General features: G+C 41.2%; 1 protein-coding gene across 1 annotated transcript; it reads left to right on the top strand.

The window, feature by feature from the left end:
* The first annotated feature begins 16225 nt into the window (after positions 1-16225).
* On the top strand, positions 16226-65769 carry MEOX1 (mesenchyme homeobox 1). The gene is made up of 3 exons (XM_072113676.1): positions 16226-16890; positions 64056-64228; positions 65085-65769. Exons 1-3 carry the CDS (start codon positions 16443-16445, stop codon positions 65205-65207), a joined length of 744 nt encoding a protein of 247 aa, XP_071969777.1. The 5' UTR covers positions 16226-16442; the 3' UTR covers positions 65208-65769.
* The last annotated feature ends 6320 nt before the right edge of the window (positions 65770-72089 follow it).

Below are 72089 nucleotides of genomic sequence, written 5' to 3'. Positions count from 1 at the left end.
AGCAACTTGGAGATGTGGACGTTGAGGGCTTGGGCGTGTGGGTGGGTTGCGCTATACTTCCTTTTGCGCTCCAGCGTCTGGGGTATGGAGAGCTGAACGCTGGTGGATGCTGTGGAGGATCGTGGAGGCGAAGATGGGGTCTTCGCACAGGAGGTATTTGGGCCGTGTTCCTGGGCAGGGGGCTGACTAGCAGATGACACAGGGGAAGGAGCAGTGGTGTGCCCGGCCGGAGGTGAACGGGCTTGGTGCCATTGAGTGGGTTGTTTAGCATTCATATGCCTGCACATACTGGTGATAGTTAAGCTAGTAGTGGTGGAACCCCTGCTGATCCTGGTTTGGCAAAGGTTGCACACCACAGTCCGTCGGTCATCCGGTGTTTCTTTAAAGAACCTCCAGACTTCTGAAAATCTAGCCCTCGCCACGGGAGCTTGACTACGGGCAACATTTGGCGCTGATGCACCAGCTCTGGCCCTGCCTCTCCGTCTGGCCCCACCACTGCCTCTTCCAACCTGTTCTGCTATAGGACTCGCCTCCGTCTCAGAAGCACTGTGTTCACCCGGCCTATCAACCCAGCTTGGGTCTGTCACCTCATCATCCTCCGATCCCTCAGTCTGCTCCCCCCTCGGACTTCCTGCCCTGACAACAACTTCACCACTGTCTGACAACCGTGTCTCCTCATCGTCCGACACCTCTTTACACACTTCTTCCACTACGTCAATAATGTCATCATCACCCACAGACTGCGACTGGTGGAAAACCTGGGCATCGGAAAATTGCTCAGCAGCAACCGGACAAGTGGTTTGTGACTGTGGGAAGGGTCCAGAAAACAGTTCCTCAGAGTATGCCGGTTCAAATGCCAAATTTTGCTGGGAGGGGGCAGACTGGGGGGAAGGAGGCTGAGGTGGAGGAGCTGGAGGAGTGCTGATTTCGGTGACATGGGTGGACTGCGTGGAAGACTGACTGCTGGACAAATGGCTAGAAGCATTGTCCGCAATCCACGACATCACCTCTTCGCACTGTTCTGGCCTCAACAGTGCTCTACCACGAGTCCCAGTAACTTGAGACATGATGAACCTAGGGAGTGTAGCTCTGCGGCGTTCCCCTGCTCCCTCATCAGCAGGTGGTGTCTCACCTCGCCCAGGACCACGGCCTCTGACCCCTGCAGTAGTTGGACGCCCACGTCCACGCCCTCGTCCTCTACCCCTAGCCCTCGGGTTAAACATTTTCCAAATTAAAGTGTAAACTTTTAATTTTTTTTTTTTTTTTGTGTTTATTTTTTTTATTTTTATTTTTTTTTTAACAAAACGATGCTATCCTATTGCTATGGCTAGTTTCTAACCTACACTGACAGCACACAACTGGATTTTGTGCTGTGCCTGATGACTTTGAGCTATAAAATGAAATAAAGGTAAAAAAAAAATAAATCAGCAGACTCTGCCTAATTCTAATCAAACCCCTAATAAATTGTCCCACTTCGGTGTTTGAGGTGGATATGCATGTCACTAAGAGCTAAACACAACGGTCGCAGGTCTCCCAGCAAATTCCTCAGAATATGGTACTAGCTGCACTACTAATGCCAGCAAGCCCAGCCACAAGCAAACAAAAAAAAAGAAAATATAACGCTATTGTAGGCCTAAGTAAGCCATTGGGGTTCTCCTATGGCTATTTTGTAGCCTACACTAAAAGCACACTGCTTAGCAATATGCGTTTGAGCTATAAAATGAAATAAAGGTTAAAAAAAAAAAAAATCAGCAGACTCTGCCTAATTCTAATCAAACCCCTAATAAATTGTCCCACTTTGGTGTTTGAGGTGGATATGTGTGTCACTAAGAGCTAAACACAACGGTAGCAAGTCCCCCTGCAAATTCCTCACAATATGGTAATAGCTGCACTGTATAACGTTATTGTAGCCCTAAGAAGGGCTGTTGGGTTCTTGTAGAATCACTCCTGCCTAACACTATTCTAATAGAACACCCTAACGCTTTCCCTGACCAGCAGCAGCTCTCTCCCTAGCGGCATCCAGACACAGAATGATCCGAGCAGCGCGGGCAGGGGCTAGTCTATTCCAGGGTCACCTGATCTGGCCAGCCAACCACTGCTATCGACGTGTAAGGGTACCACGTCATGCTGGGTGGAGTGCAGAGTCTCCTGGCTTGTGATTGGCTCTGTTTCTGGCCGCCAAAAAGCAAAACGGCGGGAGATGCCATTTTCTCGAGCAGGCAAAGTATTCGTCCGAGCAACGAGCAGTTTCGAGTGCGCTAATTCTCGAACGAGCATCAAGCTCGGACGAGTATGTTCGCTCATCTCTAGTTGTGATGTTTACACAATAAAGATAATTTTTAACCCCTTACTTTACAATGTTACTCAGTTTTAATTCTGTTTTTGCTCCTATCAGTTAGTGATGGTCAGTGTAAGATTTCAGAGTGTGGGGAGGGGCTCTCTAAGCAGACACTTCATTATCCCTCTAGATCTATGAGATGCTGTGTGCTGACAATGTGCTTAGATTATCAGGCTACAGGTTTATATACACTTTCATTTACCTTCTGAACAACGTACTGTTATCTGACACATAGAAAGAGAGACACATAGGTCAAAGATGAGATGATGAAATCCCTGAGATGCATATTAAACACAATGACCCTATCAGCTCTGCTACATTGGCACACTCTGCATTGGCACACTGTTAGATCTGATGTGCCTTTCTCTCCTTTCTGCAGGGAGCAGAGAGAGAGAAGCTCCACAGTGTTAGGCAAGATGTCTGCTGACCCTAACGTCAGAAGATACAGGGTCAGAAACCAGGGATAACTGAAATTGTGTACACCAGGCCTGAAAGTGACAGGTTGAAATGCTGTATTTTTGTTAATAACTGTGAATTACAGAACAAGTTATTTTGTTATCCCGATTAAATTTAAGAAACTTGTCTTGTGGGAATACCCTGTAAATGAACAACATAATCCATACTACTTCAGACCCTGATTTTTTGGGCAGTGCACCAAACATCAGACCTGATCTATTTATCCTTTTCCTTCATTTGCCAATCTGCCAAATCTGAGTGTCAGGTGAGAAGTATAAATTAGGATACGCGCCTCCTTTTTAACGGACTCTACTTCACAATGAGCACAGTGCATGCTCTCTATTTCCCTCTCTTTATGTAATATGTCATGATGCCCTCCGTATTATTATATTTTTTATGCTAACAAATGACCATCCCGCCAGGACTGTTCAGCTGATAATATCTTATACTGTAGCATAGTGCCCTAGTACGCACAATAGTTACATAATGGTGGGAATTAAAAGTCCTAGAATACATCAATTTGTACTGGTAAAAGTAACTGTTGTAAATTGGTAGGCATATTTATACATGAGTTGGCTGCAAAGTCTCTATGGGGCACATGTATGAAACTTTTGGCTTGCCTTTTTTAATTTTTGAGACTTTTCATGGTGCCTGTGCTCATTTGCGACTTTTTTCGCACCTAAAACTTTCTCCCTTTCTGCAGTGCTCCCTGAGTTATCACATAAATCCAGATAAAAAGTAGCAAAAAAAGTCGCAAATTTTGGCGCAAATCCCCTAACCAGGAGTAGAAATTTGCTTAGGGCTGATAGCGACTTTTGGAGCCTTTTTAAAACAAATGTCGCGAAAAGAGTTTTGAAACAAATACCCATTTAACACAAGGAAAAAGTGAGATTGATTACCAAAGTAGCAGATGGAAAAAAGACAGGAAAAAAACAGCCAAAACATTACATTGTGGAATGTGTTGAGAACAATAAAACATAAAAATGAACAATGAAAATCAAAATTAATATCCCAAGCTCAGAATACGGAATGGTACTCAAAATCAGTGGAAAGTGGAAAATAAATTATTATGTTTATTACAATGTACAAATATCTGAATGGGCAGAACAGGGATATTTCCAAACATCTTTTTATATTTAGGCCTGTGGCCAGGACTAACAGGCATCCTATAAACCTTAGAGGAGAGGCAGTTCTACCATCACCAGAGACAGGGGGCATCTTCTACACCTAGAGGAGAGGGATTCTACCATCACCATAGACAGGGGGCATCCTCTACACCTAGAGGAGAGGTGGTTCTACCATCACCATAACAGGGAGCATCCTCTACACCTAGAGGAGAGGAGGTTCTACCATCACCATAGACAGGGGGCATCCTCTACACCTAGAGGAGAGGGATTCTACCATCACCAGAGACAGGGGACATCCTCTACACCTAGAGGAGAGGGGGTTCTACCATCACCCTAGACAGGGGGCATCCTCTACACCTAGAGGAGAGGTGGTTCTACCATCACCATAACAGGGAGCATCCTCTACACCTAGAGGAGAGGTGATTCTATCATCACCATAGACAGGGGGCATCCAAACTAGAGGAGAGGCGGTTCTACTATTACCATGTTCAAGGAGGGACGGAATTTTGGACTTAATGGACTGATTTCTTCTTTCAATGGATTTTATTTACTATGAAATTTCAGGATGATCCAACTTTAGTCCTTAAGACAAGGAAATGAGGCTCAGTAGTATTTGTACCCGTATGATCTCCCTATAACTACTGGACATACCCCTTATTAGGGAGGGGTGTTCTCCTAAAGGATTTCCTCCCATACCTAGATTAAAGTATAAGTCAACTCCTTGACAGTCTGTGATGCAACGTGGAGTTAGTGGATAGACCGAGACATGATGTCCTAAATGTGCTTGATTGGATTCAGGTCTGGGGAACAGGCAGGCCAGTCCATAGCATCAAACCCTTATCATGCTGGAACTGCTGACACATTGCAGCCACATGAGGCCAAGCATTATCCTTAAGAAGGGCCGGGTCCAGGGCCCACTGCACCTACATGTTCTCACAATGGGTCTGAGGATCTCATCCTGGTACCTAATGGCAGTCAAGGTACCTCTGGTTAGCACATGGAGGGTTCTCCACATAAATGCCTTCCTACACTTTCACTGACCATTGCAAAACTGGTCCTTCTGGAGGATGTTGCAGGCAGTAGTATGTTCCCCATGGCATCTACAGACTCTCTTGCATTTGTTACAAGCTCAGTGGGAACTCTCTCATCTGTGAAAAGCACAGGGCACAATTGTTGAACCTTGGTTTTCTCTGGCAAATCACTCTGTATAGCACAATACCAACGTGTGGATGTCAGGACTTCATACCATCAGTTATTCACTGAGAATAAGTCAAGGGTGGGAAATCCATTGGTCACAGCCTCCCCTCAATAATGACAAGGAGCCTCACCTCACAAATGAAATACCCAGAAGCCTTCCTTTATTAAGGAAATGCACAGCAGCCTCCCCTCAACAATGAAATGCCCAGCAGCCTCTCCTTATTAATGAAATCCAAGCAGCCTCTCCTTATTAATGAAATGCCTAGTAGTCTCTCCCAAAAATAAAATGCACTGCAACCTTCCCCAGTACTGAAATGCCCAGTATGGCTTTTTTAGCACATTAATTGTGCTGAAAAACTCAGCTTATACTAGAGTATAAACGCCAATATTTATAGCACAACTAACTCTTTTCATCAGATGGGAGATCAATCATTATAATAATGATAATTCTTGATTTATATACCAGCATTATCATACATCACACTGCCTAAAGCCTCCTTCTTCTCAGTCCACACAATTCAGCATGAACTTCACAGCACCTACCTAGTTCTCCCAAAGGTCATCCTAGGGTCAGACATTAGGAGTTCTCCTTGTGGAAAGATTGCCAATTAAGGCCACCTTAAAGACATGTGGAGACTTAAAGCCATAGATGCTCCACTAGGGAATTCTGGGAAGTATGCAAAAAAGTTTCCCAACGTGTTAAATGGAAAACAATGCCTCCTTTTGCTACCTTGAAAGGCAGCTCCCTTAACACCAAGTATGACCTACAAGAAGTCTAAAGCTATGGTATGGGATTAAACCAAACCAGTATATCTATTCCAGAAGGAACAGACTCCTAACTGTAGATAGGCGTAGGGAACTGGATTGGCTATGAAAAGGTCATCCTAGGTTATCCAGCCTCCACCCCCAAAGAGTTTTTCCATGCAAAAGAAACTAAAACATCAAAGTCATAATTACGGGACAAAATCCCCAAGGACAGCCAACGGGCCACCCTATTACTTTTCAGCCTCTTGTTGGGTTTATTATGTGGGTATTCCATGGAAGCAGAATTTATCATTGTATGGTTGTATTAGGATATAAATATTTCAGATATCAAATATATGTGCCTTCCTAGTGGTCCATTTTCTATAAAACTGGCCCTAATGATAGTACCTTTTTTTTCCTTTCACTTTGGAAAGGGAAAGTGAATCATAAAATTACAACCACATTGCATTTCTCCGGAGCAGCCATCGCTAGCTACTGCCGTTAGGTATGTGCTGCTCTCGGCAATCCCTTCTTTACTTGTGGCTACAGCCTGTCGTGCCTCTCGGTAATAAATAAATGAGACACATGAGCTGTGAAACCGACACAGCAAGCCAAAAGGGTAAAATATTTGTCTCCATCTCCAAATGAGCGTCAGCATGAAAAGCTTATAACATCACACGTTACAACCTCCCCTTCAATTCCACATTAGAGGACTGTGAGCTGTAGGAGCAGAATAGGAAAATGCAATAAAGTTTAAAATTCCTCTTTGCTTGTTACTTTTCAGTAATAAACTACTATACTTTCTGCATTTTGACCGATTTTGCGTCTTTTATTTTAAAGTTTCGCCTGCGGCTGATGTCATTGAGCAAACCAATTAATTTTCTGTAAATAGAAATTTTCAGGGCCACAAGAAAAAGGGAATTCATTCAGAATTTGCTACTTGGGGAGAGGGGCGAGCTCGGCACATGAGTTATATGCTTGTTTTGAATGAGTTATTGTTTCATATGGCAGAGATTCAATCAGAAGGAAAATATTGGAAAATGAAATAGTCCGAATTTATGCGAGAGCCAACTTAACAAAACTTCCCCGGCCCATGAGACATTTGGGAGACTTCTGAGCAGTTTCTGGTTTGTTGGACGGAGTATGTGTTTCATTTCGGCTGCTTTGTTGCTGTTGGGTAGCGGTCCTGATTACTGATATGCTTCTATGCTAGGACTATGCTCTTTCTAATAAACTTTTGTGATGGATTCTGTTATGTGATGTATGGAATGGTCATAGTTGTCTAATTATTTTTGACATTTTTCTACAGATGGAGGTATATGAAGTATGTATCTCCTCCAATAAAGTTTTTTATTACCTTGTATTGTCAGCAAGATAGAAGAGAAAAAAAGTAAAAATGTAAAAATCCAGATCCCAGTTGACCCCAAAGTCTGCCTTCTGCTGGTGGACTTGGAGTTGTTCCAGTCCACTATGGAGAAGGTACCAAAACCCTGTACTGTGTCAGGCTAGATTCTAGATGTCTGGTCACTTTCGACTATCTGTGACTGGATAAAGACAGTTAATGCTACTCTGGTGTGGGACAGCTGGCTTGAGTCTGGATGACCAGATTCACATCTCTGGGTTCTTGATTGAGCGCAGTGCACAAGTTGCATCTATGGACCTCAGAGTGGAGGCAGGGGCGTAACTACAGGGCTATAGGGCCTGCAGTGTGAGGTGGTCTTAGCATTTGGTGTATGTATAAACTGTATGTGTGTGTGTGTGTGTATTTTCTGTATGTGTGTATTTGCTGTATGCAGGATGTATATATGCTGAATGGGTGTATATGGTACTGTATGTATGTGTGTACATACTGTATGTATAAGTGGCGTGTATATACTGGACATATGTTTATGCTTTATGTTTGTATATGTTATATGTGTGTATATGTGATATATATATATATATATATGTGGTGTGTGTATACTGTATGTTTGTTTATGCTGTATGTGTTTTTTAAAGAGGAAATAATCTGCTATGGGGACCATCCTGGGTGGAGGCATGCTAACTGGAAAGAGTTAATCATTAGTCCTTTTACCTGTCTGAAGTGGATGGATCTCAGGAGGCTTTCAAGTACACTACTCACTACAGGAGAAAGAAGCAGAAAAAAGGCACAGAGATGCTGCTTTATTTACTGTATAAAATAATATAACAAAGCTTTCTTTTATCCCCCTTCACTTTCTGAAAAAAAAACATCTTCAAAGTTATAGTTAAATTTTAAAGAAGTGCAGAATCTGATATACAGTGAGATAGGGAAAGAATTGTGTTTCCATGGGAGGCTTTCTTTTAATGGGTAAGTAAACATTTGATACCATTAGCTATTTTCTGAAAACGAAAACAATAGAATCGATTTGCTTAAAAAAGCATATTACAAAGTATATTATTATCATCTGCACTGTTCATTTTTAAAATAAAAAATACGGATTCCAAGATGTATAACTTTATAACAAACTGTAATAACTGTATATATAACTTTATTAACAAATATAACTTTATTAACAATCTGTTAGTATTCTGTTGACAAATAAGCCAAGCTACTTATTAAAATGAACATAATTTCTAATATAATTATGAGATATTACCCAATACATAAAAATATACTTTCTCAGTGTACTGTATAAATAGACAATTATTTAGCAGATGACAATCCTTTGTGAAAAGTTTTGAAGAAGTCACTTCTTTGGAAACATCTTTTGTCACATTCGGAAATGTGTCAGTTTCTGTTCCCAGGAGAAGAAAACACCCTTGACATTGAGCTTGCTATTAGTACATGGCAGAGGATTTCCCCTTCTCCTTTGATCCCTTACGGAGAACAATGCTAAAAAGATTTGCTACTGGTAACATGTGTGATGCTTACAATGCAGGGACAGATCCCGGCAGAGGACAAAGTATGCACATTGTTTATGAGGTTTTCTATCAATAGTAAAAAATTATTTTAAAATATCCCTCTGTCACTGTTTACAAAATTGCACTCAATATCCAGGGGTCTTTTAGTCACAATCATTAAAGCTTAAAGCTAACTTGTCACTGTGACAGCTACCAATAGCCTAAGTTATGCTGATTTTATAAATGCCTTTGTCAGCATTTTGAAACATTTCAGTACTTTATAAAACTTTATTTCACATTACCAGGCTTTCTTACAGCAGCATGGAGGGAAGCTGTAGCAGCCTCAGTCTCCTCATGCTTTCCTCCTCTACTTCTCACTCATCCAGCTCTGATTGTGCAAACAGGGAATGGCGTGGAAGAAAAGTAGTGTGCATGAGGAAGCACAGGCACACACAGGCTACAGCTGCTCCTCCCCCTGCATTTACCACATGCTGCAGTCAGAGATCCAGTTAATGTGCAATCAAGTTTTATAAAGTACTGAAATGATTCAGAATGCTGACAAAGGCATTTTGAAAATCAGCAGAGCAAAGGCTATTGGAACTGGTTGCCACCGAAAAATGACATTCCTGGTGCCAGGCCCACTTTAAACATCACATTTACATTTAAATATGAGTGTTCCTGAGTGGGGTTCTGTTGCTCCATTCACTTCAATGGGGCACCCCATAGAAGTTAAAATGTTTTTTCATAAGCATGAAACACATACAGGCGGTCCCCTACTTGAGGACACCCGAGTTACAGACAACACATAGTTACAGACGGACCCCTCTGCCCACTGTGACCTCTGGTGAAGCTCTCTGGATGCTTTAAAATAGTCCCAGATTGCAATAATCAGCTTAAAATTGTCTGAAATGAAGCTTTATTGATAATTCTTGGTCCTATTACAGCAAAAAAATTTGAAACTCCAATTGTCACTGGGGCAAAAAAAAAAAATTGTCGGGAACTACAATGATAAAATATACAGTTTCGACTTACATACAAATTCAACTTAAGAACAAACCTACAGTCCCTATCTTGTATGTAACCCGGGGACTGCCTGTACTTACCCCCGTTTCCTGTGTCACTCTAGTTGTTCCACTATTGGCCCTGGACTGAGTGGGAAGTTCAGAGGAATCATGGAACCGCTTTATCCAATGAGTGGCCTCGGTAAGAGGATGTCATTTCCATTTTCCAGGGAAATTCAGGTTTTGTGTTATTTCAAGGTTGGAGAAGTCTACTTACTGGATCAAATGGGTCTAATGACACCCCCCCACCCTCCTCTTCGCTGGATCTTCTAATCTGGGGTGTGGCCTGAAAAAGGAAGCTTTGGATCAAGGCAGGAATAAATAAGTTGGAGTAGTGTAAGAATGTGTTTTTTGTTTCCCCGGCCCTGGCCCCCTGGGGGTTTTCCATAAATATGGATAATTTAATAGAACATTGATCTGTTATTTACAGCCGTGCTCCATAGAGGGTATTCAGAGATAGATGGAGAAAGTAACCCATGCAATTGCTTATGAGTTTGGAGATCAGGCTGCCCCACACAGTAATAATAATTCCATTATTCATATAGTGCCTACAGATTGCGCAGCGCTGCAGAGAGCTTGCCAAATCAGTCCCTGTCCCCATGGGGCTCACAATATAATCAACCTACCAGTATGTTTTGGAGTGTGGGGGGAAACCGGAAGACCCGGAGGAATCCACACAAACATGGAGAGAACATACAAACTCTTTGCAGATTTTGACCCTGGGACTTGTACTCAGGTCCCCAGTGCTACAAGGCTGTAATGCTAAGCATAAAGCCAATGTGCTGCCTTACAGTACTGGGATTTAGCCAATTCTTGTTGTAGCCAATTCAAGTTGTCAAAAAACAGCCAGTTAGATAAAGCAGGAAGAATTGGGATGTCAACCTGTCCCAAAAAATAGACTTTCTGCTCTGCCTTTCAAAGCCTAACTATGTATTATGGGGCCTTCAGACATAACTTCACATGTATCTTCCAAAATACCAACTCCACGACTGCTTCTCTAAGGGGGTCCTAGTGCTCAGAAATATGGTCAGAGATCAGGCATTTTTTCCCCGATCCTGTGTATTGGATATTGTGTATTGGTAAAAGAAGGAGATTAGGATCATCTAGGATCATCTAACTTCATGTATATGAATGTCCTCATATAACAAAAGGCCAAAATCCTACTCAGACAATGAACATAAAATACCAAATACAAAACGTATTAGAGATCTCGACTTGCTTTTATTGAGGCTCTTATGACTAGTTCTGGCTTCTTATAGTTATATGGCTGTAATGGGAGCAGTGATGTCACCAATTATAAAGGGACATTAAATGGTTCTGCTTATGTAAGACTTGGAAAGAAAATCACAATTCAGATTTCATAAGTAATACGAGATTTCTGATCCTTTAGGTAATGCTATCATTATAAAGGCTACAGTAAACGCACATATGACTGCATCAGACACAAAAGGAAATGTAAAATACCGTACTGATGAATAGACAATTATTATACATCACCATAATTACAGGAATTATTGATACAAATATACAATAATGTGATTGGGAATGTAAGGGTAGGGATCGTGATATGATATAATGTACACAAAGGAACCTTAAGGCTACATTCACACTAACATATGGAGGACGTATATATGGCCGACGTATATATGGCCGATATACGTCCTCCATAGATGTCAATGGGCGCACGGCGCCCGCTCCGTACCCGGAAAAAGATAGGACCTGTCCTATCTTTTGCCGTAATACGGCGCTGTGCGCCATTACTGCGCTCACCTCCTGCTCCTCTCCCTGTGCACTGCCGTTGCCCGCTATGGTATGGTACGGGCGGGCAACGGCAGTGTGAATGTAGCCTTACTCAATTCTTTCCTCTTTGTTAACAATATTGTGCATTTCCATAAATGAATATCTCTGTAATATTTAAGACGTTTTTAAAGAGATTTATATGTGAAGACTCACGTCAATCACTGGAACACAAGCCCAGAATGCTGAGAAGTGTTCCTCATTTTGTTGTAGTCACATTCACAGGCTTGTTAAATGTTGAGGCCTGCACGCTACTTAAGGGGATGGACAGAAGAATTTCATTAAAGGACTATCCTTAAGATACTCCATCAACAGGATCGGACAGGTGAGCTGTTGGATTCCCCGGTGGGCCCCCAGTGCATGACATAGAACACACACTGCACTTCTTACAGATATTTAACAGAATATCTACCATCTATAATTGTCACAGAATTATGATGGCCTATATATAAGGCTAGAGGCAGTCATCAGGTCATAGACAGGTCTTCCAGGGGTAGATCTGAGGCAAGAGTTCGGAATAGTGATGAGTGGACTCGAACCACAATATACCGAGCATATGTGTTCCAGTCCCCAAGCTAAGACTTCAGCCAGAAGGTCATGTTCTGGCTCACCTAGAAAAGCTTAAACACCCACTGCTAACATATAGGGTATTAACTTTTTAAATGCCACAACTGATATGGCGGTGGCATGTGTGCACCATAATTTTCCATAGGATTGTCATTCCCTGATTACATCACATAGATCCCCAAGCTAAGATTTCAGCCAGAAGGTCATGTTCGGGTTCACCCAGAAAAGCTTTCACACCCACCGCTAACGAATAGGCTATAAACCTTTTAAATACCACTACTCATATGGCGGTGGCACGTGTGCACCACAATTTCCCATAGGATTGTCACTCCCTGATTACATTACACAGATAGATTAACACCAGTGATTGGTGATAACTTTAATTTGGTCAAACTCTCCAAACCCAACTGGGTCAACTCCTCACTAGTCTGGAAGCAGATTTAACCTCAAGAACATATTTATTTTGGTAGCCTCAAGGCATCCTAATCCCACAATGTCCATGCTAATCTTATGAGGGACTTACCTTCCCCAACCTACCAATGATTAACTGGTCCAATGTGCACAGTGTATGGGCACAATGCAGAGCATGAAAATATTTGCATTTGGCTCAATATTCTGATTGTTCCCAGGATAGGGTGCCTTCACCTCACCAATCAGACGTTAATGTACTATCATGGGGATAGACCATTAATTTGAAGTGCAAGACAAATCTTTTGAAGGAGCCGTTTAGAAAGCAGTATTTGGGAAAAGCCAAGATAATTCCGGAACTCACATCAAAATAAATCACTAAAAGGCTGTTTAAATGAAGCCAGATTAACCGCGGGCAAGTCAGGATATACATGGACCATGTTTCCCTGCCCAAATACAGTCTTCTGAATGCGCTTTGCTTCCCTTCTCCAAAGGTCAGCCGACCACAGCAAAGAGGTGCAGTCCTGAGCTGAGAGCTCCTGTTGATTCATTCCAGTAACTTGGAAACTTGGATCTCCAAACCCAACGATCAATACTTGAGACATATGACACTATGATATAATGGTAACTGGCTTACTATAAAATAGCATGACCTATTGGAAAATATGTGTGGTTAAAGGGGGTCTGTCAGGGATTAAGGTTTATTTTAATATTGGCCCACAGGATGTACAAAAATAACACCCAACCTATACCTCTCTCCAACCCTCTGGCACAGAGCAGCACCTACTGTTATCGCTGTTTGTATATAGAGGCTCAATGGAGATGCGAAGACAACAGTACATGCCTGGAACAGTCTCTTGCTACGGCCTGTATTCTCCTACAGAGAGTGCACATTCTCAATCAGAAGCCAAAGATGATGAGATGTAAGTATACATTGTTTTCATGCCCCTGGGGGTATTAAGAAAAAGCCTTAATCGCAGAAATTGTGGTCATATAAAGGTATTGTATTTAGTTTTTTTTAAGTAGATTTCCATAAGAAAACTTCCTAATAAAGTACTATGACCTCTAGCACTAGATACGTTCTAGCCGCGTTTTGGCGCATTCACATATTTGTGCCAAAATTTTTCCATTTAGCAAAGTTAGCCATCTCTGAATCTTTCAATGTTGCACCTATTTATCTTTAAAAATTAAAAATGTGGACTAAATGTGGATTAAAAAAGTCGCAATTCTGCCTGAAATTGCAGTAAAAAGTCCCAACTTTGGCAAAATAAACTCCAGTCCCGGGCAGACTTAGGAAAAAATTTAGAAAGGGTTTGCAGCAGCAGAGTTTGCAACTTTTGTGTAACTTCTGTTTTTTAAAAAAAATCTACAGACTCAGCTGCCTTATGTATCACCCTCAAAAAAGTCCAAATTCGCAACAAGAAAAAAGAAGACACACACAAATGTCCTGACTAGAGATAAGTAAGCTCCATTTTGACACCCATAAAAATCTTACCGTATATTCCGGCGTATTAGACGACTTTTGAAGACAGAAAAATCTTCTGTCTTCTCTGGGGTCGTCTTATACGCCGGTAATCCCGACCGCCCAACGTGTATTCACGGCGGCGGTCGGGTCCCGGTGCATGGAGAGGGCTCACGGGCTGATTGCATATTGCAGCAAAGGCTTACCGGTAACACCCGCGATCGGTGCTAGCACCGATCGCAGGTGTTTTCAGAGCGTGGGCTGCCGGCAAAGCTGCCCGATCTATCAAAATATGATAACGGTTTTTCAATGCGTTTAACCCCGTAACGGAAAATAGCGCCCAAAGTCGAAAATGACACTTTTTTGCCATTTTGAAAAATTAAAAAAAATCTATAAAAAGTGATCAAAAGGTCGTACAGTCCTAAAAATGATATCATTGAAAATATTATCAAATTTCGCAAACAATGACACCACCCACAGCTCCATACACCAAAGTATAAAAAAGTTATTAGCGCCAGAATTTGGCAAAATCAAAAAAATAATTTTTGTACAGGAGGTTTTCATTTTTGTAAATGTATGAAAACATTATAAAACCTTTATAAATTTGGTATCCACGTAATCGTACCAACCCAAAGAATAAAGTAGACATGTCATTTGGGGCGCTCAGTGAAAGACGTAATATCCAAGCCCACAAGAAAATGGCGCATTTTTTCACCATTTTCATTGCATTGGGAATTTTTTTCCCGCTTCTGAGTATATGGCATGGAATATTTAATAAAATAAAAATTTAAGGTACAGTATGGTAACATTTACAGTAAAATGGACGATGGTAATGTTGTTGTTGTATGCCTTATGTTTATGAGCGACAGTTTTCCTGCTATATACCTGCATGTCATAAGAATTTAAATTAAAAAAGGACCATGTTAAATTCAAATCTGTTTTTTTAAAATTTTTTTACCAGTGTTTTGTATCCGTTGGAAAAGGGGTAGTCTTATACGGCGAATATATCTTAAACTCTATATTTTAAACAGGAAAGTAGGGGGGTCGTCTTATACACCAGGTCGTCTTATACGCCGGAATATACGGTAATAAAAAGTGAACAAGATGTTGTATAATCTCCAATATGGCATCAATGGAAACATCCGCTGGTCCCTTACAAAAATTGTATAAAACAAAAAATGTTAGTGATAGCAGAAAACTGTGATATGTTCTCCATGATCGCTTTGACCCAATGAAGGAAGTAGAAGTGTCAGTCAAAAACTGTTAAGGGCAGCAGCGTTAAAAAGGTTGATAGAGTAACACATAGTCAAACAGTATACATAGGGGGTCATTTATCTTTAGTCAGAACATTTGTACGTGTCTTTTCTTGTTTTTCCGACTTTTGGACTTGTTGATACATCCGGTACCTGAGTCCATGGGGTTTTTTTTGTTAAATAGGAGCATAAAAGTCACTCAAAAGTCTCAAACTCTTCTGCAATGTCGTCTAAAGTTTTTCCTAAGTCTGGTCAGAACTGGAGTTCTTTTGCTACTTTTTTAACCATGATGTGCGCCAAAATTGCGTCTTTTTAATACGCTCACATCTGGATTTTAAAGAAATATCAGGAGCAGAATTCTTGTGCACCTCACTTCGCTAGGCAAATAGAAAAGTCACACATTTAGTTCACAAATTTCCAAAAAAAGTAGCAAAAATAGGAGAAAAAAAGAGAAAATTCCAAGATAAATGACCCCCATAGAATTCATATGTAGTTTGGAATTTCTATAGCCGGGCATATAGGGGTTAATTTACCATGTGTCTGTTTGTCAAGGGTTGACCCCTTCTATTCCCAAGAACCTGCACAACTCCCCCCCCCCCCTTCCCTTAAATTCAAAGAATTTTGTTAACAGTGCAATAAAAATTGCTGAGCAGAATTACAGGGGGGAGATAAAAGAGACCCCTTTTCTGTGTGTGCAGCTCAGTCCATTTCATAGAACAGACAATGTATCTTTAAAAAAAAAAAAGTCTGCATCTGCAAATCCCATTAGATGCGGATATAAGGTTACTGATGATTAATAGTAGCCCTGGTTTGCTTTGGTTGGAGGGATGCAATGTGTGTCGTTAACCCCTCCCTCCCCTCTCTCATATTTCACTTCACAAACTTGTCACTCTCTCTCCTTGCATAGTATTTAAAGAGTGGATCTGCCCCCCTTTGCATATACAGTACAGCCCAGTTTAGGCACAATACTATCCAGCCTGTCAGAGAGTGGCCAGCACACGTGTGCAGGGAAGATGCTTGTGTCTTGTGAATGAAGCACTGCGCTCTGTAGATTTCTGCATTGGGAGGCAAGACATTGAAAGTTGGTGAAGAAGAAACTTTTGACTTTAGTGGCGCAGCCGGACATTTATTGGTGGTCTGCAAAAACTGACTGAGCCATCGCTTTTCTCCATGGATCCATCAGCAAGTAGCTGTATGAGAAGCAGCCACCCAAGTGCCCCGCTCTGGGGCTGTATGCGGAACCCGCAAGGGGATCTGAACTCGGCGTCTCCCTTGCACCCGTACCAACAAGTATCTTTCTTCCATCAGAAGCCGGACTATGCGGCATACTCAGATTTCTCTGCGTCATGCCTAGCGACAGCACCCCACAGCTTCCCCCGAGAGGAGAGGTTGTATGCGGAGCAGCATCACACGTTTCATCACTCAGATTGGCACTTTCCAGCGACAGAAGCCCGGAGGCGACTCAATCCCGAATTGGGCTTGAGCTCGGGAGAAATAGAAAGCAGCAGTCCAAATGTGGTTGACGGCTCGGGGTGCATCAATGAAGAATATGGGGTGTCAGGTGGAGCGTCTCAAGAAACAGAGAAAAAGAGTCTAAAGCGGAAAAAAGACGTCCCAGGTAAGAGTTAGAGTCACGTGTTATATTTTTACTCAATTTACCTTGTTTCTTATTGCATGTTACCCCCTGCTTGTATATCATTTCATGATCTGATTTTAGCTGGACCAGATAATAACTGCAGTTTTATAATAATAATATTAATATAATTATTATTAATAATAATACAAAATATTTGTTTTTATAGCTCCATCATATTCTGCAGCATTTTACAGATCTTGAGGGACATATACAACCAAAATAAGACATTACAGAGTAATGACATAGTCTTATGATAGAATAGGAATGAGAGTCCTGCTCGCAAGAGCTCACAATCTATAAGATATGCTATAATGTCATTTCTATTATGACAGTGTATAGATAGATATATCCAAAAGGGGAAAAATTGGCTCAGACAATCAAAAATGTCTTCAGGCCACTGACAGATATTGATAGAACTTTGGTATTTGTTGAGCTGGTATATGGCGATAAATATTAATCATTAGAGAAAATCGTAAAGGTATTCCACAATGACACACTTCATCGTCTATCCTATGGGAATCATATGGGCAATGTATAAATATAAGGTATCATAGGTCCACTGATTGGCCCAAAATACTAAAGTGAAGACTAAAGAATGGTCTAACTAATCCTTTCCTGTGACACTTCACCTCTGGGAACTGCAGATGGTCAATTCCTCATCTAATATCTGTATTATTTCTGCTGGTGAAGGGGATTTGTATGTTATGTTAGGAAACTGCTCATAGTGCAATTCCCTCATAAGCAAGAGTCAACAAAGATTAATTAAATTGGTAAGAATAATAATATTGAAAAAAAAAAGAATAATTATAAAATTATACCATTCCACACAATATTATAGACACTGACAATTCCTGCAGAAATATCCTATGTGACTCTAGTCCCAGTGCCAGGAGGGGTAACAGAGGTCATACACGGGCAAAGCTTTACCACCTTATAGCAGATCTAATTACAGTCAAAGAAAACTTTTGTTTGGGTTTTAAAGTTTTATGATTTCTTGTTATCGAAGCATTTGACAGGAATTTTCAGCAAAAATTCCTCAATTCTTGATAATGAGACACTATATCTGAGTCAATGACAAAATTACCCCCCAAATTATTATTTTTTGGAATGTAAATTATATGCCTAGAAACCTGTTGATTATTTTTAATATTATCAATCGGTATATTAGTAAGTAATGAGATGTATGTATTACATAATATGACTGTATGAAGTCATATTGTATGAGCGAGGACATGTGTGTATCATATGTCCATATTATCATATAACATATCTGTATTATTGTACATGAAGACTGTATGTCTGTCTAACACTACTATAAGAGTATATAAGAGAATCAGCTTGAAAAAAATCATAACGTTTTCGCAATATTATATAGGAAAACTTTACCATGAGGATATTGCAAGATAAAGCAGATATAATATAGATTCATTATAGATATATACAGGCAGTCCGGAGGTTTGTTCTTAATTTGAACTTGTATTTAAGTCGAAACTGTATATTTTATAATTGTAGATCCAGACCAAAAAAATTTTTTGCCCTAGTGACAATTGGAATTTAAACATTTTTTGCTGTAATGGGACCAAGGATTATCAATAAAGATTCATTACAGACACCTTACAGCTGATCATGGCAATTTGTGACTATAGTAAAGCATTCAGAAAACTTCACCAGAGGTCAGAGGGGTCTGTCTGTAACTATGGGTTGTCTGTAAGTCGGGTGTCCTTAAGTAGGGGACCGCCTGTACAGTGTATTATGTGTATATTGGGGCAGTGTTAATTTGTCCCCTCCATTCTACATTCTAGAACACCTTTGTACCGTTGATCCTTGGGGTAACTTGGGTATACTAGGGTATATCGGTAATGCAAAACCGGTAACAGATACCCCATTTTCCATACTTTTAGGTACCAGTCTCCACAAATGGGGTAGAAGAACTTTTTGGGTCCAACAGGTTCCAGGGCCTTGGACCCGCTGTAGTATAAGATTAGAAGAAGAACTTGTTTTTATAAATTATAAAAATGGTAACAATTGGACGGCTTTGACGACAGATAACTGCGTTACCATTACCCCCAATGTTATTAATACAATTATCTCTTACTTTCCAAAACTCTGAAGTTTGGACTATGTAAGACTTATAAATGAAGTCTATAAATTACTAACATCACATATGATGTAAATGTGTAGAATACAATAGACAAGGGACATTCATTAGTGTATTGGGTCATAAAACAGGCTCTAGCATATAACGATAATATATTATCATATTAGTGTGAATGGTGTCATCTGTGCAGAGGTTAATAGGAAATAAACCGACCCTTAAAAAAACATTTTCTCTTCACAGTCAATTACACCCATGTTGGCAAAAGCTGTTAAGCAAATCTGTGAAGTCATTAAATCACTAGGCTGGACACATCAAAGCTGACCCTACATCTACTGATACAGATGCTTCAGGAAGTCAACGCTTTCCAGAATGGGGAATTCTGGGAAATGTATTGTTATATTGTATGATGTGTCCACTGGTAATATATTCACCTATTGGATTATCCAATCCAAGAGTGACTCAAGAGGCATATATATTCAGTAGCGGAAAGCATGTTAGGAGTTGTAGTTCTACAACAGTTCAAGAGCCATAGATTAGAGACGACCACTGCTGTAAGTGATGGTGTACTATGTATATCTATCTAATGGCGCTATATATATATATAGCCTATAGATACACAATGCTTTACTATGTGTCCGTAAGAGTTGATCTCAGTTTTTGCAGCAAGAGGACGATCACTTCCATAGACCTTCTCATCCACAGAGATCCCCATAAATATTTCCAATCTTTATAGTTAGATTTTAACCAGCATGTACCCACTCCGCATACAAAGTCACAGTTGTCATGGCTGAAACCCTGGATTCTATAAAGTCTACAATTCAGATTTTACCAATAATTTGTATATTAATAATTCAGTATTTAATAGAATTTAATAGAATTTTGAAAAGAATTTAAAAAAATTGACCTAGCAATTTGCTAAAAAAAATTATACATTTAGAGGCTGTAGTGGCAAAAATAAGAACCAAAAAGCAAACTGTGTACATTCGTGGGCTATAAACAATGCACATGGGGTGTGTTTTTTGTGGTCCATGTGTCATCCGTGATGTCCATTTGTGCCAATGACAGAAGAAACGACTGACCTAGCCACAAACATGGACAGGAATAGGACCTGCTAAAAAAATTGTAATCCACCATAGTAATACATGGGGCTATGGGATGGGTATTGAAACAATGGCTGACTCATAACCAAATACTATGACTGTGTACAGGGAGCTTCATATGTTTATGACTGTATACCTCTAAGATAACGATAAGACCACGGAAACATTCAATTCTTCTTTATATATAACTTGATCAAAGACATATTAGACATCAATACATCACCACATTTCGGCAAAATGTGCCGTAGTCCATAAGTAAGTCCACACTGAACGGTATATGACTGTATATGAATACAGACTATATGTAAATATGTCTAGAAGTCTCATTCCTAAAAATATGCAAGATCAAAATGTAAACATAGAGGCAATCAATAGTTAATAAAAAGATTAGGACACCCCCTCAGACTCCTAACTAATAAAACAAAAATGTAACCCAAAAATATCCCCTCTACTAACACACTTTTATTCAATTCAACAATAATTATTATTACGGTATTTTCTTATGTAATAATAAGATATAAACAATATGTCCAATATGTCCAGTATTTATTTTGCCTCACCCCCAGGTCATTGACCCATGAAGGTTATACTATAGCGAATTTATTGTATGGGGTCAACTTCTCCATTACAGTTACTTTTTGTGATTTTTTGCTTTTCTTGTTCTTTTTGTATGTATTTGCTGGTCTATTCCTTATAATATATCACCACATTAATACTTTTATTACTGATATCCCTGCAGCCGATTTATAACTATGAAAATCAGTAAAATCTGGAATATCATCTGTTTTTCATGCTTGTCCCCATTTCATCTGGCTGATCCCCTCCCCCAGCCCCCTCTGCACTTGCTCCAATAAACTTTGTGCAGCAGAGAAAGTGACATGACATTGGTTTAACTGAGAACAGACATAACTTTCTCTGGATTTGCTTTATTACTTTTGGTAAATCACAGATTACCGTTAACAGGCTGGTGTGAGCCTTGAGTCACATAGTGTACATGTCCTAATGGACTTGGTCACTGAGGCTCCATTAGTGGGGAACTTCTCAGACAGAGAACATATGCACAAAGAGAAATTATACACAAAGGAATCATTTGCATGTCTCCGCCCATTAACATTGATTCCATGTGTAGGGATGTATGCATGAAAAATATCCCTTTAAGCTGGCTTTAAAGGGGTTTTCACATTCTCATACAATTAGAAGATCCCTAGTGGTTTTACAAGGAATTTGCGTGAAGGAATTCTGTATTTTGGCTTTTTTAGCCCTACTTATGCCCAGGGCACTTAACAGTAGACTGATCAATCTATTACCATTATTTTTGGTGTCTGCTATAATAAATCCTTCCCTTTCCTACAAAGATTTGGATATCTACAACTTTGAATATTTCAAAAATGTTTAAATAGTTTTAAATTTATACTTAAGGTTTTTTTTTATGATTATTAGTCATTTATAACGTTGATCATATTTTGCTCATCAGAAGCCTAAAATATAAGGGGAGATTTATCAGAAGTGTCTAAGGAAGAACGGATCTAGTGGCCCATGGAAACCAATCAGATTTCAGCTTTCATTTTCTGACAGCTGCTTATAAATTTAGGCTGAGCTCTGATTGGTTTCCATGGGCAACAAGAACAGTTTTAACCCTGGACACTTCTGATAAATTTCCAACATTGATTTGGTAATAGACTTGGTTATCTGCCTACTATGGAGGGGTAAGTCATCAAGGGATCCATTCCTAGAAGTTCCCCCCAATTCTTAAAAAAATCTCTGAGACTGATTTGGCAAGTTCTGTGTAGCGCTGCAGAATATGTTGGTGCTATATAAATAAAGCAATTATTATTATTATTCAGTTTGAAGTGATGTTGCTCCAATTGTTCTGGAAATTGGAGTCCTCTAAAACACAGATTTTTATAAAAAATGATCAAATCTTTTCAAATTTGGTTATTTTTTATTAGTTATTTCAGCCCCCGCCTTCCCACTTTACTGACTCTGTGACCCAACAGATCTGTTCTTGTATTTATCTATTTACTCCAATGAAGAGGCAGCACTCCGAAGTAAATTCCAAATCAATGTACACCCTATACTTCGGAGGGCTGCCTCTTCATTGGAGTAGTCATCTGTGACCCCAAAAAAGATGTGTTGCTATGGATTTTCTTTAATTCTATCTATTCTTCAATTCATCATTGTATCTTCTATCAATTCTTCTATCTATCTATCTATCAATCTATCATTGTATCTTCTATCTATCTATCTATCTATCTATCTATCTATCTATCTATCAATCTATCATTGTATCTTCTATCTATCTATCTATCTATCTAACATTTCTCGCTGTTATCTATCATTGTACCTTCTATCTATTCTTCTAGCTACTATCTGCAGAGAAACCTGACCATTATTCTCTATGAAAGATGCCCCATTATGAGCAGACCACCCATTTCAAAGACCATTTTTCTGTTCAAAATGTTTATGGTCTTCTCAAAGAATTTTCACTGTATCATATGTTAAAGAAAATGAGACACAATAAAAACATACACTTCATGGAATAACATGGAAATACAAAATATGAATATTATTGTCAATGTGAGGAAAACGCTTGTCAGTCTAAAACTCAGGAGTGCTATAACATATCTATAACATGGGGTCATATACCAAACTGATGTGATGTCGTAATTACCATATTTTCTAAATATGTTCTCTCTTTTACTAAGTGCCAGAAAGAAAATCTAAAAACATTATAACTGAACATATCATAACAATAAATACACTAAAACGGCATTGGAGGAGACTATTCCCTAGGTACAAGTCATTTTATTATTTACAAAATGATTCTGTCCACATATCAAAAACTGGACGATAAAATTCTATACCTTACTCCATAAAATTGTCGTATTCACTTCATATGGAATGTTTACTGTATTTAAAATATCTACAGTCATTTGAATAATAGTTTGTCTTCATAATTTATAAGTAAATGAATCAGTTCATGCAACAGTGTAATGTCTGTCTATCTATCTCATATCTATCTATCTATCTATCTATCTCATGTCTATCTATCTATCTATCTATCTATCTATTTCATATCTATCTATCTATCTCATATCTATCTATCTATCTATCTCATATCTATCTATCTATCTATCTCATATCTATCTCATATCTATCTATCTATCTATCTATCTATCTATCTATCTATCTATCTATCTATCTCATGTCTATCTATCTATCTATCTATCTATTTCATATCTATCTATCTACCTATCTATTTCATATCTATCTATCTATCTATCTTTCTATCTCATATCTATCTCATATTTATCTATCTATCTATCTATCTATCTATCTCATGTCTATCTATCTATCTATCTATCTATCTATTTCATATCTATCTATCTATCTATCTATCTATCTATCTATCTATCTATCTATCTATCTATCTCATGTCTATCTATCTATCTATCTCATGTCTATCTATCTATCTATCTATCATTCTCATATCTATCTATCTATCTATCTATCTATCTATCTATTATTCTCCTATCTATCTATCTATCTATCTATCTATATCAATGAAATGAGAATGGAATATATTTGGGGGTTAGATTGGAGCATATGCTCTTTGGTGTAGTAATAAGTATTTGGCATGAAACAATGGAAGCAGTATGTCTATACCCCAATGGGAGCTCACATTTACAATACAGAAGATGGAGAGTCACAGCTTGTGATCAGTGCAGCCAAAAGGGCCAACCATTGTTTGGATAGTGTGTGGGAAGATCTCTAGGGGGACTGATAGGTGGCGAGATAGAAGGAGGTGATAAACTGTTGTTTTCACAGCTTACTAGGTGCTGGCAAAACAGGAGGTTAGATAAAAGCAGGGGACAGAATTCTCTGCTCAGAGAAAGGTGTTTGAAGCCCTTTCTAAAATCTGTGATTTGCAGCTAATTTCACACCAAATGGTTGTGTTATCTATGGGCCTTTGTGTATTTCATTGTGAATAATCTGGCAAGATGAGGCATATCATGTAATAAACACTGAATACACACATACACATGGGATATTACCCCCATACTCACACATACAGCGCTGCTTGTAACTATTTGTGCACCACAATGACGCCAAATCTGTATCATCAGTACTACGCAAATATGTGCCTAATGTGTATGGGGTAAGATGGACTTGAAACATGGTATATATATATATATATATATATATATATATATATATATTCATATTCAAGATGAAAGCAGCGCTCCAGGTTCAAAAGTGAAAAGTCTAATTCATACAACACTGCAACGTTTCGTCGAAGGGCTTCAGTTGAAGCTGAAACGTTGCGGTTTAGTATGAATAAATCCACTTGATTTTTCACTTTTGAACCTGGAGTGCAGCTTTTTTCTTGAATATACTATATGGAGTTTTTTCCGGACAGCTTTGCACCCGTATGTTTTCTATATGTGTAGTGCTGCCTTGTACTTTTTGTTGATATGTATATATATTCATACTATATGCAAGGTTCCATTATGTCATTTATTTCGTTTTCATGCAGCTATAGCTCCAATAAATTCATTAAAGACATCAGCCTCACTCACTATCCACAATATCCCCCCTCCCCATATAAATTCACTATTGGTATACTGTATCTTTGACACATAGTAACTTGTCCTGATCATACTGTACCCCCAGAACATAATGGGGTGACATCATTTTTCGGTGTAGTCTATGCTTTCTATAACAGGTTGTTGTATGGATTGTGTTTTTATACTGTAATATATCACTTGAATATGGGTAAGCTGTAACTTTACCCTATTACTGGGAACACAGAATAGGAGTAGTGTGAGTATTCCCTATAGCAGTGGTGGCGAACCTATGGCACGGGTGCCAGAGGTGGCACTCGGAGCTCTTTCTGTGGGCACCCAGGCCTTCACCGCAATTTAAAGTTTGCCAGATAGGACTCAAGGCTTTCCCCTGTGATCCAATGCAGCCCAGGACGTGCCAAATCAACATCCTTGGGTGCCAGGACTACAGGAGGAGCAAGAAGGTGTGGATAGAGATGGATTATCGTTGGAGCTCCTGTTCTGGGTTACCTGATTCTTCCTCTTCAGGGCACCCTGGAGCGAAGCTACAATCCAAATGTCTCCATCATCTTTCAATTGTATTGGTGAACTCAGGACGCCAATACAATTAAAACCTGTGATACAACAGGTTCCAATAAGTTACTGCTTAAATTGTCACGTTGGCACTTTGCGACATATAAGTGGGTTTTGGTTGTAGCTTGGGCACTCTGTCTTCAATAGGTTCGCCATCACTGCCCTATAGACATGACATATTACCCTGTGGTTATTGTGGGGTTCTGCAGGTTATATTGGAACTGTATGCAGATTTTGGGGCCATCATGGCAATGATTATCATAAGTACATTTTTTCCTATTTTTTTCTTTGTCATTGGTTTAAATGTTTTAGTAAATGCGAGAAATTCATCTTTTTTTTCAATTGATTACAGATTTAAAAAAATCACCCGGTAACCTTAATAAATATTTTTACAATAATTTAAAAATAACATCAATCCCTTTGAGAAAATAATTGGATTTTCAAATGTCCAAAACGAATTGCACTCACCAATAGAGATGAGCGAATTTACTCTTCGGTTTCGGTGCAAATGTACGGAATCAGGTGCATATCTTTCTGCTTCACTTCAAGAAAATACTGCTGTCATTTATCCCAGAGATTTTAGGCCTAGATCACATCTACAATTGGACCTCTATGATTTTCTTCTATCACTAAAATGATAATAACACAAGTCTAACGGATCTGGTAAAATGTCCTTTTGATTCAACCGATTTCTAAGGGATTCTGTCTGTTTTTACAGTTTTAGTGGAATTTTTTTATAAAATGGACAAAGCAAGAATTTTCATTAAAAAAATCTAGGTTTTAGGGGCCTCGAGAGGGAAGCGAATCTTTGAGGATTTGATCATCTCAAATCACCAAATATGTGGCCAGTTATTATTATGGAGAATCACATAAAAATATCCTGGATCCAGAACACATCCTCGAGCAATACATGGAGACTTGTATAACGGTGCGTGGCTTGGCAACAGTTCTTTCTTTTTAACCTCATAGCACTCTGCGCTGTACCCTTAATGTTGTTTGAAGAGCTAATGCTGTATGAAGAGGGCTCACCCAGTGAACCCTTGACATACAGATGTGTGGTTTGATGCATATTGCAGCAAACACCCACCACTGACACCCTCAATTGGTGCTAGCACTGATCGCTGGAGTTAACTCCTTGATTTAAAAGATGGTGACACGTGGGCGCCTCCATATTGTTTACGATCATCACTTCCTGTGACGTCAATGTGAAGCAGTGATCGGATGCCCTGACAGCCTCAGGTCTTTGTAAGGCTGTATGGCATCTACAGATTTATTACAATCTGTCAATGGCCCATTGTAATGAATGATGTGCAAAAACACCATAGTAACGCCATAGTATTGCAGTATATGGTAGGAACAATCAAACTATCTAGGGCAAAGTACCCTAGAGGATCTAAAAAATAGTAAAACATTTTTTTTACAGAAAGGTTAAAAAAAATAAAATTCATCTCTTTTTCCCTAGAACTGTTATAAAACTAAATACACAGTAAAAATCACTAACATGTTAGGTATCGCCGCATCTCAACATATTTCTGTCTCTCCCAATCTATGAACATATGAAAACGGTGATTCCCCATGGAAAATAGTGCTCAAATGTCCAAAATGCCACTATTTTACATCACACAAAAAATGTAATAAAAAGTGATCAAAAGGTACCATTGAAAACATCAGCTCATCTCGCAAAAAATGACACCTCACACAGGTCCATACACTGAAGTATGAAAAAGTTATTAGCGTCAGAAGATGGAAAAACTAAACTTTTTTTCATATGCATTGTTTTAATTTAAAAAAATGTACAATAACACAATAAAACCTGTATAAATTTGGTTTCTCCGAGATCGTACCGAACCAAATAATGAAGTAGACATATAATTTAGAGCGCACAGTGAAAGTTGTAAAAAATGAGCCCACAAGAAAGTGATGCAAATGTGTTTTTTTGCCAATATCACCACATTTGGAATTTTTTTCCAGCATGAAATAATAAATACCGTCACTGAGAAGTAGAATTTGTTACGCAGAAAACAAGCCCTCACACAGCTCTGTACATGGGAAAAAAGAAAAAGTTATAGATTTTAAGGTGGGGAGCAAAAAATTTACGGAAAATGTTGTGATTGGAAGGGGTTGAAGAGGACCTTTCCCCGCCTCCACCAACTTGATCTGATTGCCTATTAAAATGTGCTGGTCCATTGATTCTTATGTGTTTGGGATTTTTTTCTCAAGGTCTCACCATTCCCAAACAATCAGTGCCATATATTTTGGAATTATACATTACTATGGCTCTTAGGTGGGTAGTACTCACTTGATGGTAAAGAACCCAGGTAGCATATTCGGTGATTCACTAATGGTGATTGCTAGAAAAAAATTCCAATGGGGAGATGTCCACTTTGAACTCATAATACAATAAGCTGTGAGGATTGGGGTACAGGCTTGCCTATATATACTACCTTGTGACTGTAGGACGTTGTCAGCAAATGTGTCAAACATCAAAACGTGTTAAATTCTCTAGGGCCTCATGGAGATGCCCATGAAGAGCAGGAGGCTGCACCAATATACAGCAGTTTTAGGACCTCCCCTTTTTCAGCTCAACCGTCTGGAATGGTCATGTTGCGGTGAGACATAGTAGTGTGCATGAGGCCTAGTTTGATAAAATAGGTAAATTGAACAATGTAAATTAATAAGAAAAAGGGGCAAATCCACCAGAAAACAAAGGAAATCTAAAAAGAACCTGAAAAATTGACCAACAATCATCACTGTACCCCAATAATTTTATATGATCCGGGTACAAAAAATATGGCACACAATCTTCAAGTTTTCTTTGAGCCACAGCACCCCTAATGTGTGTAGTACTTAAAGGGATATATGACATTTAAAGGGGCTCAACACCACGAAGAGAAGCTCCACGATGCTTAGTGCTTCAGAGAAACATTGGGGGGGAGGGGGGGGGGTTATCATGGCTTCTACTGGTTCACCAGCTTTGATAAAAATCACAATTCCTTGAACATAGCCAGGAATTGCGACTATTTACCCCTTTATTCCCTCTCCACTCCAAGTTAGTGTGGCGGGGAGTAGAATTAGCCAGCATGGGGCAGGGAAACCTCATGCTGGCACCTTAGCTGTGCTGGATATGATAAGCGGAAGGATTCTATCACTTGATAACTTCCTACCATAGGTTTTCAAGTAATACCGGTGAAAAGGAGCAACTTGTTATCAATTCAGCTAGTGTATGGGCCAATGACAAATTTAGACTAAAAAATTTAAATGATCATGGGATTGGTCATTATTAGTGTTGAGCAGACCCAAACAGCAACCACATTAGATGGTCGGGTCCAGGTTCATCTCAACCTCTCCCCCTCTTCCCCCCATTAACATCCATGATAGGTGCTGGCACCGATTTCGGGTGTTAACTCTTTAATTTAAATGCCAATGGTATACTCACCAGTGGCATTTATATTGCTGTGCATGTGCGTGCTGGCACTGGCATGCTGGCGGCACACTGCGCCGTCATTTTGGGGAAGATTGTCACTCCCCGAGGACATCGTTGATTTTTCAGTAGCCTTTAAACAGTTAACACCCATGATCGGCACCAGCACTGATTGCGGGTGTCATTTGTGGGGGCTCAGGTCCGGGTACCAAACAGATTTTAAAAACTCACCCAAATTCTAATGGGTCTTTATTTTACCCTTTTTTTTGGATACCACTTTTTTAAACCTCTCATAACAAATAGAGATTTAAAAAAGTATGTAGAAGGAAATAAAGACAGACATATTGAATGTCTCAGGGATTAATAAGGGTGTTTCCATTGTAACATTTTACAACAGGTTCTCCAGTTAAAATAAATTGGCAGATAATATAATAGTCGACGCCGAATATGAAATAGTTGGAGAATCTGATGGAGGGTGTTTCCAAACAATTTTTGACGCAAATATGATGTGAGGTGGATTCTCATTGTCCACCATAGGATGTCTAACCTATTGCTGTCTTTATAGGGGTTGCAACATTAACCAGTGAGTTCATTAAGTATTTATTAACAAATATGTCTAATATGTGAATTTTGGCTAGAGAATTTGTTTGCACAGATCAGTAAGGCTGAAAACTGAAGTACAAAAAAAAAACTTTGTGTGGATTTTATCATTGGTGACAAGTGTCAGGAGTATTTAGTTAATTTTTAAAAATCTTTTCTTATATTTAAACACAGCATAATGCAGTTGTGGTGATTCTGTAAATTTTACAGCCATTAATTAGCAAAGTTTTGGTAAGTGTTTATTATAATTGACTAATAGAACTCTGCAAGAAAACTTTACATAATCAGAAGCACAAGTTGCAAATTGCTCCTTTCTCTTGTAAGCCTTCCTCCTTCACTCCTAATATGCTTTCACTGTGAAGTTTCTGCAGATTGGACACTTCTGCTAGATTACATAGAAGATGCTCTATATGGGAAGAGAGGGGCAGTTAGATCACCAACCCCCAGCCCAGAGAAAACTGAAAATTCACAGACAGAGACTGCAGGGAGCAGCTGGAAAACCATCAGAAACAGTGTAACCACTAGTAAACACACATTTGAAAAACTATTTGTACAAAGTTTGTTAAAAAACTAAATATGCTATATGTACAGTATTAATGAAAAATCGAACTCTTTCTGTAACTTTATTAGACTACAGAAGGAGAAAGCCGCCTGAAACCTTTCATTCCATTATTAGTTGTGTTGAGTGAACTAGAACCGCAAAGTTTGGGTTTGCGCCAAACTTTTTAGCTTTGTGTCTCCCAAACCCGATCTCGACCTTTGTTAGAAATATATGGCTGGGGACAGGTTCGGCTCAACTTTCTTTTGGTTCTTAGGTGTTAACTCTTTAAATGTCCCTGGCAAAGTTGCCAGTGACCTTTAAATGGCTGCAGCTGCCCCCCAGCACTAATCTCCAGGTGGTGCTGGGTGTTGACTTTTTGGGGAGGATCGCCACTCACCGATGATGTCAATGGTAACGACAACCCTCCCCAAAATACTGGTGTGCTGTGCTGGCATGTGGGTGCCTGTAGTAATTTAGATTTTGCTGGCACATTTGCCAGCTTTATTTAAACAGTTAACACCCATAACCAGTACCAGCACCTATCACAAATGTTAGTGGTTGGGTCCGGAAGAGGATCTTAAAATTCAGGTTTGGCTGATCTGGTCTGAACCTGAATTTCAATGGGTCTCCTCATCACTAATTATTAGGAAACTGTGGTGAACCTTTATTTTTCATCAGGGAAGCTCCTAGAAGCTTATCCGTGCGGTCTTATACAATTATGCAAAGTTCTTAGTAATTATGTCTACAAGGAACTCCCAAAAGCTCTGCCCAAAAGCAGAAAAGTATTTCAATGGGGAAAAACTTCTGTAAATGACCTTATAGATTTTGAATATTTTTCCAAAGTAAATTGAGTATGAGCAGTAGTTTTATTTAAGGAAGAATGACATACCTCTGCTATGTTAAAATACCCTCATTTAAACTCACCGGTTTAACCTGGCGGAGGATATAGAGCACATTATAAAGTTGGCAGACACTTCTGACGCAGTTCCAACTGTTTGCACTGTGCTCATTTCCCATTCCCCTATCCATCCCCAAAGCCCACGAGCCAACGGCACTAAAACTGTGTGCGACAAAAACCGTCTGAAAATTTTTTTTGACAGACGGCACATGTTCTTTTAAAAAAAAAAAATTAATACTTGCCAAGTCTGAGGCCTCAATATTAGAGTCATTTACAAATCTTATGGGCTGGAGGATCATATATAGCATATATATAGCCAGGTCTAGAAGGAATTCTTAACACTGGAGTCTTGTGTGTATTCTTATTATGCCACGTGTGAAACAGGTTTTTGGGTAACACTACTATTATTGAAGTAGGTTGCTTTATGTATTTTTAGCTTTTAGTGACTTGGAAATATATCTAGGAAATTAAGGAGCGAATTATTGAATTAATTATTAAAAATCATGTCTTATATTGAAATGTGAGTGACGTAAAATGTGTAAATATCAGAAGAAAAGTCAGGAATTTTCAATAAAGAACCAGCTGCAACAATTGACATGCGGCAAATCAAAAACCTGCAATGTACATCATTTTACGTTACGGGATTTACACAACATTTGGATGTGATTAGCTGCCTGATGTCTCGGACTATCGTTTGATAGAATGTAGAAGAGAATGTATTGGTAATCATGTGATCACTGCTCTATATAAAATGTGGGGGAGATGTATCAATGTCTTGCACATTAGACCGGTGCAGAGGAAGACTAGACCAGCCTTCTGCTGTGCCAAATTTAGCACTGTGTCAGATACTTTATAATGCTGTAGTTTAACCCCTTAATGACCAACCAGCTTTTGATCGTGACACATTGGTCTAGTTTAAACTTAACAAAAGTTTACAGAGTTTTTTTCATTTTAAGTTTTATTTGGGGTTATATTTACAATATGTATTATTGTATATAATGTATATAATATATACAGAATATATATATATATATATATATATATATATATATATATATGTGTGTTTAATTTAATAGTTAATTAAAATGAAAATTGTAAATGGCTCACCTAGTGTGGCGCACGGCAAAGTCCGGCACTTAGTGGTTTTGAGTCCCTGCGCCTTATCTGACATAGTGAGAGCCTCCTATGCAGATCTTTGCACGGATCTATCACAACTTTGCGCCTAAAAAGCGCAAAATAGGCGCAAAAATGCACCTACTCTGAGCGGGTTCACTTCCAAAAAAAAATCACTTTTTATTACTAAAAACATACATTTTAGGTTCCAAAATGAAAAATAAGCTCTATGCAACATGGAAAATACTTCGGAGCAGTTTTAAAATGTAAAATTTCCCCAGTAACGACTTCATCATTTTCTATGGGATCATCTCTGTGAGTGATTTTTGTCTTATTGTACAGATCTGAGAATATTATCAGACTCCATTTACTGTACATTATAATAAAAATGGAAAAGACTCATTTCAGCAAGAATTTTTTTTTTTTTTTTTTACATCTCTGTCACTTTTAGTCCCTGCAGTTACATCACAATGATAGTTTTTTTGTGCAGAGATGAAGCCCTGAACGTTCTGTCACATTTTCTCAGTCTCCTTTCATTATTGCTGACAAATGAGATCTAACAATTTGAGACAAATTTGGCGCAAATTTAGGCGCAAATGAATCAGACATGCGACAAATCCAAAGTGCATTTACTAAGGCAGAACTAGATCCATCATAGATCAGGAGCCAAAAAAGAAGAACAAATCAGGCGCAAAAATAGGCGAACCTGAGACCCCCTATGATTAATGTCCCCCAATATGTATAGACTCAGGCAAACAGGGCAATTACTTTAATGTTTTTTTTATAGTGCAGAGGGTTTTTTTCTAATTGGGAAATGTTAATTTATGCTTCTAAATATTTATTAATTTACTATTTAGTGTTTGGGAGTGTTTTTATTTTGGATGTCCCCCATGAGGTCATAATTAACTTTTTCACAATTTTTTTTACATTTGTTTTATCTTACAAAATTTTCACTTTAACTGGGACATTTATAAGAGCCCATTTACAGGGGGAAATGACCCCCTGTAGGATCAGGCTGGGGATGGGGCAGAGGTATACTTTGTCTGGGTCACTTTCAGAACCAGCAATCAAGTGACCCGATCTACTTCTACCTTCTCCCTGAGTAGCACTATGCACCATCTAATACGTGGTCTATTTTTTTGGCAGACCAACTTTATTTTTTGTCACACTGCCTTTTTTTCCCTCGAGACCAGGCCCCTTTTTCATACTAGTTGGAAAACTTCACTATACAGGTAGTCCCTAAGTTACATACAAGATAGAGTCCGTAGGTTTGTTCTTAAGTTGAATTTGTATGTCGAAAGTCGAAACTATATGTTTTATAATGGTAGATCCGGACAAACAAAAAATTTGCTCAGTGACAATTGGAATTTCAAAACTTTTTGCTTTAATTGGGCCAAGGATTATCAATAAAACTTCATTACCGACACCTTACAGCTGATTATTGCAGAATGGGACTATAGTAAAGCATCAAGAGAGCTTCACCAGATGTCATAGTGGGCAGAGGGGTCCGTCTGTAACTATGGGTCGTCTGTAAGTCGGGTGTCCTTAATTGCCCAATTTCATTAATTGAATATCCTTATAGGTGGCTACTACTCTTGACACCTACCCCTCTACTGCCACCATAGCTTCACCATGTCCTCTGTTTGGGACCTCTTTTGCTAAAAAAAAATTAAAAAAAATTGAAATTTCAAGAAGACAAGTCTTTTTTTAACCAGGATACTTTATTACCAAAAGCTTACTGAACTCATATATACTTTCCTTTCAGATACTTTTCCAGTAAAAATATTAGCTCCTTCTTCATGGACAGTGGGCAAGAACCCATTTCCAAAGTACTCATTTGGCAGATTGAGCATCATGAAGGGATCGTGCCCATCTGCGGCAACTCAGCCTCTTGAAAATGGCCCAAAAAGTGACATCAGACTCCTGGCAGATCATACTCAGACACATATTATTATTATTTCCCTCTGTTTTATTGGTCTATTAACCAGACAAGATCTTATTTATTTGAACAATTTCCTTGCACTGGAGAGATATATAATTTCCTAATAGAATAAAATGCATTGCATCTTTAACCACCGCACCGCACAATTCCAGCCCGACGAGTCTGTGACCACAGTCGCCGCACGTGTTCTGCATTATGGCTTTAACCCACAACTAATAGTGATATCAGATGAACATATGCTAGAGGCAGAACGGGGTCTTCCACCCCTTATGTTTGTAATGCAATAGTCAAAGTGTAAATTATGACAAACTGTGGATAGTAAATATTATCTTGGCTCATAAAATCTTCATCCGCCTGAAGACCAGACTGCACACTGGTGACTTGTCGGGATGTTTTCGTAGCAGAATTCTTAGATTTTCCCTAATACTTATGTATCAGCAAAAAGTTGCTATAATAAGCATCAGCTTTGTGTTTTCTATGTCTGGCCCTTTCCAGACTTCCTATTATTGCAGCAACCCTACCTGTATTGTATTAGACCTCTTATTTCTGCTAAAACAGTAGTCTTAAGTAAAAACTCCCCCTCCCCAGCCATTAGGATGGCACAGCAATTTATGTAGACTGAGAGCCCCCTATCATAGCAGTCTGCTTAATCTGGAGAGCCCACTACCTAGCCCGGAGACTCCCTACAACAGCATTCTACCTAGTCTGGAGCCCTCAATCACAGCATTCTGACTAGTAGATACCCCCTATCACAGCATTCTGCCAAGTCTGGATAGTCCCCTAAGTAGTCAGCCTAGACTGGAGGGCCCCCTATCACAGCACCCTGCCTAGACTGGAGAGCCCCCTATCACAGCACTCTACCCAGACTAAAGAGCCCCCTATCACAGCACTCTGTCTAGACTGGAGAGCCCCCTATCACAGCACTCTGCCTAGACTGGGGAGCCCCCTATCACAGCACTCCGCCTAGACTGGAGAGCTCCCTATTACAACAGTCTGCCTAGCCTGGAGAGCCCCCTATCATAACAATCTGCCTAGACTGGAGGACCCACTATCACAGAACTCTGCCTAGACTGGAGAACCCCCTATCACAGCAATGTGACTAGACTGGCGAGCCCCCTATCACAGCACTCTGCCTAGACTGGAGAGCCCCCTATCACAGTGCTCTGCTTAGACTTGAGAGCCCCATATCACAGCACTCTGCCTACACTGGAGAGCCCCCTATCACAGCACTCTGCCTAGACTGGAGAGCCCCCTATCACAACAGTCTACCTAGCCTGGAGAGCCCCCTATCATAACAATCTGCCTAGACTGGAGAACCCACTATCACAGCACTCTGCCTAGACTGGAGAGCCCCCTATCACAGTGCTCTGCTTAGACTTGAGAGCCCCCTATCACAACAATCTGCCTAGCTGGAGAGCCCCTTATCACAACAATCTGCCTAGCCTGGGGGAGACCTGTACCATAGAAGTCTATCTAGTATGTAGAGCCCCCTATCACAACAGTCTGCCTAGCCTGGAGGAGACCATACCATAGCAGTCTGTCTAGTATGGAGAGACCCCTATAACAGCAGTCTGCCTAGTCTGGGGAGACCCATACCATTGAAGTCTAACAGTAATGTGAATAGTCTGGAAAGCCCCAGCAGCCAGGATATGTATTCTGGATCTGCATTATAACAGCAGCACAGATGTGCTCTGACTATAGACCCTTATAACAGCTGTGGTTGTGTAATCAGGACCCCCGCCCCCACATAACCCTCATAACATCTGTCTGTGTCGTCTAGAGCCCCCATATTACAGAAGTTAGCTGGTAATGTTTGGAAGTTCTTCTGTAAGTTAGTAAATTTTCTATTTCACTATGTAAAAACACAAACCTATCAAAAATCTCTCAATTTATCTATTATCTATCTACTCAGCTTTCTTATATTTTGTATATTTTAAATGAAATACATATATAAAAAATAATATAAACACAAACTGCAAAAAAAGTACTCATCAAGCAAAACTTCATTTTTGGATATGACTGAGTTCTCTATGAATTGCCCTTTTGACTATTTCGGAAAACATTATTGAATGTCGTTTCCCCCATCCTACTGATTTATATCCTAAACATATTTACATTTAAGTCTGAGGAAATCCCTCTACAAATCTGTGCAACCTGAAGTTAACAAACTCGGCTCACTACTGACTCAGATTTCATCCTAGACAGATGATGTCACAGTCCTGACTGTGAGGCATGAGATGAGGTAATAAATATCTTAGGTGACAGGCAGAATTATTATATATGGTGGCCGTAGAGGTGGTAGTAGTAGTAGTAGTAGTAGTAGTAGAAGCAGTAGTAGAAGTATAAGAAGAAGTAGTAGTAGTAGTAGAAGTAGAAGAAATAATAGTAGTATTAGTAGTAGTAGAAGTAGAAGTAGTAGTAGTATTAGTAGTAATAGAAGTAGAAGAAGTCATAGCAGTAGTATTAGTAGTAGTAGTAGAAGAAGTAGAAGAAATAATAGTAGTATTAGTAGTAGTAGACGTAGAAGAAGTAGTAGTAGTATTAGTATTAGTAGTAGAAGTAAATAGAAGTAGAAGAAGTCATAGCAGTAGTATTAGTAGTAGTAGTAGTAGTAGTAGTAGTAGAAGTAATAGAAGTAGAAGAAGTAGTAGTAGTATTAGTAGTAGTAGCAGTAGTAGTAGTATTAGTAATAGAAGTACTTGTAGTAGTAGAAGTAGTAGTAGTAGAACTAGAAGAAGTAGTAGTAGTAGTATTGGTAGTAGTAGCAGAAGAAGTAGTAGAAGAAGTAGAAGTAGTAGTAGTAGTATTAGTAGTAGTAGTAGAAGAAGAAGTAGTAGCAGTAGAAGTACAAGAAGTAGTAGTACTATTAATAGTAGTAGTGGAAGTAGTAGTAGCAGTAGAAGTAGTAGTAGTAGAAGTAGTAGTAGTAGTAGTAGTAGTAGTAGAAGAAGTAGTAGTAGCAGTAGAAGTACAAGAAGTAGTAGTACTATTAATAGTAGTAGTGGAAGTAGTAGTAGCAGTAGAAGTAGTAGTAGTAGAAGTAGTAGTAGTAGTAGAAGAAGTAGAAGAAATAATAGTAGTATTAGTAGTAGTAGAAGTAGAAGAAGTAGTAGTAGTATTAGTAGTAGAAGTAATAGAAGTAGAAGAAGTCGTAGTAGTAGTATTAGTAGTAGAAGTAATAGAAGTAGAAGAAGTAGTAGTAGTATTAGTAGTAGTGGAAGTAGTAGTAGCAGTAGTAGTAGTATTAGTAATAGAAGTACTTGTAGTCGTAGAAGTAGTAGTAGTAGAACTAGAAGAAGTAGTAGTAGTAGCAGTATTGGTAGTAGTAGCAGAAGAAGTAGTAGAAGTAGTAGTAGTAGAAGTAGTAGTAGTATTAGTAGTAGTAGAAGAAGTAGTAGTAGCAGTAGAAGTACAAGAAGTAGTAGTACTATTAATAGTAGTAGTGGAAGTAGTAGTAGCAGTAGAAGTACAAGAAGTAGTAGTACTATTAATAGTAGTAGTCGAAGTAGTAGTAGCAGTAGTACTAATATTAGTAGTATTAGTAGCAGTAGAAGTAGTAGTAGCTGTACTCTAGCTGTTGTATTGTTATGCTTCCCTTCTGCCATCAAGAGAGTCACGTGCTTATAATGTATTATAATACCGTTGTATAAAGTTGGATTGCATTAAAAATAATATTCCTTGCATATGTGAAGTGACATGTACAAACAAAATGTAGCTTAAAAGAGTCTTAAAGTTACACTACGTGGCTGATGTATCACAGAATATGTGGCTGAATGATAAAAGTTATAAAAGTCTAACAGTGCTACAACTATTTGTTGTCTTTTACCAATTTTAGTGCATATATGTCACACTTTTGTCATTGTTTAGCCCACGCCTCTTTTTTGCAAGGCCGCATCTGCATTCAAAGGGTATTGTCCGTGGTTAGAAACTGTTATATATTTGGCTCGTTGGTAAAAATAATAAACAGATGATACTTACTTTCTCTGGTGCTACTGTTCTGCTGCAGTGGTTCCCATTACTCCTCTGCGTGTATCCAGAGACTGCAGTGGCGTCATATTGACAGTGCATGTGCCTAATGTAGCCTGCAACTGCTGCTGTAGCAGGCGCATGGCTGTCACCACTACATCACTGCCAACCTCTGTATACCGTACATACAGAAAACGGTGGTTACAGGCAGCGCCGCAGCTGAATGGTAGTTTTGGAGAAGGTGACCAGCTGTTTATTATTTTCGCACACCAAAAGCCACATATATAAAAGATTCCAATCCCTCTAATAGATGCCCCAGTTACAGTGAAAAACACTGTAAAAAGAATGTGCCACAGGGGTCATTTATGACCTCATGTGGGGCATATACAGTAAAAAAAAAAACACACAAATAATATATTAATAAATACACATATTTATTAAAAAATATGGTTATACTATAGAAAACATATATAAAAACAATATAAAAACAATATAAACGTTTAAAATGTTAATTTAAAATTAAAACAACAAAACAATTTATATTCTATTCATTACCAAAAAAGACTTTTTCCCACTTTTTGTAATATTAATCCCCCAAAAAACTAAAAATGAAAAAAAAACACCCTTTAACATTTTTAAGTGTCACAAAAAAAGGAACACAAATGTTTAACCCCTTGCCGTCAAAGCCAATTATCACCTCCCTGATGCAGCCCATTAGTTCAAATCTGACATGTGTCACTAGAAGTGGTTGGAACACTTTAACATATCCAGGGAGATTTTGAGATTGTTTTTATTGCACTCCATGTTAGTTTTGGTGTTATGTTTGGAGTGAATGAAAAAACTGATATTTGGAGAAAATTTCGAAAAATTCTCAATTTTCTAAATTCTACACAGGATAGGGCCTAACTTGCTGATCAGTGGGGGTCTCAGTGCTGAGACCCCTGCAGATCCCGAAAACGAGGGGTCCGACGGTCACCTTCGCCACTCCCCAGACTAATGGAGCAGGCTGCCGCGCATGACCGTTCTTCTCCATTAATCTCGATGGAGCTGACGGAAATTACTAAACATGGCGTTTGGCAATCTCTGTCAGCTCCATAGAGATTAATGGAGCGTAACGGTCATGCACGTTCGTCTGCTTCATTACTCTCATGGAGCGACGAGGGGTTGGTCGGACTCCTCGGTTTTGAAATCTGCAGGGGTATCAGCACTGAGACCCTCACTGATCAGCAAGTTGGGCCCTATCCTATGGATAGGGCCTAACTTTGCTTAGTGGAAAAACCCCTTTAACTCCTGAATGTATGGAGGAAAAGAAAATCATCAATTCTTTTTGGTTTCCCATTTTTTCGGGGCCGTCCACTATATCATAAAAATAATAAAATGTTAATATGCGAAAATAAAATAATTTATGGCCCTTCAACCAATATGGATGAAGAATGCTTTGGTCATTAAGGGCCTTTTTAGGCCTGGTCATATAGGGGTTGGGTTAAGTGCAAATCATGGCTATTATACTGTAAAACACTCAGTTCGGTGCCTTAAAAGTTGGAACTGTTTTTGAGTATGTTTAAGGTCGTGATTCTAGAAACGACACCCATTTTCTATTAGTAGCTCTACTTTTGGAGATCTGGCATTGTCACCTCACGAAGTACATTGTCAGCTCCTCAAACTAGTCATCACTCAACATTGTACTAAAGACATTTTGGAAATCAATGTCAACTAATAAATAAATGTCATATTGCTTCTCAAACTAGTGGTCACTGAATATTGTGCTAAAGAAATGTTAAAAACTAATGTCTTATTTTGTGGCTGTAGACTAGAGATTTTCCATCAGGTCGCGGAAACCCAGTTTCTGTGATTTCCTGCGATGAGGTGTTCTTGGACATTCGCGCTGGATGTTCCAACAGTTATCAACCATAAAATATGTGTATTCCATTGTCCACGGTACCGCTCTTCCATTGTACTTATTTCTTGATGGAAAGGCTCAACATCTCATAAACTAGAACTGCTCGAGAACAATTGAAGGTATTTTTGGAATCAGTAGCTCAAAAATACCCAGAATCAGGTACAAAAAAAACCCTCCAGGCTCCATGAATTTTTTTTTTTACTTTTTCCCCAGTGTTATGATTATTGTTGTAAACATATGAATGAATCTGCCCTATAATATACTCATAGCTACCTGATATCCCTAGTGTATAGCCATGTCCACCTACAGAGCTGATTGCTGATGGACGCACATGTGCAGTCACTCTCCCCACCGCCAACCTCACTGCTGAGATTTTAGAGTGAAAAGCCGATTAGGAGGGTAGGAGGAACAATAAGAGCCAAAGTAAGTAGAGAAAGAATCCCCTCCTTCTGTTAGGCTGCATTCACACTGCCGTATGGGGATGTATGTACGACCAAAGTATATATGGCCTATATGCGGCCCCCAAAGACAGCAATGGGCGCATGGCACCCTACAGGAACGGTTTGGTGCCACACAAGTGTGGCACCATACCGCTCCGTACCCCGTGAAAAGATAGGACATGTCCTATCTTTTTTTGGCATACGGCGCCTTGCACCATGTTCCTCTATGGAAAGGGATGGGGGTGAGTGGGGCTTAACCAACCTCCATCTCTCTCCGGCGCCGCCGTGTGCCCGCCATGCTATGGTACGGTGGGCAAGTGCAGTGTGAATGTAGCCTAAAGATGTTTCTTGTGTACTGTTCATTTATTGTTGAAAGGTTATTGGCCATCTGACGATTTATTTTTTTAATTTCTATTAATTAATTTTTTAAAAAAACATTGAAATTGATCGTTAGTCAGATTTTCTTGGCAGAAGTCATCAATTGATCTGGTAAAGAGGAGCCCTATTATTTGGTCAGTATTTTGTTTCCATTTTACCACTCACAAATATTTCTTTTATTGAAATATTTTTTTTTTTTAACAAGTCTTCTCATTCTAGGCAAAAGTATTTTATTAACATTGAATTGAGATCATGTATTTAAGTCTGGTGGAAAGATCCCGCAGCCACAAAGGGTTTTAAAGTTATTCCCTTGTTCGACATGGACCATTTAATTCCTGCCCCACATCTGATGCTGTGTTTAGAGGAATTTATACAGCAGTTATTAAAATGAAAGATTGAATTTTACGGATCTGATTGTTTTCCAAAAGTTGAATTTTTCCACTGAAAGCTCCAGAGGAATTTTAGGAAACGTGTTCAACATATAAAGAAACTTTTAGCTTCCATTTAGATGGACTCTGAGGGATGTCAATTAAGCCGAGGAAATGGAAACTGTGTGTGGATAATACCGGGATTTATCATTCTTCATCCTCCATTTTGTATAACACTGACTGTTGTCTTCTGACGCCTGTCCTCTGCCAAACGTCGTTTAATGTATTACTAAATCCAACATAACTTCACTTGATCTTTATTAATAAAAAGCAAAGCTCAGAGTTGGTATCTATATCAGTGCCGCTGACATCCCACCCTGGGGACTGCGGGGTAACAGCGCGGAGGCCGAGGTCAAGAATCACCCAGGACACCTGCATTCTAGGCTTTCACTCTTATTGGCTGTCTGCCAGTCTATGTCAACATCCAAAATATTCCCTCTCCCCTTTCTCAGCCTATGGGGAATAGCCCAGAGTGAAAAGTGATATGTATTAAAACAAGTAAGAGTTCCAGAGATGTCACTCATTGGAGTAAGAGAGAGCAAAATATAAAGGAGGCCACATTTTAAACAATAATATTTTATACACAAAACTGGAAAAATATTCTATAAAGTATTTAATGTAAACAGATTTCTCATAAAGGTCCGAGTTTTTTTTTTTACATTTTTTTCATACTCCAAGTATGAGAAATTTATCAGATGGATCATTTTGATAAGTTATCTTGGTAGTACTGCTAATACGGTATTACCAAATATTCTCCATTGCCAGCTGGGCCACGGAAACCTTCTTTTTCTTTCATTCCTTCGTTCCTTTGTTCCGTTCCTTATCTTTCCTTCAATCCTTCCTACTTTGCGTTTTTTTCTTTCCTTCATTCCTTCCATCTTCTCATTATTTTATTTCCTTCTCTCTTTTATTCTTTACTTATTTAGATTCTTGTTTCTTTCCTTCCCCCTTTAAATAAGGAAGGAGAGAAAGAAGAAAAAAAAGTAAACAGGAGGAAGGAATGAAGGAAAGAATGAAAAAAGAATGTAAAGAGGGAAGAAAAGAAAACAAGAATCTAAATGATACTTTTTCTATTTTCTTTCTTTTTCTTTTCTTTATTCCTTCCTTCTTTTCGTTCTTTTTGTATCCTTCATTCCTTAAGTTATTCTTCCTTGCTTCCTTCCTTCTTTTTTCTTTTCTTTCTTTTTTTTCTTTCTTTCCTTCCAGCTCTTCCTCACTACCAAACAAACATGCAAGATCCATATATGCCCTACATAACCCCAATTCCTTTAAACTGACAAATGCTTTCCCACAATACAATGGGGCCATTTACTAAGGATCGCGCTGCTCACTTTTGTCGGATTGTGCACCTTTTTGGGGGCTAAATCGGCTTGCACAGCTATTTAGGAAGTGTGTGCACTGGTATTGTGTCACACGTGACCCTCTTGTGGAGCAGCTGTGGTGGCCCCCATACGAAACAAATTAGGGGGGCGTGCCGTCGGACCATCCAACTGATTTGGACTGAGTGCGGTATTTAACTTTTAAATTGTGTTGCATGCCCTATGTTTAAGATGCACCACAAAAAAGATTGTGAACTCTGTCAGACCTAAGCGGGGAAGGGACACATTCATGATTTTGGGCGCACGATCTTAGTGAATAGCCGCACAATGCAATATAGACGGACAATGCACTTTCTGGAAACTCTAGGGACCCTGTGTGTAAATGTGCCCCAAGTTAAAAGTTGTACATGAGTGAAGTTGTAGGTACCAGGAAGTTTCTGTACCCTCCACCTGAACACAATGTAGGTTGTCAGCGCCTTCATTTCAGCAATAATTCCCCATGCTCTGTGTTTTAGGTAATAGTCTGGTTCACTTGGAGATCAGGTCTCTCCCACAGGGGTTTATAGCTGCGCAGGCCATGTGTAATCTCTCTCTAGCCATGAAAGCACAGGCATCTAATTGCAGACTATGTGCAAATCCTGTCCCCAAAACATGAGAGAGGGAACTGTATATGGCCTCAGACCTCTGACCCCTGCCACCCTTTCTACAAGGTGTTCACTTGCCATGTGGGTAATAAAGAGAAAGAAAACAATCCCTTCTCACAGAAGGTAGTACAGGCAGTCCCCGGGTTATGTACAAGATAGGTTCTTTAGCCTTGCACTTAAAGGGGTATTCTCGTCTGGGCATTCACATTCAGTTTGATTAACCTGGCATTAATAAACATTTCTTCAATTAGATGTTATTAAAAAAAATGTTCCTGTGTGAAGAGAATTTTCCATAAATGTAGTCATGTGGTCCCTTAGAAACGAGATAGCTTCCTCGGATACGGCCACCTCTGCTGGAGTGATTGCACAAATAAACAAAATGTTTTTGTATATGAAATGTCCGGGAATTACTACATGTCCCACAGCCGTCCTGTGGTAATGATCACTGAATGCATGTGGTCAGGCAGAGCTTAATACAGCATGTCTACCCACTGCTTCCTAAATGTGATGTGGTCGTAACCGAGGAAGCCATTTCGTTTCTAAGGGACAACATGGCTATGTTTATGGGAAATTATCTTCACACAGGAACATTTTTTTTAATAACATCCAATTGAAGAAATGTTTATATATGGAAGATCAATGAAACTAAATGTGAATGCCGAGGCGAGAATACCCCTTTAAGTTGAATTTGTAGATAAGTCGCAACTGGTATATTTTATAATTGTAACTTCCGGAAAAAAAATTCTCCCTGTGACAATTGGAATTTCAACCTTTTGTGCTGTCAAGGGACCAAAGATTATCAATAAATCTTCATTACAGACACTTTACAGCTGATCATTGGAGTCTGAGACTAAAGTAACATCCAGAGACTTCACCAGACGTCACAGTTGCCAGAGAGATCTGTCTGTTACTAGGGTTTGTCTGTAAGTCGGGTGTCCACCTGTGAAAAATCACCAGAGTGCTTCTTGTGTGACACCAGGTAACCAACAATTGATAAAATAATGATTTTCGGCATAACGGGGGGACATTCATCAGAAGTGTCTGCAAGCAAAACTGTTTTAGTTGCTCATGGCAACCAATCAGAGCTCAACTTTCACTTTGCCATGGCAATGGGACTAAAATCGGTAATCTCTTTGGTTGCCATGATGAAAATAGTAAGTATCACAATGGCCTGTTCAAACATGTGAACTTTCACTCAAGTATTCTGTTAAATTTTTTCAATGGGAAGGTATATAGCAGACGAGCCAATGAATTGCGTTAATAAGTGTGTGGTTCTTTGGTAGCGCAAGCTGTACATTTACGGCAAAGATTAAAAGAGGGTAATTTCCTTACATTCCCTATTCTTCTAATTGCTGGGGGTCCCGTTTTCATGATCAGTGGAGGTCCCAGCTGTCAGACCCTCAACAATTAGGAAGTCATCTCCTTTCCCGTGGATTGGGTACAACTTCAGAAGTTGGGACAACTCCTTTAAGCTGTGAACTCTGTGAATTAGGCTCATCCTTGTATGTGAAACCCAAATCAAAGCAAGCTAGCAACTGCCATAGAGTTGAGCTATGAATTACACCACTGGTAGGCCTCAAGTAGAGTTGGGCTGAATGTGGCCATGTCCGTTCCCAGTAAGCTCCATCTGATATATCCCCTATCCTAGAGCAGATACCCTTGGCCTGACCTGGTCCCTAAACGTGTGACATAAATAATATATTCTATGGCAGAAACTGGCACAATATACAAAATTTCCCTCAATCTGGGTGCAGAATAAGCCCTAGTTCACCCACATTCTACTACGACATTCTATACCACATGTTCATCCAGCAGAAGGACTACGCGCCTGCACTAAACCAACACATCTGTCTCATCATTCTCGCTACCAGCGCTCCACACTACAAGAGTTAGGCAAACAAATTGAATGTAATTTATTGCGGATGAATTGTCCGCATTTTATGGCCCTGATCCGAAATGGTTCATTGCCAATTTCATCTTTTAAAATGTCAACAAAACATAAATAACCGGAGCTCACTTACTTAGAAAACATCTTCCATTTACACATGCTTTTATTTTTTTACATAGTAGTTTTGGCAGGAAAGACACATATTGCAAGTAACGCTTCATTTATCTGTTTCCATCAGCCCTGCTCTGGATCTGCAGCCAGCCAAGGCCACAAAATAATTTGGAATAATTTGTAGCTTTTCATAAGGAGCTGTGTTTTTTTGGGATGGAGTATGGCACTAGAGGAGTACTTCAATATGAAAAGCAATACAGTAGTTAACCCAAAAAATATGATATAATTATGTATATAAATATACAGTTCCAAGTCCCTTAAAGGGAACCTTATATTCAAATTAACCCACCCAAAATAAATACTTCATAAAAATTTATGATTAAAAAGCATTGCTCATCCCTAAATGGTTCCTTACTATGGCTGCAATGTGAATAAACTTATATGCAGTATGGAATTAATACTTAGAGACTGGCTGTCAATATTCAACTACAGACATATAAAGCTTTTTTTTTTACTTTCCCCTGCAGTGGCTGTATTAAACACTACACATTGCCTTGCTGGAATCTTGAGAGAGAGACAGACAGGGGCTATGTGTGACTCAGCGCTGCTAGAGCATTAGCAACTCTATCAAGGGAGGGTGGGCTGGATTAACAGTGTCAGACAATAAGGAGGGTGAATTTGTTAATGTCAATATCAGTGTCAGTAGGCAGGTGGTGTATAAAGACTGTGTACTGCAGTCTCCACTTCCATGAGTGGAACAGAAGACATAAATTAAAATGTTTTAGAAGAACGCTGTCTCTTCTAAACAGGTATCAGTTATTCTACTTTTTCCATAATGACAAAATGTTATTCCTTTAAAGAGGATCTGTCCTGACACGATGCCCCTATAGAATGGGTACTGGCTCGGCTACTATGGCGCTGACTGACAGTTCTAAATTGTGTACTAATTACTATTGTATAAAGAAGCACTATGTACAGTAAGAGCTTTTTGGATTTATTTTAATGAGGAGCTATACTTTATATAGGCTACCAATATTTTGTAGTGGCAATATGTGGTACTGCAGCATTGTCCCCTTTAAGTAAATGGTGCTGAGCTACATTTAATTTTGGCCATATAAAATGCTACAACACTCATTCCTTCAAACAGTCTTGTGGGTTCATTTGCATATTCATAAAATGCAATTTCTGGAGGAGTAAGGATCCCTTTAGAGTTATGAAATTTCTTTGTGTGAAGTGTGTACTAAGCCTTAAATGACTGTGTGATTAGATTGGGAGACATAATCAACCTCATAGATTCCCTATAACCATCTGAAACATTAACAGGGTTAAAGGGAATCTACCATTATAATCAAGAATGATAAATTAGTTACGCCTACTGATAAATCCAGGCACTGTGACTGTGGTAATCTTCTTATATGTGTTATTCATGGCCTCCTTTCTTCTAAAATCAACTTTTAAAATTATGCTAATGAGTCTGAGGGGCTACCCTAGCCGCTCTGTGATTTGGCTTTACAGGCTGTTACACTGTCTCCACCTCCCCATTTCTTGCTCAGTTGTGCAGTGAGCTCTTCCTGCTCACTTCTGGGTCACTGCACAAGTGCTGAGGGAGCAGGTGTAGGGTGAGAGAGTGAGGAGGGTTCATAAAATTGGGTTTGGCTTTTGGCACTGATTGCAGATGTTTACTTTTTGAGTGCCAGCGGTATATAAATGCCACCGCTGCATGCAGCATTTAAAGGTTGACACCCACGATCAATGATGTTACCAGTGGGGTTGAGTGTTTGGGTTGGTACTGAGATCCGAACCCAGAATGAATTTTCCGGTTCGGGTTTGGTCAAATTTGAAAGGATCCACTCTTTCCTACCTATTATTTTTTATCAATATTTTTACTCAACTTTTCTGCTTAGCGGTTCCAGGAAAGAGGGAAGGGAGGTTGGTTTTTGGGGAAACAGAAAATATATTCATGTAATTTTTTTGCTCTACAATGTTTGTGTTGATACAAGTAAAATTAAAAAAGAAAAAAATCAAATCTTCACATCCCAGAATCAGACAAGGTTTAAGCTTTAACAAATGGACCCAGGAGAAGCTCCTACTATATTCATGGCCTATGAGAAGATAAGTAAATCCCAAGCAGAAATAACTGTTCTTTCTCCCTGATAACAAACATCCCTCATTTTATTATATGGGAAATGATTTAAGCCTTCCTGCATTTGTTACGTAACCAAAAGAAGGAAAATAGCCGAGGAAAGACAATCCGAGCTCCATCAATACTCAGGAAATTCCACCTTATTCTGAAGTGTCTTTCTCACCAGCCAACGAATACAAAGGCGTTCTGTGATGTCATTGACCAAAATAGATCTGCTGCACATTATACATAAGCATAACAATGTTTCTGATGGTTACTAAACACTAGTGATGAGTGGACCCGTTTAGGTTCGGGTACGCCGAGTTTAGCCTAACCTTCAACAAAAGTTTGGTTCAGATACCTGAACCCCCCAACAGTAACACCCACCATCAGTGCTGGCATCAATCAAGGGTCCACCTTTTTATAAGGTTGGTGGCTTTGCCAGTGGTATTTCAAGAAATGGGTTCAATCATCACAAGTTAACACCGACATTTGGTGCTGACACCAAATAAAGCCAATGCTAGGAGCGACGATCCTATGGAAACTGGTGGCACGCACCTATCGCTAGCATTCATATATCACCAGCGTCATCTAAGGGGTTCACACCCATGTTACAGGTGGGAATGAGCCTGAACTCTTAACCTGAATTTCTTGGTGAATTCTGAGTTTGAGGACCCTATGCCCTTATGTATCTACAGCCTTCATGTTATGTCATATATTTTTTAATTTGTACCATATACATGGAATTTGACAAAAAGCAGCAGTAATTGGCCTACAAGTTTATAGTGGCTTCCTAAATTCAGACATTGGACCACATTTATTACTGTGTGCAGTTTGCCTCACTAGCGTGCAGGTGCTCGTTATTCATCAATCCGGCGCACCGTGCGGAGGCCCAAAAATGCTTAAACTGAGTGCACCCGTTTTTTTCGGGTGCACTCAGTTTAACGGGCATGCACTACAATTATGTCAGACTTAACAACATAAATGTGGTGCATGGTGCAAATACGCACCAGGTCGTCCCTTTGGGTTCAGAATGTTGTGTTATTGCAGATACATTTCATACACATACATGTGCAAGCATGAATTTATGGATACTGGCACAGACTGCTTAGTAAATGTGGCCCATTGTATGTTACCATGTATGTATGTATACACCCAAGAGTTCAAAAAGTTTAAGGCCCCACTCAGTGGAGTGTTGATCACATGATAAAGACTTAAGCGCAAAACCAGTGGCTGCAAAAGTCCCTGCTACATGAGAGGTAATTTTGGTTCTTAGATATCATATACATGTGATGTCAAAGAAAGTTATCCCAGATCTTCTCTTAATTGCTGCTCTGAGTGTCAAATATTACTTGGCTTAAAGGGATTATCCAGGATTAGAAAGGCAGGCTACTTTCTTTAAAAGTTTCGTCTTACCTGTCCACTGGTTGGGTGTGGAATTGCAACAACTTCATTTACATTATTGAAGTTGAACTTCACTACCTTATACGGCCTGGAAACAAGTGTGGCGCGGTTTATTGAACAACATAGCTTAATCCTTGACAAATGGGTTGTCAAAACTTGAGGCTCCTTCTATTCCTCTGTGACAAGTAGGAATAACTACTAGAGATGAGCGAACACTAAAATGCTCGGGTACTCGTTATTCGAGACGAACTTTTCCCGATGCTCGAGTGCTCGTCTCGAATAACGAACCCCATTGAAGTCAATGGGAGACTCGAGCATTTTTCAAGGGGACCAAGGCTCTGCACAGGGAAGCTTGGCCAAACACCTGGGAACCTCAGAAAAGGATGGAAACACCACGGAAATGGACAGGAAACAGCAGGGGCAGCATGCATGGATGCCTCTGAGGCTGCTTAAACGCACCATTATGCCAAAATTATGGGCAACAGCATGGCCATGACAGAGTGACAGAATGAAGCTAGATAGCATCTAAAACATGCAATAATTGACCCTGACACTATAGGGGACGGCATGCAGAGGCAGCGGCAGCAGGCTAGAGAGTGTCATGGCGACATACCCTAAATGGACTCAGGCTTCAAACCAATGGGTGGCAGAGAGGAACCAAAGGAGGTGAGCAAGAAGTGCTCAAATAATATCGGTACATGATAAAAGTTTGCCAGTATATTTTGTGGATTACACAGCAGGGTGGCGACAAAGTTAACATGGAAGCCATGAAAACAACCCAAAATTCTGCCTGACACAGCTCGTTTGATAAGGGGACCATGTATGGAGGCAGTGAACTAGTAGTAGATTAAAGGTGCTGCAGTTAAAACTATGTTAGTTGGATCTTGGCATGGAGCTGGCGCTCCGCTGCCAGGCGAGCTTTCGCCAATCCAAGCCCCTGTCTCTAGGCTACTCCCCAAACAGCACTTCTAAGAACCTTTTGTATAAGATCAAGTGTAGTAGCGTTCTTATAAGTTTAGGATATGCCGGGTGAGGGGAATGTAAACAGATGCGCAAGAAGCGCATGATGCGCATGGAGCTGGCGCTCCGCTGCCAGGCGAGCTTTCGCAAATCCAAGCCCCTGTCTCTAGGCTACTCCCCAAACAGCACTTTTGTATAAGATCAAGTGTAGTAGCGTTCTTATAAGTTTAGGATATGGCGGGTGAGGGGAATGTAAACAGATGCGCAAGAAGCGCTGAAATAATATCCCTAAATGGTAAAAGTTTGCAAGTATATTTTGTGGATTACACAGCAGGGTGGCGACAAAGTTAACAACTTTGATGTGGAATCCATGAAAACAACCCAAATTTCTGCCTGACACACCTCGTTTGATAAAGGGACGATGTATGGAGGCAGCTATATGGACGACTTTTGGAGGTAGGAATGGAGACAACGTGTGGAGGCTGCTATGGAGACAATTTAATTTGGATAGTGCCTGTATGTGGCAGTCCCAAACATTTTTCAAACCAGAGGAGCAGGTAGGTGGCCCTCCAGTAAAATGGGATAGATTGAGTGCCTGTATGTGGCAGTCCCAAAAATTGTTCAAACCAGAGGAGCAGGTAGGTGGCCCTCCAGTAAAATGGAATAGATTGAGTGCCTGTATGTGGCAGTCCCAAAAATTGTTCAAACCAGAGGAGCAGGTAGGTGGCCCTGCAGTAAAATGGAATAGATTGAGTGCCTGTATGTGGCAGTCCCAAAAATGTTTCAAACCAGAGGAGCAGGTAGGTGGCCCTCCAGTAAAATGGGATAGATTGAGTGCCTGTATGTGGCAGTCCCAAAAATGTTTCAAACCAGAGGAGCAGGTAGGTGGCCCTCCAGTAAAATGGGATAGATTGAGTGCCTGTATGTGGCAGTCCCAAAAATGTTTCAAACCAGAGGAGCAGGTAGGTGGCCCTCCAGTAAAATGGAATAGATTGAGTGCCTGTATGTGGCAGTCCCAAAAATTGTTCAAACCAGAGGAGCAGGTAGGTGGCCCTCCAGTAAAATGGGATAGATTGAGTGCCTGTATGTGGCAGTCCCAAAAATGTTTCAAACCAGAGGAGCAGGTAGGTGGCCCTCCAGTAAAATGGAATAGATTGAGTGCCTGTATGTGGCAGTCCCAAAAATTCTTCAAACCAGAGGAGCAGGTAGGTGGCCCTCCAGTAAAATGGAATAGATTGAGTGCCTGTATGTGGCAGTCCCAAAAATTGTTCAAACCAGAGGACCGGGTAGGTGGCCCTCCAGAAAAATGGAATAGATTGAGTGCCTGTATGTGGCACTCACAAAAATTGTTTCAAACAGAGGACCGGGTAGGTGGCCCTCCAGAAAAATTAAATGCATGAAGTATAGCAAGAGCCAGTGGGCCCTGTCAAAAAATAGCCATTTTCCTCTGCTTTACTGTACAAAGAGGAGGAGAAGGAGGAAAATGAGGAGGAGGAGGAGGAGTGGATCAATTATTCAGGTTGAGCTTCCTTCACCTGGTGGAGATTGGAAATTCTGAGAAATCCAGCCTTTATTCATTTTAATAAGCGTCAGCCTGTCAGCGCTGTCAGTCGACAGGCGTGTACGCTTATCGGTGATGATGCCACCAGCTGCACTGAAAACCCGCTCGGACAAGACGCTAGCGGCAGGGCAGGCAAGAACCTCCAAGGCGTACAGCGCCAGTTCGTGCCACATGTCCAGCTTTGAAACCCAGTAGTTGTAGGGAGCTGTGTGATCATTTAGGACGATGGTATGGTCAGCTACGTACTCCCTCACCATCTTTCTGTAAAGATCAGCCCTACTCTGCCGAGACTGGGGACAGGTGACAGTGTCTTGCTGGGGTGACATAAAGCTGGCAAAAGCCTTGTAAAGCGTACCCTTGCCAGTGCTGGACAAGCTGCCTGCTCGCCTACTCTCCCTCGCTACTTGTCCCGCAGAACTACGCACTCTGCCGCTAGCGCTGTCAGAAGGGAAATACTGTTTCAGCTTGTGCACCAGGGCCTGCTGGTATTCATGCATTCTCACACTCCTTTCCTCTGCAGGGATGAGAGTGGCAAGATTTTGCTTGTACCGTGGGTCCAGGAGAGTGAACACCCAGTAATCGGTGCTGGAATAAATTCTTTGAACGCGAGGGTCACGGGATAGGCAGCCTAGCATGAAATCTGCCATATGCGCCAGAGTACCAACGCGTAAGAATTCACTCCCCTCACTGGCCTGACTGTCCATTTCCTCCTCCTCCAACTCCTCCAACTCCTCTTCTTCTGCCCATACACGCTGAACAGTGAAGGACTCAACAATGGTCCCCTCTTGTGTCTCGCCAACATTCTCCTCCTCTTCCTCCTCATCCTCCTCCACCTCCACCTCCTCCGATATGCGCTGAGAAACAGACCTCAGGGTGCTTTGGCTATCAACAAGGGAATATTCTTCCCCCGTCTCTTGTGACGAGCGCAAAGCTTCCGACTTCATGCTGACCAGAGAGTTTTTCAACAGGCCAAGCAGCGGGATGGTGAGGCTGATGATGGCGGCATCGCCACTGACCATCTGTGTTGACTCCTCAAAGTTACTCAGCACCTGACAGATATCAGACATCCACGTCCACTCCTCATTGTAGACTTGAGGAAGCTGACTGACCTGACTACCAGTTCTGGTGGAAGTTGACATCTGGCAGTCTACAATCGCTCTGCGCTGCTGGTAAACTCTGGATAACATGGTCAGTGTTGAATTCCACCTCGTGGGCACGTCGCACAACAGTCGGTGAGCGGGCAGTTGGAGGCGGCGCTGCGCTGCCCTGAGAGTGGCAGCATCTGGGCTGGACTTCCTGAAATGCGCACAGATGCGGCGCACCTTCGTGAGCAAATCAGACAGATTGGGGTATGTCTTGAGGAAACGCTGCACTATCAGATTTAACACATGGGCCAGGCATGGCACATGTGTCAGTCTGCCGAGTTGCAGAGCCGCCACCAGGTTACGGCCGTTGTCACACACAACCATTCCCGGCTTGAGGTTCAGCGGTGCCAGCCACAGATCAGTCTGCGCCGTGATGCCCTGTAATAGCTCTTGGGCGGTGTGCCTTTTGTCGCCTAGGCTCAGCAGTTTGAGCACCGCCTGCTGTCGCTTAGCGACGGCACTGCTGCTGTGCCTAGAGCTACCGACTGATGGCGCCGTGCCCACGGATGGTAGTTCGGAGGAGGAGGTGGAGGAGGGGTGGGAGGAGGAGGAGGCATAGTAGGCCTGAAACACCTGGACCGAGGTAGGCCCCGCAATCCTCGGCGTCGGCAGTATATGAGCAGCCCCAGGGTCAGTCTCGGTCCCAGCCTCCACCAAGTTAACCCAATGTGCCGTCAGCGATATATAGTGGCCCTGCCCGGCAGCACTCGTCCACGTGTCCGTGGTCAGGTGGACCTTGTCAGAAACGGCGTTGGTCAGGGCACGGATGATGTTGTCTGACACGTGCTGGTGCAGGGCTGGGACGGCACATCGGGAAAAGTAGTGGCGGCTGGGGACCGAATACCGAGGGGCGGCCGCCGCCATGAGGTTGCGAAAGGCCTCGGTCTCTACTAGCCTATAGGGCAGCATCTCCAGGCTAAGCAATCTGGAGATGTGCACATTAAGGGCTTGGGCGTGCGGGTGGGTTGCACTATATTTGCGTTTCCGCTCCAGCGTCTGGGGTATGGAGAGCTGAACGCTGGTGGATGCTGTGGAGGATCGTGGAGGCGACGATGGGGTTTTTGGGCCAGGGTCCTGGGCAGGGGGCTGACTAGCAGCTGACACAGGGGAAGGAGCAGTGGTGTGCACGGCCGGAGGTGAACGGGCTTGTTGCCACTGAGTGGGGTGCTTAGCATTCATATGCCTGCGCATACTGGTGGTAGTTAAGCTAGTAGTGGTGGAACCCCTGCTGAGCCTGGTTTGGCAAATGTTGCACACCACAGTCCGTCGGTCATCCGGTGTTTCCTTAAAGAACCTCCACACTTCTGAAGATCTAGCCCTCGCCGCAAGAGCCCTCACCACGGGAGCTTCACTAGTTGACAGTGGCGCTGATGCACCAGCTCTGGCCCTGCCTCTCCGTCTGGCCCCACCACTGCCTCTTCCAACCTGTTCAGGTCGAGGACTCTCCTCCGTCTCAGAAGCACTGTGTTCACCCGGCCTCTCAACCCAGCTTGGGTCTGTCACCTCATCATCCTCCGATCCCTCAGTCTGCTCCCCCCTCGGACTTCCTGCCCTGACAACAACTTCCCCACTGTCTGACAACCGTGTCTCCTCATCGTCGGACACCTCTTTACACACTTCCACTACGTCAAGAAGGTCATCATCACCCACAGACTGTGACTGGTGGAAAACCTGGGCATCGGAAAATTGCTCAGCAGCAACCGGACAAGTGGTTTGTGACTGTGGGAAGGGTCCAGAAAACGGTTCCTCAGAGTATGCCGGTTCAAATGGCAAATTTTCCTGGGAGGGGGCAGACTGGGGGGGAGGAGGCTGAGGTGCAGGAGCTGGAGGAGTGGGGATTTCGGTGACATGGGTGGACTGCGTGGAAGACTGACTGGTGGTGGACAAATTGCTCGAAGCATTGTCAGCAATCCACGACATCACCTGTTCGCACTGTTCTGGCCTCAACAGTGCTCTACCACGAGTCCCAGTAACTTCAGACATGAACCTAGGGAGTGTAGCTCTGCGGCGTTCCCCTGCTCCCTCATCAGCAGGTGGTGTCTCACCCCGCCCAGGACCACGGCCTCTGACCCCTGCAGTAGTTGGACGCCCACGTCCCCGCCCTCGTCCTCTACCCCTAGCCCTGGGGTTAAACATTTTTAAAATGAGAGTTATAACTTTTTTTTTTTTTTTACTTTTTTTTTTTTTTTGTGTGTTTTTTTTGTGTTTTTTGTTTTTTTTTGTGTTTTTTGTTTTTTTTTGAGTTTTTAGAACCAAACAATCCTATCCTATTGCTATGGCTATTTTCTAGCCAAGTATCAAAGGAAGCACACTACTATGCCAGATGAGATGACACTGAGTTATTGCCTAATAGAAATCCAACCCCTACTGAATTTTGCCACTTCAGCCTTTGCTATGGATATGTGCGCCACTAAGCGCAGAACACAGCGGTCGCAAGTCTCACTACAAATTGCTCAGAATTGGCAAGTACATGCACTGCAGAAACTACAGCCACCAGCAGATCAACCAGAAATCAAATATATAGAACGCTACTGTAGGCTTCAAGAAGCTATTTGTATTCTCCTATGGCTATTTTCTAGCCAAGTATCAAAGGAAGCACACTACTATGCCAGATGAGATGACACTGAGTTATTGCCTAATAGAAATCCAACCCCTACTGAATTTTGCCACTTCAGCCTTTGCTATGGATATGTGCGCCACTAAGCGCAGAACACAGCGGTCGCAAGTCTCACTACAAATTGCTCAGAATTGGCAAGTACATGCACTGCAGAAACTACAGCCACCAGCAGATCAACCAGAAATCAAATATATAGAACGCTACTGTAGGCTTCAAGAAGCTATTTGTATTCTCCTATGGCTATTTTCTAGCCAAGTATCAAAGGAAGCACACTACTATGCCAGATGAGATGACACTGAGTTATTGCCTAATAGAAATCCAACCCCTACTGAATTTTGCCACTTCAGCCTTTGCTATGGATATGTGCGCCACTAAGCGCAGAACACAGCGGCCGCAAGTCTCACTACAAATTGCTCAGAATTGGCAAGTACATGCACTGCAGAAACTACAGCCACCAGCAGATCAACCAGAAATCAAATATATAGAACGCTACTGTAGGCTTCAAGAAGCTATTTGTATTCTCCTATGGCTATTTTCTAGCCAAGTATCAAAGGAAGCACACTACTATGCCAGATGAGATGACACTGAGTTATTGCCTAATAGAAATCCAACCCCTACTGAATTTTCCCACTTCAGCCTTTGCTATGGATATGTGCGCCACTAAGCGCAGAACACAGCGGTCGCAAGTCTCACTACAAATTGCTCAGAATTGGCAAGTACATGCACTGCAGAAACTACAGCCACCAGCAGATCAACCAGAAATCAAATATATAGAATGCTACTGTAGGCTTCAAGAAGCTATTTGTATTCTCCTATGGCTATTTTCTAGCCAAGTATCAAAGGAAGCACACTACTATGCCAGATGAGATGACACTGAGTTATTGCCTAATAGAAATCCAACCCCTACTTAATTTTGCCACTTCAGCCTTTGCTATGGATATGTGCGCCACTAAGCGCAGAACACAGCGGTCGCAAGTCTCACTACAAATTGCTCAGAATTGGCAAGTACATGCACTGCAGAAACTACAGCCACCAGCAGATCAACCAGAAATCAAATATATAGAACGCTACTGTAGGCTTCAAGAAGCTATTTGTATTCTCCTATGGCTATTTTCTAGCCAAGTATCAAAGGAAGCACACTACTATGCCAGATGAGATGACACTGAGTTATTGCCTAATAGAAATCCAACCCCTACTGAATTTTCCCACTTCAGCCTTTGCTATGGATATGTGCGCCACTAAGCGCAGAACACAGCGGTCGCAAGTCTCACTACAAATTGCTCAGAATTGGCAAGTACATGCACTGCAGAAACTACAGCCACCAGCAGATCAACCAGAAATCAAATATATAGAACGCTACTGTAGGCTTCAAGAAGCTATTTGTATTCTCCTATGGCTATTTTCTAGCCAAGTATCAAAGGAAGCACACTACTATGCCAGATGAGATGACACTGAGTTATTGCCTAATAGAAATCCAACCCCTACTGAATTTTCCCACTTCGGTCTTTGCTATGGATATGTGTGCCACTAAGAGCTAAACACAACGGTAGCAAGTCCCCCTGCTAATTCCTCACAAAATGGTAAAAGATGCAAATTAAAATAAAAAAAGTAGAACGTTATTGTAGCCCTAAGAAGGGCTGTTGGGTTCTTTGAGAATCACTCCTGCCTAACAGTAAGCTAATAGAACACCCTAACGCTTTCCCTGACCAGCAGCAGCTCTCTCCCTAGCGGCATCCAGAGACAGAATGATCCGAGCAGCGCGGCCAGCGGCTAGTCTATCCCAGGGTCACCTGATCTGGCCAGCCAACCACTGCTATCGACGTGTAAGGGTACCACGTCATGCTGGGTGGAGTGCAGAGTCTCCTGGCTTGTGATTGGCTCTGTTTCTGGCCGCCAAAAAGCAAAACGGCGGGAGCTGCCATTTTCTCGAGCGGGCAAAGTATTCGTCCGAGCAACGAGCAGTTTCGAGTACCCTAATGCTCGACCGAGCATCAAGCTCGGACGAGCATGTTCGCTCATCTCTAATAACTACCCATTTCTTAAAGCCCCTTATTATGCAATAAACTAGAAAAACTATGGGACATATTTACTTACCCGGTCCTGTTGCGATCCCTGCTATGCATTGTCTGACAATCATGGACTCTGGTGCGATTCACTAAGATCGTGCACCCGATATCCTTCATGTGCCGCTTCCCCGCTCAGGTCCGCAGGAGTTCACCATCTTCTTCCTGGTGCATGTAAGTGTATTGTCTTGCGACACAATTTAAATGTTAAATCCTGCGCTTAGTCCGAATCCGTTGGATCGTCCGACGACCTGCCCCCCCCCCCCCCCATTTTTGGCACATGAAAGCCGGTGCTGTCCTTCTAAATGGCTGTCCTGGCAGAGCAATCCCCTAAAAGTCAGAAAACCTAACGGAAATGCGGCCATGGGACCCTAGTAAATAAGCCCCTATGTGTTTGTATGTGTTTGTATGTGGCCTCAAGCTAAACATTGGCCTCATCGATGACTTAAAGAAGTCGGCCACTTTACCACAAGTGTGGAAGGCAGAATATTCAGTAATTTGCTAATATACATCTATTAATACTGTAATGCTTTCTTGAAATATAAAGTAAATCCCCTGGTTACGAATTGCCGTTTATTTCATCACTTGTTATCCTGTTCTTAAAATCACCTTATGGTAGAATTTATAAATCCTGGAAATCAGATGGACTTGGTCATGTACAGTTAGGATCACATGACCCTCCAACTCCTACCATTTTATGGACAAAATTTGGTAAAAGAAATTACTGAACCAGGGGGTTTGACTTAACATTTCAAGAAAGTGGAGCAGAACTATGAACAGATGTATTTTGGTAAATTACCTCATATCCTGCCCCCCCACTTACACACTCATTACAAAAAACATGAAGTAAAGTGGCCAACCCCTTTAAAAATGAACAGCATCGGTTAGTGTAGATGTACGGTACCATATTCAGAACCTTTTTTTTTTTTTATCGAGGGCCTATGATATCCAATACCTGCACACTTGATTTTGTTCCTATTAGGCACATTGGGGGTTATTAACTAAGGGTCCGCAGAACTCAATTCCGTCAGATTCTCAGAATTTTTCGGATTTTGAGCACTATGACAAGTATTTAATTGGGGATTGTGTCGTATGTGATCGGATTTTGGCACAGCCCCGCCGGCTTTCATGCGACGTCCAGCTTGTCCAGCTATTTTTGATGTGTTCTATTTATATATATATATATATATATATATATTTTTTTTTTTTTTTATGTTAAAATGTTTAGCTTTTTTATGTTTTCATGGCTTTTACATAAGGTCGCATTCACTTTGTTTTTCCTGCCTGCACCACTGTGACCTGCAGAGGGTCAATGCGGAGAGAAGCGGGCTACCTTCTAGAATTTGACACCTTCAGAGAGAACCACCTGGCTTAGCCTTCTGAAGGGTCTAGCATGACATATCATATTGTTGGCATCTCCTCCGCTGCTAATGATATACTCAACATCTTGAATCACACGAACATGTGTTCTACATTAAGATGCTGTGCTTAAGAGTCATAATCATTGCGAGCCAAGGTACTAACTTGATACAGGTGCCAAAAGAGGGGCAAAATCTGTTCACATTTTCGGCAGTGTGTGCCAATGCTCAAGTATCAAATATACCACATACTGTTTTATATAAACTGAACCGAGTGATAAAAAAAGAGTCAAACCCATTCTGTGTAATGAATTTCTCAGAAGCTGAAGTGTTAGAGGACACGTCCACAGAATGGCTCTGTACTGCCTCCTAGTCACGATACGGCACATGGAGCAGTCTATGCGGTGACAGCCCTTCCTTGAGCATGCAACTACACAGGGTACGGTGGAAACATAAAACATCTAAAAACTACATTAGTTTCTGAGTTTCTGATGCAGATAAAGATAATTTTGGAAGCCCTATAAGGGTCTCTAACCTAAGTGGAAATTTCATTCCAACGACACACACCTCCAGATATACCAAGAGACTGGGTTGCTTAATATATCCAGTCGGCAGTGTGCCGACAGAGGGGGGAATTAAAGGGAACCTGTCACCAGGAGCCCCTTTTCTAGTTCCCCCATGCCCCATATAAATAATAGAATGCACATGGACAAGGTGTTTTTATATTAAAACTGGTTATTTCAGGAAAAAGTATGCTAGTTTAAAGTTTACTTAACTGTCTTTACCTGGGAGTGGCTATTTCCCCCATCCCCACCCCACCCTCAGGAAACAGCTCCTTCATGGTCTAGTTCAAATAAAAAAAATCTGCCCATGTTCACTTAGTACCTCCCCACACCGCTTCCCCCAATACACACATGGCTGCTTTCATCCAAATATAGCTCCTTTCCCGACCAAGAGTAGTGCATGGTATTATCTACACAGCTGTGCTGCAGTACTGGCACGAATTCCTGACAACCCCTTTAATGTAAAGGGGGTGGCAATGGGCATTCATAGCTACTGGTTGATTAGTTCCCTGTGTCTGATAGATTTTACCAAGTACAATGCTCCATCATTTATGTGAATGGAGGGGTGGTCACACCTGCCCACCACTTCTTCTTTAAATCAGGAGACTTTGGGGCCCCTGTTTCTATTATTGTTGTGGGTCCTAAAGGGTTCTTTATACAAAGAAATATTGGGACAAATAAATCATGTGCATAAAATGAACCAGAACTGCTACTTTGGGAGGGTTTTATATAAACCATCATAGATTTATGGTCAATTTTGACCTTTAGGCAAATTTTTTTAGAAACAAATTCCATCAGAGTCAATCAGTCAGAGATAAGCCTTGCATCCTGTTCAGCCCTCTAAAGCCCTGACCTTGGCCTAACACAGTACATTAGTGTTCGTCTAGTTATCCACCACCTCCTCCAATGTAATTTATTGTATCTGGAAAACCCGTGGATTTTTTTTTCTGACAACATAGTCAGCTGTGGCAATAATAGAAGAAAAAAAAATCAAAAAGAAGCGTAAAATAAATATCTTTAACGTTTTAAAATATATAAAAAAAAACTGGGCGAAAGAAAACGGAAAAGTCAGCTTTTTAGAGTACTGTGACAGACTTGGTGCTTCTAAGGTCCATTAGTCTGAACTGTACTTTGGCCTGACTACAAGATTTTGTTGATCTTCATTTTTGCACACTTCAAAGTGATATTTTTCTTTCCACCTCTACAGAAGGTGCAATTTTGTTGCCGGTTCATGACTATCACAGGGTTTACGAGCAGCAAGAAGCAGCTTGAGGTGTGATCTCTGCTCGGCTTTACTGTGCACAATCCAGATGCTGCCTCATTTGTGATCCAATGTGTGAGTCTTTTCATGTGGAGCATGAGGAAAACACAGTGGAAAGAGTCTCGCACTTAAAACAATGTCTTAAAAAAAAGGAAGAAAAAAAAACACCCTCCAGATGAGACAAAATATTCCATAAGGATGGCTGCAGAATGTCAAGGAGTTCCAAGGATAGTAACGCAGTAATGATATCATACGGCGAGCGTCTGGGAGGCTGTCTGAGTACAAAAACCTAAAACCTGCTAGCCCTCAATGTCAGATTTTTATGTGGAGCTGCGCTATGTTTCATTCATCAGAGTAATGAAGTAGACGTACTCCGTGTACTTCATATGTAATAGGGAAGCATTAAGCTCTCTGCCTTCAGAAGGAATAAGCATAAATTACAGGGAATACGGGAATGTATGAAGGCCGACTTTCTGCAGACCGGCCTTATGCTATGACTTGCCGGCATCGGATGAGTCACAACTATCTAGTAATCCGCGTCTCGGGACCCGACCATGTGCCAGACTTGAAGTCTACCTCTACTAGGAGCTGGTGTAGAGTCAATGGGGCACATGTATCATAGTTTTGTCTCTGTATTTTAGAGACATTTGGCGGTTAGTTTTTGCACCTTATGTATGATCCTGTCTTTTTACTTGTGATACATGTTAGGTTTTTCCTATCCTGGCAGATGCAAATTTTGGCTTCTTTTTGAGACTTTTTGTTGCAAATGTCTCAAATCCACATGGACACAAGCCACGTGAGGGGGTTATATACAGGAGAGGATACAAGCCACGTGAGGGGGTAATATACAGGAGAGGACACAAGCCACGTGAGGGGGTTATATACAGGAGAGGATACAAGCCACGTGAGGGGGTTATATACAGGAGAGGACACAAGCCACGTGAGGGGGTTATATACAGGAAAGGATACATGCCACATGAGAAGGTTTTATACAGGAGTGGACACAAGCCATGTAAGGGGATGATATACAGGAGAGGATACAAGCCACGTGCGGGGGTTATATACAGGAGTGGACACAAGCCACATGATGGGGTTATATACAGGAGAGGACACAAGCCATGTGAGGGGTTATATACAGGAGAGGACACAAGCCATGTGAGGGGTTATATACAGGAGAGAATACAAGCCATGTGAGGGGTTATATACAGGAGTGGACACAAGCCACATGATGGGGTTATATACAGGAGAGGACACAAGCCACGTGAGGGGGTTATACACAAGAATGGACACAAGCCACGTGAGGGGGTTATATACAGAAGTGGACACAAGCCATGTGAGGGGGTTATACACAAGAATGGACACAAGCCACGTGAGGGGGTTATATACAGGAGTGGACACAAGCCACGTGAGGGGGTTATATACAGGAGTGGACACTACTGTTAATTTGGGATTTAACATGTTGCATTTTTAATGCATTTTGAAACTAATTACAACAGCTGAGGAGGTGATTTGCCTTATTTCATTACTTTTAACATTTGAATTTACAAAACGCATAGTAAACACAATGTTAACACATGCATTAACGCAGCAGTTACATTGCGTTTAGTAAACACAAATGTTAACAGTAATGAAATAAGGCAAATCCCCTCCCCTTAGCTGTTGTAATTAGTTTCAAAATGCATTAAAAATGCAATTAAACCGCTACGTGTGACCTCACCCTTAGAAATAACCAATAAAAAAAAAAATTAAGAATTTTGACGAAAGAGGTTACTGTGCAAAATGTTAAACAGTTAAAGCATGTGAAATGATTCCAATTTACATGTTAAAATCGGGTCCATGAAAAAAAAAATTCCTTTGCACCTGCCCTGGACCAGGTGCAGATTTGCACCTAAAAAGTTGCAAAAAAGTCACAAAAAAGGTGAAAAGTCGCACGGAACATCTGGAAAGTTAAGATACATGAGGCACACTGCAAAAGGTACAGACCGAGGTGCACTTTAAGAGCACCAACAAAAGGCGCAAAAACTAGAAAAGTTGCAAAAAAAAGACAATTTGCCTAGCTGAAACTATGATACATGTGCCCCAATGTATAATTTAAGTTTGGGTGCAATGCCCTTGATCCTCCCACTTATTTACTTTAAATATTTTGGGAACATCTTAAAAAGTGGAGAAAATAACAATTTTTTGATACTAGAAAACAGCCATACAAATTCTCATATCTCCCCCCTTCAAATTTGTCAGATGTTTAGGTAACAGCCCTGGAGTGCTTTTCAATCATACGTATAATAATTCAAGGCTACAGCAATGCAAGTGCTACTTGAACAGTTGCTTCATCCTGAAGGGTTACATACTATCAGTACTGATTTACTCCAAGGTCCCTCCTTCATCCTCTAAGTGTAGCTGTAGTTTCCAACCAGATGTTTGCTACAGCATTTACAACATTTAGGGGAGGGACTAAGGAGGAAACTTAATTTAGAGAACACTTAAAGGGAACCTGTCATCAGAAAGTGGCCTAATAAACTACTACCGGAATGTTGTTTAGCAGCTCTACACCTTTTGTCATGGCCTAGGATGGTTCCATCACCTGGAATAACAACTTTGAAATTAAATGTAAATTAATAGTATAAAGTCAAGGAGGCGGAGAGTTTACCAGTGAAGTCAAACTCTCCCTGCCTCTGAACACTTCCTCCCATGACTTACATCATGCACCATGAGACAGGGAATGAGACAGGGAATGCGTGAATTCAATGTTAAATTCTCCACCTCCTTTACTTCATACAACTTCATACAACATTTTACACTCACTTCGAAGTTGATTTTTTTTTTGGATGATGCGTCACACTGAGCAATGAAGGAAATATGATCTGGAAGGTGTTCAGCTGCTTGACAACTTACCGGTAGTCGTTTATTAGGTATATTTCTGCTAACAGGTTCCCTTTAGGATTGAAGGGCCACTCTTTAGGACCCTAGTCCTTGAAGTAAAATATTACTCTATCATAGTCTACTTACTAGATAGGCAAATGTATGGTTAAGCAATGATCAATGCTTCTACCTTGTACTGTAAGCTCAAAACCGCTTCCAGACACACTTTATCTTAAGTTTTTTCACAATTTATAGTATCATAGTTTCATAGTTTATACGGTTGAAAAAAGACACTTGTCCATCAAGTTGAACCAAGGAAGGGAAGGGATTGGATGAGGAAGGGATTTAGTTATAACATAACCATCAATGTTATTTAGGTGTAAAAAGGCATCTAGACCCTTCTTGAAGCTCTCTGCTGTCCCTGCTGTGACCAGCGCCTGAGGCAGGCTATTCCACAGACTGACACTTCTCATAGTAAAAAAAGCCCTGTCGCCCCCTTGTCTTTTGATTTGATTTAATCTGAAACAATTTACCACCATATTTTTTGTATGGACCATTAAACACAACTTTATGCTTCCATTTTAAATACATTCAGGGTCAAAACTCCTTTTAACCTTTTGAATCCACATACTGAAAAACTGTTAAAGGAAATCTACCATGTGGAATCTTCCATCAGAAGTAGATCTGATGGTAGATTCCTCCGGCCTGCCTCTGCCCTAATCTGTAATTTACATATCCTGGAACCTAATCTAACGTGTTAAGAAAGGTATTGTATTAATAGGTAAATTAACTGCAGAGGCTACTGGGGCGTGGAGAAGCCTTAGCTCCCAGTAGCCTCTGCAGTTTATTTACATATTACTAAAATAACATTTTTTAACAAGTTAGGTTGGGTTCCAGGATTATTAAATTACAGATTAGGACAGAGGCAGGCAGGAGGAATCTACCATCACTAACTAGATCTCCTGAAGTCCGATGCATGATGTCAATCACAGAGGAGGAGGCATTCAGAGCCTTGACTTCAGTCCTCCTTTAGACTTCAAAGTTGATTTTTGGATGGTGCCACCACACTGGGCCATGAAAGAAACAAAAACTAGAAGGTGTTATGCAGGTGTTCTGGTATCGGTTTATTAAGCCAATTGTTGATCACTGTTTCCCTTTAAACTTTCAATGGAGTCTGAGGAGGGATCACCTTACATGGTTACATTGGAGCATTATGAAAAATGTTTGGCCTGTGTACTCTACTATATGGTCTACAAACTCTACTGAACGAAACAGTCTCTTACATATTCTCATGTTTTCTCTTGCATAGAAAGTGGAGATCCTATCACCAAACCCGAAACAAATAGTAAAGCCAGAAAAGAAAGAACGGCCTTCACCAAAGAGCAGTTAAGGGAGCTGGAAGCTGAATTTGCTCATCATAATTACCTGACCAGGCTTCGAAGATACGAGATAGCTGTGAACCTTGACCTCACTGAAAGACAGGTAGGTCCAATCTGGTGCCTTATTATTTGGATCACATGGTTTCAGCTATCATCTCTTTATTATGCCATAAAATGTTTCTGTCCCTATTCATTGATGGGACTTGATACATGCCTTCTCTGCCAGAAAACTGGAAGGCATTATACATTTCCCCCCTTAGTCTTGAGATCACGGTGCTATGTACTGATGAAACCCCTTGGAGAAATATTGGATTTAAAGGACCTGGACAAACCTTTATGACTTTGATCTCAATGATCTCATATTGTACCAGTTCCAATTTTGGCATCAGAACCTCAGCGATGGGGGATTGGTGAATGTAAACCCTTATGGGAAAACCAGTTCTCTACAGGATTCGTAACGCCCTCTGTAGTCACCACAGAGTACAAAATATAATATAACACAGATCCCATGTGATAACAGACCCCCAATAATATCCATATGCCCTATGAACCCTATGGATATGTGGTTATTCTGTTTGAACAACTTATCCAACCTGAGAAAATATTAGGGACTACTGTAAAAAAAAAAGCTGGAAGCAGTGCTCTGAAGCAGTGGAATAATCGCATATTCTTGTGCAGTGCAAGAATTTGATATAAAAATCATAAATATGCCACTGCCAAGCCACGTGGGCATGGATGGGGCGTAGTGGGGCGAGGTGGTCGGTAAAGGGGTGGGCACATGGTGTTCCCGCTCCGCGTCTGCATTCTTTTGCTAATCCATGCCAGGTCCCACATAGTTTTGCTCGTCTTAGCCTCTTGATGTATCTGGCGTGCCAATGTATCCGTAGTACATGTCCCACAATGAGAGTCTATCACTGACATGTTATACTTGTTTCAAGACATTTATCTTGTTTTTTCAGGTTAAAGTTTGGTTCCAAAACCGAAGAATGAAGTGGAAACGTGTGAAAGGGGGGCAACCAGTGTCTCCAAATGATCAAGATGCAGACGACTTAGATTCCACAGCATCTCCCAGCTCCGAATAGCTCGGTCCCAACTTGTGAACTTTTTTATCTCATACTTTCAAGACAAATCTGCAAACGTGGTCTTCTTGGTCTTCCAACCTTGATCATACCAGCTAAAGAAGCTAGTGTGTTTTTTTATTTTTATTCTTTGCTGATACCTTTATCCTATTTTTCACAGTCACCAATATAAGGGGTAGAGGACTGGAACTCACATAATTCAATGTTTTCTCACAAAATTGCCCCAAATTCTAGTTGTAAGATATTAATGAAGCTATCTCAGACATTTTTGTATGCGGAAAATGTATATTGAAATTGCCATTGTAATAATATTTTTTACTACTTTCCTACAATGTTCTTTTATTCGAGGAAGATGAAGTTGCATCAAACCCATATCATGACGTCCCCTTCAGCAGGTCTTACTTTGTAATATCTTGTGTTTCCTAATGTACAAACAAGTATTCATCTCATATTTTTATTAACTGTTCATCTGCATAAAGTGCTAAAATAATTCCCTCCCCCAAAGACAAACATTTCAGTGTTTTATGTTTTTTTACGTTGTTTTTATTGTATTAAATTGCAAGAAATACTGTGTAAAGCTTCTCTTTTATTACAAGTTTTTATTAATAAAATGTGCTGTTTGCAAAGTGTTTGTAATGATTTTGTCCAGCGGGGTAAAGCAAGAAGATGGGAGGCCTTTTGTTAATAAGGTTAATTGTGGGGGCATCACTGTGACTACTGGGGGCAGCACTGGCTACTGGGGGCAGCACTGACTAATGGGGCAGCACTGAAGCTACTAGGGTCTACACTGTGACTGAGCTCAGTGTTGTAATGGGTAATACCAACACTTACTGTAAATCAAGTAATTGACCCATGACATCTTTAATGGTCGGAGGAACTCTCTTTCATCTCCTTCTATATGTCAGCTTCTTCCAGCCAGAACTTGGCCCTAAAGAATGAGCAACATAGAAATAGTTAGGCTCTTAATTTTATCATCATCTTCTCCACACTTAATAGTGTTCAGTTGTTCTCCTAGATGTCAAAGTTATTCCCCCAGTAGCAAATAGCCATAGTAACAGTGCCTAGCATCAGTAGTCACACTACTGCCGCCAGTAGCCAGAGTAGTCATAGTGCTTCCACCAGTAGTCAGAGAGCTGCCCCAGTAGTCAAAGTTCTGACCCCAGTAGTCACAGTGCTGCCCCCAGTAGTTAGTGAGATGCCATCCAGTATCCAGTCCTGCCCCCAATAGTCAGTGCAGCCCACAGTAGTAACAGGGCTGCCCCCAGTAGCCAGTGATACCCCAGTAGCCAGAGCTGCCCCAATAGCCAGTGCTGAGTTGGAAAAACTGTGGTTCATAAGTATTTAGTTATACCCCTGGCTAAGAACATTAAATGGCAGCAGTCCTCGCTCTGACCCCGGGTGTTAAATAGGGATGTGGGCAGTAGATTATCGATGACACCCTGTGCTTTCCGATGTCGGTTCAGCTCCAGTGTAGAGCTGAATTGGCATCGGCTCCATAACATACTAGTAGGGCGTGAAGCGCTATTAGCGAGACTCAACACAGCACTAGTACGGTATGGCAAGCCAAGAGGTTAATACAAGACCAAAGCTGAGCTCAGTATATAAAACCAAAAGTACCAAGCTTATTACATAAATACAGCAACAGAACCAGATACTAAACAAAATACAGCACCAGACCCAGGCTCCTTATGGTAGACTTATATCCAATTTTTTGCCCAGATAAGTTCGCAACGAGCATGCTATCTGTGAGCATAGACGGAGTTATGCTGACAGATGGAATTATGATTATTGAATGATGCCTTTCAAGGAGAGGAGCCGAACTAGATGATATATCCCACTGTCCGTGTATATAGTGGGATATGTTGTAGCTCTCCATTGTACATCGCAGTGCTAAAATGTAATATGAACTAGCTTAATAGGAATACAACAAGAGAACCAGGCGCCACATAGAAATAGAGCACCAGGTCTAGGTTTTAAACAGATTCACCAGAACGATGCATGTTCTATAAATAAAGAAACATAACCAAGCTACATATGGAAATATCTGCCAGCGACAAGCCTACAGCAGGGGAGCTCCTTCTGCCGCCGGCGAGAAGCCCAAAGAACAGAGACAAGAAGCAGGTAGGTAGAGCTCTCAGGGGCAAATCCCCACCCCAATAGCCCCTGCAGTTAATTTCCATATCAATATAATTACCTCTATATTAGGTAAAGCTAAATAAAAGAATGATAAAAAGTGTTCAGGGATAGTGCGTTGAATTTGAAGTTAAATTTGTATGTAAGTTGCAGCTGGTATATTTTGTATGTGTAACTCAGAGTACTAAGAGTATTCTCATAATTTTGGGAACAAGGATAAAAAATAAAGCATCACTGCAGACACCTTTGGTAACTCTTATGTTGACTCTGGCAGCCGTGAGCTAGAGATCATTAAATTACCAGTATCAACAGAGCTTCACTAATAGTCACAGTGGGAAGAGAGGTCCTTTTGAAACTAGGCCTTATGTATGTCAGGTGCCTGTAGTGGTCACAACAAGGGTATTGCCCTTCTCGTGCTCTTCGATCTTCCAGTGATATTAGATTAATCTCTACCTTAATTCGAACCTCTCATGTACGTCTCCAGGACTTCTCCAGGGTTGCTCCAATTCTCTGGAATTGACTAATACCCACCCTCCAAAGCTTCAAACGTGCTCTTAAAATCCATCTCTTTAGGCAGCCTATCACACTCGCTAACTGCTTGAAATGTCAACTCTCCCTTTACTAATCCATCCTACTGTATGTCCTACCTCCCGTCTGTTATTCGGCAAACAGCAGATATTTACCAAGCTCCAGGCTTTTCTGCAGTCTTTTCCACTTAGGACCTTGTAAATAAGATGGCGGCTGATGGCTGGATCAAGCAGCAGAATTTTTATTTATTAAATTATTTATTAAATCATTTATATTGTTCCCCTTATAAAGAATGGCTGGACCATTCTACAACCTCTTGTGTCACCCCCTCATCCTCATAGACTGTAAGCTCTTGTGTCACCCCCTCATCCTCATAGACTGTAAGCTCTTGTGTCAACCCCTCATTCTCATAGACTGTAAGCTCTTGTGTCACCCCCTCATTCTCATAGACTGTAAGCTCTTGTGTCACCTCCTCATCCTCATAGACTGTAAGCTCTTGTATCACCCCTTCATCCTCATAGACTGTAACCTCTTGTGTCACCCCCTCATTCTCATAGACTGTAAGCTCTTGTGTCACCTCCTCATCCTCATAGACTGTAAGCTCTTGTGTCAACCCCTCATCCTCATAGAATGTAAGCTCTTGTATCACCCCCTCATCCTCATAGACTGTAAGCTCTTGTGTCACCCCCTCATCCTCATAGACTGTAAGCTCTTGTGTCACCCCTCATCCTCATAGACTGTAAGCTCTTGTGTCACCTCCTCATCCTCATAGACTGTAAGCTCTTGTGTCACCCCTCATTCTCATAGACTGTAAGCTCTTGTGTCACCCCCTCATCCCCATAGACTGTAAGCTCTTGTATCACCCCTTCATCCTCATAGACTGTAACCTCTTGTGTCACCCCCTCATTCTCATAGACTGTAAGCTCTTGTGTCACCTCCTCATCCTCATAGACTGTAAGCTCTTGTGTCAACCCCTCATCCTCATAGAATGTAAGCTCTTGTATCACCCCCTCATCCTCATAGACTGTAAGCTCTTGTGTCACCCCCTCATCCTCATAGACTGTAAGCTCTTGTGTCACCCCTCATCCTCATAGACTGTAAGCTCTTGTGTCACCTCCTCATCCTCATAGACTGTAAGCTCTTGTGTCACCCCCTCATTCTCATAGACTGTAAGCTCTTGTGTCACCCCCTCATCCTCATAGACTGTAACCTCTTGTGTCACCCCCTCATTCTCATAGACTGTAAGCTCTTGTGTCACCTCCTCATTCTCATAGACTGTAAGCTCTTGTATCACCCCCTCATCCTCATAGACTGTAAGCTCTTGTATCACCCCCTCATCCTCATAGACTGTAAACTCTAGTGTCACCCCCTCATCCTCATAGACTGTAAGCTCTTGTGTCACCCCTCATCCTCATAGACTGTAAGCTCTTGTGTCACCTCCTCATCCTCATAGACTGTAAGCTCTTGTGTCACCCCCTCATTCTCATAGACTGTAAGCTCTTGTGTCACCCCCTCATCCTCATAGACTGTAACCTCTTGTGTCACCCCCTCATTCTCATAGACCGTAAGCTCTTGTGTCACCTCCTCATCCTCATAGACTGTAAGCTCTTGTGTCAACCCCTCATCCTCATAGAATGTAAGCTCTTGTATCACCCCCTCATCCTCATAGACTGTAAGCTCTTGTGTCACCCCCTCATCCTCATAGAATGTAAGCTCTTGTGTCACCCCTCATCCTCATAGACTGTAAGCTCTTGTGTCACCTCCTCATCCTCATAGACTGTAAGCTCTTGTGTCACCCCCTCATTCTCATAGACTGTAAGCTCTTGTGTCACCTCCTCATCCTCATAGACTGTAAGCTCTTGTATCACCCCCTCATCCTCATAGACTGTAAGCTCTTGTATCACCCCCTCATCCTCATAGACTGTAAGCTCTTGTGTCACCCCCTCATCCTCATAGACTGTAAGCTCTTGTGTCACCCCTCATCCTCATAGTCTGTAAGCTCTTGTGTCACCTCCTCATCCTCATAGACTGTAAGCTCTTGTGTCACCCCCTCATTCTCATAGACTGTAAGCTCTTGTGTCACCCCCTCATCCTCATAGACTGTAACCTCTTGTGTCACCCCCTCATTCTCATAGACTGTAAGCTCTTGTGTCACCTCCTCATCCTCATAGACTGCAAGCTCTTGTGTCAACCCCTCATCCTCATAGAATGTAAGCTCTTGTATCACCCCCTCATCCTCATAGACTGTAAGCTCTTGTGTCACCCCCTCATCCTCATAGACTGTAAGCTCTTGTGTCACCCCTCATCCTCATAGACTGTAAGCTCTTGTGTCACCCCCTCATTCTCATAGACTGTAAGCTCTTGTGTCACCCCCTCATCCTCAAAGACTGTAACCTCTTGTGTCACCCCCTCATTCTCATAGACTGTAAGCTCTTGTGTCACCTCCTCATCCTCATAGACTGTAACCTCTTGTGTCACCCCCTCATTCTCATAGACTGTAAGCTCTTGTGTCACCTCCTCATCCTCATAGACTGTAAGCTCTTGTGTCACCCCCTCATTCTCATAGACTGTAAGCTCTTGTGTCACCCCCTCATCCTCATAGACTGTAACCTCTTGTGTCACCCCCTCATTCTCATAGACCGTAAGCTCTTGTGTCACCTCCTCATCCTCATAGACTGTAAGCTCTTGTGTCAACCCCTCATCCTCATAGAATGTAAGCTCTTGTATCACCCCCTCATCCTCATGGACTGTAAGCTCTTGTATAACCCCCTCATCCTCATAGAATGTAAGCTCTTGTATCACCCCCTCATCCTCATAGACTGTAAGCTCTTGTGTCACCCCCTCATCCTCATAGACTGTAAGCTCTTGTGTCACCCCTCATCCTCATAGTCTGTAAGCTCTTGTGTCACCTCCTCATCCTCATAGACTGTAAGCTCTTGTGTCACCCCCTCATTCTCATAGACTGTAAGCTCTTGTGTCACCCCCTCATCCTCATAGACTGTAACCTCTTGTGTCACCCCCTCATTCTCATAGACTGTAAGCTCTTGTGTCACCTCCTCATCCTCATAGACTGTAAGCTCTTGTGTCAACCCCTCATCCTCATAGAATGTAAGCTCTTGTATCACCCCCTCATCCTCATAGACTGTAAGCTCTTGTGTCACCCCCTCATCCTCATAGACTGTAAGCTCTTGTGTCACCCCTCATCCTCATAGACTGTAAGCTCTTGTGTCACCTCCTCATCCTCATAGACTGTAAGCTCTTGTGTCACCCCCTCATTCTCATAGACTGTAAGCTCTTGTGTCACCCCCTCATCCTCATAGACTGTAACCTCTTGTGTCACCCCCTCATTCTCATAGACTGTAAGCTCTTGTGTCACCTCCTCATCCTCATAGACTGTAAGCTCTTGTGTCACACCCTCATTCTCATAGACTGTAAGCTCTTGTGTCACCCCCTCATCCTCATAGACTGTAACCTCTTGTGTCACCCCCTCATTCTCATAGACTGTAAGCTCTTGTGTCACCTCCTCATCCTCATAGACTGTAAGCTCTTGTGTCAACCCCTCATCCTCATAGAATGTAAGCTCTTGTATCACCCCCTCATCCTCATAGACTGTAAGCTCTTGTGTCACCCCCTCATCCTCATAGACTGTAAGCTCTTGTGTCACCCCTCATCCTCATAGACTGTAAGCTCTTGTGTCACCTCCTCATCCTCATAGACTGTAAGCTCTTGTGTCACCCCCTCATTCTCATAGACTGTAAGCTCTTGTGTCACCCCCTCATCCTCATAGACTGTAACCTCTTGTGTCACCCCCTCATTCTCATAGACTGTAAGCGCTTGTGTCACCCCCTCATCCATATAGACTGTAAGCTCTTGTGTCACCCCCTCATTCTCATAGACTGTAAGCTCTTGTGTCACCTCCTCATCCTCATAGACTGTAAGCTCTTGTATCACCCCCTCATCCTCATAGACTGTAAGCTCTTGTGTCACCCCCTCATCCTCATAGACTGTAAGCTCTTGTGTCACCCCCTCATCCTCATAGACTGTAAGCTCTTGTGTCACCCCTCATCCTCATAGACTGTAAGCTCTTGTGTCACCTCCTCATCCTCATAGACTGTAAGCTCTTGTGTCACCCCCTCATTCTCATAGACTGTAAGCTCTTGTGTCACCCCCTCATCCTCATAGACTGTAACCTCTTGTGTCACCCCCTCATTCTCATAGACTGTA

Source organism: Engystomops pustulosus, chromosome 6 (genome assembly GCF_040894005.1).
Source record: "Engystomops pustulosus chromosome 6, aEngPut4.maternal, whole genome shotgun sequence".
Lineage (NCBI taxonomy): Eukaryota > Metazoa > Chordata > Amphibia > Anura > Leptodactylidae > Engystomops > Engystomops pustulosus.
This window is presented reverse-complemented; position numbering and strand designations above follow the sequence as displayed.

Bases quoted from the DNA above. Each gene is read 5' to 3' on its own strand.
- MEOX1 (XM_072113676.1), top strand. From the start codon at position 16,443: ATGGATCCATCAGCAAGTAGCTGTATGAGAAGCAGCCACCCAAGTGCC. The intron at 16,891-64,055 runs GTAAGAGTTAGA...TCTCTTGCATAG, and splicing joins GCGGAAAAAAGACGTCCCAG to AAAGTGGAGATCCTATCACC. The intron at 64,229-65,084 runs GTAGGTCCAATC...TTGTTTTTTCAG, and splicing joins TTGACCTCACTGAAAGACAG to GTTAAAGTTTGGTTCCAAAA.